Genomic DNA, 60,948 nt, shown 5'->3' on the forward strand with positions numbered 1-60,948 from the left:
TGTTTTTAATGTTTACAGAGATACAGATTTACCTTTGTTACCCAACTTTCATTACCATTTGTTAATATTGAACCTTTTGTCTTTTACTTGGTGCTTTACAAAATGTGAAAGCCTGAATTCCATTTTCCGCCCACCACTATCAACTCGAGGCACTCAAAATATGTGTTCGAAAAAGCAACAGTGAAAATCTGCACTGCCATTTTTATATTCTGATCTTAAGTTCTTAAATACTTTTGAAAAAAATGTAATGAGAAATTGAGTCTAAATTTTGCTTCTTTTAAACCAATTTATTATTTCTGCCTTGTCATAAATTAAATAGTATGTGTATATAGTTATATATATTTTAGAAATTATTTCTGTACTAAATGAGGATGATTTAAAAATAAAATTTATCGTTTTCTGGCTAATTATTCCATCAGCGTAAATCTTTCGTAATTATCAACTCTCAGCATGAAAGGTTACTGGAAAATCTAAGCTCGAGTCATAAGGCCTTGGGCATACTACTGTTGTTACAGATCTTCACATCCAGGGGAATTACAAGATTGTCAGATCAAGTGGAAAGCACATTGACACTGTTTAATGCTCAGATTTCAGAAACTCCACCTTTTTTGTAAATCCCTGGGAATCAAGGGTTACAGGAATCTCTTCACCCAGATGTGGGTAACTGGAGGTAATGCACAGTTTTAGCATCCTGTTTCTTGTGATAAAAGCTGTTTATGTCACACATATTGCCTCTATTTTTCAGAGGAGTTCATAATAGAAGAGTGAAATTGTAACCCATCAAATAAGAATTAATTAACTACCTGAAATAAAGCCTTTAAGGATTCAATGTCTTGATTGTTTTTTTTTCCTCCCAAAAGCCAGTGGTAAGAATGTGGAAAGTGGAGTTGCTCTGAATAGCAGAGATATGTTTAAGAGGCAACAAGACGGACATAGGAGGAAAAGACAACAAATCGTTATGATAGATTTGGATGAAAAAGATTGCAAGAGCCTAAAGTAGAACACAAACACTGGTATAGACTGGTTGGACCAAATACTGTATAACATATTTTCCTTGAAGCTGCTTCTAATTCTGGCATCACAAATGAAGCAAGGGGTTGTCATAGTGCTGTCAGGAAGCACTTTGTTAGTAGTAACACCCCTCTCATACTCAGTTTAGGTTCCACCAGGGTCCATCAATTCCTGACCTCTTTGAGCCTTGGTTCAAACATGGATGAAAGGGCTGAATGCCAGATGCCACTGATATCAGGCAGCATTTGTGTAGTATCAAGGAGCGCTGGAGTCGATGGAAATCAGGAAAAGCCCTCGACTGGCTGAAATCGTACCTGGCACAAAGGAAGATTGATGATAGAGGTCAATCATCCCCATTCCAGAACAGCACTGCAGAAGTTCCTCAGGGTAGAGTCCATGCCCAACCACAATCAGCTGCTTCATCAATGACCTGCTATCATAAGATCAGATGTGAAGATATTCATAGTATCATAGAAACCCTACAATGCAGAAGAGACCATTCAGCCCATCAAGTCTGCATTAAGTCTGACAGTTTCTTACTCAGGACCTCTCCCCTACTCTATCCCTGTAACCACATTTACCATAGCTAATCCATATAACCTACAAATCTTAGGAAACTAAGGGGCAATTTAGCATAACCAATCCACCTAACCTGCACATATTTGGACTGGGGGGAGAAAAACAGAGCTCCTGGAGGAAACCCACTCAGGCAAGGGAAGAATTTGTAAACTCCATGTAATTTTCCAAGGCTGGAATCAAACTTGAGAATGACCCAACAAAATCTATGTAGCCTCATCCACAGTTGGCCTGGCCCCTCCCATGGACTATTAAACGATGTTCAGTTCGGAGTTCCAAGGAAACACAAGATGTACAGCATTCAGCCCAACCAGTCTCTGACAGTAGTTATGTTCCATTCTAGCGTCTTCCAATCTTTCCTCATCCAACATTCTGGAACTTCCTCCCTAATAGCACTATGCATGTACCTAGAAGACATGGACACCTGCAGTTCAAGAAGGCAGCTCACCATCAATTTCTCGAAGATGATTAGATGTGGGCAATAAATGCCGGCTGAGCCAGTGATACCCACATTCCATAAATGTAATTTTTAAAAATTTATCAGTGCCCTTTTAAAGCATATGGGTTTTCCACTGTGCTGGAATTGTCCTATGAGGAGAGAACATAAGAACATAAGAAATAGGAGCAGGAGTAGGCCATCTAGCCCTTCGAGCCTGCCCCGCCATTCAATAAGATCATGGCTGATCTGTCGTGGCTCAGTTCCACTTTCCCGCCCTCTCCCCATAACCCTTAATCCCCTCTCTTATCAAGAACTCATCACCCGCTTCTTAAAAATATTTAGCGAGGCAGCCTCCACCACTTCAACGGGCAGAGAATTCCAGAGATTCACCACCCTTTGAGTGAAGAAGTTCCTCCTCAACTCCGTTCTAAACCGCCTCCCCTTTATCTTGAGGCTGTGCCCCCTAGTCCTACTGTCTTTTTTGAGCGGGAAGAGTCTCTCCACCTCTATCCTATCCATCCCATTCATCATCTTATACGTCTCAATGAGATCTCCCCTCATTCTTCTAAACTCTAACGAGTACAAGCCTAGTTTATTCAGCCTCTCCTCATAGCTCAATCCCCTCAACTCCGGTATCAGCCTAGTAAACCTCCTCTGCACTCCCTCCAGGGCCAAAATATCCTTGCGCAGGTGCGGCGCCCAAAACTGCACACAGTACTCCAGCTGCGGCCTCACCAATGCCCTATACAGCTGCAGCAAGACCTCCCTACTTTTATATTCAATCCCCCTCGCTATGATGGCCAGCATCCCATTCGCCTTCCTGACCACCTGCTGCACCTGCAAGCTGGGTTTTTGCGACTCATGCACAAGACTGAGTGGACCAGATCTAAATTCTTCAGCTTAGAAGAATGAGAGATGTTCTTATTAAAGCATATGGAATTTGTTTGGGAACATGAGAATGTAGGCATTTGTAGGATGTTTCCCTTTGATGGTGAGTCCAAATTTAGTACTTATGGTCTTGGATTGGTATGAGGAGAAATTTTTTCACACAAAAGGTGACTCTGTGTATGTAAGTTGTTGAGTATGTTCAAAAGTGTGGTAGATAAGAACTAGGAGCAGGAGTAAACCACCTGGCGCCTCAAGCCTGTTCCTTCATTCAATAAAATCATAGCTGATGTTTTTGTGGATTCAGCTCCACTTACCCCACCCCGCCCACTTACCAGAACCTTTGATTCCTTTATTGTTCAAAAATTTATCTATCCTTAACATTCAAAGAGGTAGCCTCAACTGTTTCACAGGGCAACGAATTCCACACATTTATAATCCTTTTTGTGAACAAGTTCCTCCTCAACTCAGATGTAAATCTGCTCCCCCTTATTTTGAGTCCGTGCCCCCTAGTTCTAGTTTCACCTGGCAGTGGAAACAACTTCACTGTTTTATCTTCCATTCCCTTCATAATCGTACATCTTTCTATAAGGTCTCCTCTCATTCTTCTGAATTCCAATGAGTGCAGCCCCAGTCTACTCAGTTACTCCTCATAAGCCAACTCCCTCAACTCTGGAATCAACCTAGTGAATCTTCTGTGCACGTCCTCCAGTGCCAGTATATCCTTTCTCAAGTGAGGAGATCAAAACTGTACAAAGTACTCAGTGTGGCTGCACCAGCACCATATACATAAGAACATAAGAAATAGGAGCAGGAGTAGGCCATCTAGCCCTTCAAGCCTGCCCCGCCATTCAATAAGATCATGGCTGATCTGTTGTGGCTCAGTTCCACTTCCCGCCCTCTCCCCATAACCCTTAATCCCCTCACTTTCATAACCTCATTATTTTTAAACTCCATCCCCCTAACAATGAAGGACAAAATTCCATTTGCCTTCCTGCAGACCAACTTTGTGATTCATGCATGAGGGCACCCAGGTCCCTCTGCACAGCAACATGCTGCGATTCTTTTTTTAACCATTTAAGTAATAGTCCATTTTGCTATTATTCCTACCAAAATGGATGGCCTCACATTTACTAACACTGTACTCCATCTGTGAGACTCCACTCACTTAGACTATTAAAATCCCTTTGCAGACTTTCACCATCCTCTGCACACTTTTCTCTGCCACTCATCTTAGTGACATCTGTGCGTTTTGACACACTACACTTGGTCCCCAACTCCAAATCATCTATGTAAATCATAAACAATTGCGGTCCTAACACTGACCCCTGAGGCACATCATTAGTCACTGATCGCCAACCAGAAGAACATTCATTTACTCTCACTCTTTGGTTTCTGTTAATTAACCAATCCTCTATCCATACTAATACATTACCTGTAAGACTGTGCATCTTTATCTAATGCCTTTGGTGCAGCATCTTCTCAAATGCCTTCTGGAAATCCAGATACACCACATCCACAGGTTCCCTACTGTCCACTGCATATGTAATGTTTTCAAAGGATTCCACCAAATTAGTCAAACATGATCCACACTTCATGAACCCACGCTAGTCTTCCCAATGGGACAATTTATATCCAGATGTCTCACTATTTTCCCTTGATGATAGATTCAAGCATCTTCCCTACTATGGAAATTAAGCTAACTGGCCTATAGTTACCTGCCTTTTGTCTACTACCTCCTTTTTAACAATTGTGTCACATTTGCTGTTTTCCAACTCCCATGAAGATCCCTAAATAAACCAAACTTGTTATCTATGCTCATAAATGGTTATAATGAACCATATTCATCATATCCCTTTTACAATACAAATTAGAATTTATGGAGTCAGATTAGGCCCCCTATTCCTCTGAGCCAAGTCATGAATGTCCTTTAGAGAAGGAAATCTGCTGTCCTTACTGCATCTAGCGACATATGACTTCAAACCCATGTCAATATGATTCACGCTTAACTTCCCTCTGACGTGACTAAGTGAACCACTTATTTGTATCAATTTCTTCAGAAACATCCATGAGGAACAAAACCAGACAATCTGGAATTGGAAATGACAACTGCAAATATCAAAATTTTCAAAGACACAAAACTTGGAGTAATTGTAAACTGTGAGGCAGATAGTGATAGACTTCAAGAGGGCAGACCTGTTGGTGAAATGGGTGGACACATGGTGGATGAAATTTAATCCAGACAATTGTGAATTGAAGCATTTTCGTAGTATGGTAGCATAGCCCCTTTAAGGGGCAAACAAACACAGGGAGCCCATCACAGCAGAGCATACGAACCTGGATCAATTGTGGTAGAGAGCAGGATGCAGAAGTGGGCAGCCCCACTATGTGAGCTCAGGAGTCAAAGGGTGAAGACCTGATATTGTTGTGTTCTGTTTATGTCAAATTCTTAATAAACAACTTTGTTGATTTACACCTGCCGAGTTGTGGTTGTGCCTTGCCCTACTACAGATAGGATGAATGAGGAGAGGCAATATACTTTAATGGGTACAATTCTAAAGGAGGTGAACGAACAGAGAAGCCTGGACACGTGCAATTACCGCAGAAGGGGCAGAGCAGGTTAAGAAGGTGGTTGAGTGGGATCCTAGGTTTTGTAACCGAAGGTATGGAATAGAAGAACAAATAAATTCTGATGAATCTCTATAAACGCTAGTTTGGTTCCAAGTGGAGTATTGTGTCTATTTCTGGAAAAGTTAGGAAGAATGTAAAGACATTAGAGAGGGTTCAGAAAAGTTTTAAAAGAATGACTCATCCAGGGATGAGAGACTACAGTTCAATACGAAGGATGGATTGGAAGTGAGGATGAATTGGAGGATCTGTGTTTGTTCCTCTTAAAGAAGAGAAAGTTGAGGGGAGCTTTGATAGACATGCTCAAAATCATGAGGGGTCTGGTCAGATTTTTGATGTACAAGGTTACAGTGAGGCAAGCAGGAAAGTGGAGTTAAAGCCATGATCAGATCAGTCATTCAATGGAGCAGCAGGCTTGAAGGGCCAAATGGCCTGCTTCTGCTCCTACAGAGCAGGACTTCCGAGAACAAAAAGACACCGACTTAAGGTGATTGGCAAAAGGGGTAATGGAAAGATGAGGAAAACCTTTTCTAAGCAGTGTGTGGTTGGGATCTGGAATGCAATGAGAATGGAAGCAGATTCAGTTGTGGTTTTCAAAGGGAAGTACCAGAAAAGAAATAAATTGCTGATCAATGATAAAGGACAAAGGAGTGGGACGAGCAGAGTTGCCCCAGAAGAGAGATGGTCTAAACACAAAGGCTGTAGCTGGTCTATATGTGTCTATAGTTCTATGAAATCTTAGACAGGTTGTCAGAGTTTTGAAAACTTTTGCTAAAACTCACTTCTGTTAAAATGGATTTATATCGCGCACTGTAATATAATCAAACTATTGTCAGCACCTTTATATAGGAAACAATTCATTACTCAGTCTGTCATCGATCATTCCACAAGTTTTCTCCCAAGCTGCAACAATCAACCTCAATCATCACATTAAAGGGGAAAAATACTAAAAAAGGCATTGTTTAAACTGCATATGGATATGTAAAATTGTATACTTTGCTTGATACTTGGTCACCAAAGTTGGTTGAATTATTAAACCTGTATACTCGTTGGGGTAGGTGGGCAGCTAACAGCCTGGAAGGGGTTAAAAATAACTTGATAAATTAAGTTTGGGAACCTCTGCCCTGGAGTCATCGTTCTCAGCTAAAGCCCAAGCAAGTGAGCAAACTACAAACCCAGAATGCCCCTGTATGTATAATTCCCGATAGTCAGACAACCCATTGGCAGAGCATGGGAGGATTTCCTGACTTCATTGCCAGCTCCCTCCACATTTTCCATCAATGAACAAGTTTCCGAATACTGACCCACTGCACCACCACAGATTACTATTAGACGTAGTCAAGGCAATTTAAGTTTTGCTTTTTTTTCCAAGTTGGGTTCACATATTTTGTTAAAAATAAATTTCACAGGTGATTAATGTGAAAGTTGCTTAAAGGTTTTTTCTAAACAGCAGTGGCAAACTCTGCCAGGTTAATACCATATAACTTGTGACATTATGGCAATCCTTCTCTTCCCCTCCTTCCAACCTAGCATTCAGTGTATCATTGACCTCATATCCTTTCCATGACAAATATTACCGACTTCACTGAATCCGTACAGTGTAGAAGGAGGCTATTCAGCCCATCGATTTGACACCAACTCCCCAAAAAAGCATCTTACCCAGGCCCACCCCATTCCAACTCCATGTATTTACTCCACTAATCCCCCTAACCTACACTAAGGGTAATTTAGCATGACCAATCCACCTAACCTACACATCTTTGGAGTGTGGGAGAAAACTGGAGCTACCAGAGGAAACCCACACAGTCACGGGGAGAACATGCAAACTCCACGTTGTCAGCTAAGGTTGGGATTGAACCTGGGTCCCTGACGCTGTGAGGCAACAGTGCTCCCTAGTACTTCGTGTCGCTGTGTGTGCTTAATCCTGGACCAGCAGACAGGCACCACAACAGCTCAGTGACTATCACTGCTAGCTGTGCAGATACATGGATTTGGGCCTGTGTCTGTGGGAGTTTGCGCATTCTCCCTGTGGTTGTGTGGGTTTCCTCTGGGTGCTCCGGTTTCCTCCCACACCCCAAAGATGTGCTCTTAGGCTGATTGGTGTACCAAATTGACCCTACACTATTCTCCCCTGAATCTGGCTACATTAGGGGTACCATTCACATACACACGGGCAGGGTAGGTGTAGGAAAATGCTTTGTTGAAATGGTGGCGCGGGCTCGTTGGGCTGAAGGGCCTGTTTCCTGTGCTGGGTTGTTCTTTGTTCTTTGTTAATCACTGTGCCATTTGCATCTCTGTATAATATTGCCTGTCTCTGACAGTGCAGCACTCCTTCAGCATTGCATTATCATAGAATCTCTACAATGCAGAAAGAGGCCTTTCAGTCCATCAAGTCTGTACAGATTCTCTGGCAGCGCTTCTTACCTAAACCCTCTTCCCATAACCCACATACTTACCCCACAAATCCCCCTAATCGACATATCTTGAGGCATTGAGGTGCAATTAAGCAAGGCCATTCCACCTAATGTGCCCATCATTGGACTTGGGGAGGCATAGTGGCTAGCACTACTGCCTCACAGCTCCAGGAACCTGGGTTTGATTCCTTGCTTGGGTCAACGTCTGTGTGGAGCTTGCACATTCTCCCTGTGTCTGTGTGGGTTTCCTCGGGGCTACTCCTGTTTCCTCCCACAGTCCAAACATATGCAGGTTAGGTGCATGGGCTATGCCAAATTGCCCCTTAGTGTCCCAGGATGGTTACGCAGACTAGTGGGGTAAGTATGTGGGGTTACAGGGAATAGGGCCTCAGTGAAATTGTTATTGGTGCAGACTTGATGGGCTGAATGGCTTCCTTCTGTAGGGTTTCTTCACTTTAGATTGTGTCTGGAGTTCGACTGATTGCTCAGTTTGACCTGGGAGCGCAGCCTACCAGCACAGTGCTGATGCTGGGGTAGGGTTAGTGTAGCTGAAGGACCGACCATACATAGATGGAGGGTGACAGTGACACTTGTTACTCAGGTAAAGAGGGTAAATTCCAGCACTGACACGCCCTGTTATGATTTCTACACCTCCCTCTCTGATTGTCCCTAAGCAGCTTGAGTAATTAAAGTCCTGCCCGAGCTGATGCAATCCACCCATCACTCCCCGCCTCTATCTCTCTCACTGGTGCAATCGGCCCCCTGGGTATCGCGCAAGCGCGGCCTCCTCGGAAGTGCGCAGGCGCGGCCCCTGATTGACACCGTTACGTCATGGCGCGGGACCGCTCTGTCCAATCAGCGGCTGGAGAATGAGGAGGAGGCGGGGCCGGATGTGGCCCCACCCCCCCACTTTCGGTAGCCGGTCAGATATTGAGCGAGGGGCAGAGGGACCGGGGCGTATTGTGAGACTGCTGTTCGTCAGAGCCAGTGCGGCGGCAACCCTGGGCCGGGGAGAGGTTGTGATCGGAGAGGAAAGCTCTTAAAATGTCTTGCGGCGACATCAGTCAGGAGGCGGAGAAGCTGTCCCTGGGTAAGGAGCAGATTTCATAGAAACCCTAGAGTGGAGAAAGAGGCCATTCGGCCCATTGCGTCTGCACCGACCACAATCCCACCCGCCCCCATATCCACCCGCTAATCCCTCTAACCTACACATCTCAGGACGCTAAGGGCAATTTTTTTTATCATGGCCAATCAACCTAACCCACACATTTTTGGACTGTGGGAGGATACCGGAGCACCTGGAGGAAACCCACACAGACACAAGGAGAATGTGCAAACTCTGCACAGGCAGTGACCTGAGATGGGAATGGAACCCAGGTCCCTGGAGCTGTGAAGCAGCAGTGCTAACCACTGTGCTACTGTGCCACCCAGGCATATCTGTTTGTCCTGGAGTTTGGGTGTTACCTGCTTGGTATGGTGTAGGTTCCCTCCCTGGTTGGTACGGTGCGGGAGCCCCCCCTCTGGGCTGGTACGGTGCGGGAGCCCCCCTCTGGGCTGGTACGGTGCGGGAGCCCCCCTCTGGGCTGGTACACAGTGGTAGGGCATGAGACCAGAAAATGCTATAATTGTCACTTCTGTCAGAACGGAAAGCATCTCCTCAGATTTTGGCTTTTGTTCAGAGTCGACTGAGTGTGAAAGAACTGTAGCTTGAATCGTCAACCTCAGTACCAATCAGTGTAGTGAACACGCGCTATAAAGTGTATAAAATTGTGAGGAATCTGGATAAAGTATGCATACAAACCAGGGTGCACCCACCCATACAAACCAAGGATTGGCACTCAACCCTGCACAAACAGGTATGTAGCCAACCTTATTTCTTAAAAAGGGGAATTCAGTGACTAGCTGATTAAACATTGGAATGGACAAAAATGTGGAGTGGAATGAAATACGTTCCCTCTTGTTAAAACCACAGATGCTGCAGAATATGCGTTAGATTTGTACTAGAGATTTTGCTTTGTTCTTGGATACTCAAAGGTATCACAGGAATTTTAGAGATGTTATTAAACAGTTCTCTCTGATGCTAGTTAGTAAAGGCAATGAGTGATAGAACCACACAGACCAGAGGGTATGAGACTCAATTCTCAATCTGAAACCAAAAGTGAAAATGCTGTAAAGTCCTCAGTCTGTTTGGTTTAGCACTTGTTTTTGGTTTGCACATCAGAAGAGGGCCAAATCACCACAAGTACTTGTGAAAGTGCATGTCTCTGCAAGAACAGGAGATTCTTCAAGCAATAAAACCTGCAATTTTGAAACAAGCTGAGGAGGCATTTATTATTTTTAGTTGCTGATGAACAACAGCATAACTCGTCATAATTTTGCTCTTTCTCCATCGCTGTCAATTATACTGCAATGTGACTATTCTCTATAAATCAGCAAGAATACAGCATACTGAAATACAGCTGACAAGAGGTGGGGCTACATTGGACTTGGTACTGGGTAATGAACTGGGCCAAGTGTTAGATTTGTTTGTGGGAGAGCACTTTGGAGATAGTGACTGCAATTCGGTGTCCTTCATTATTGCGATGGAGAGGGATAAGGTCACATGACAGGGCAAAGTTTATAATTGGGACAGGGGTAAATATGATGCGATTAGGGAGCATAAGATGGGAGCAGAAACTATCAGGTATGGACACAAACGAAAAGTGGAGCTTTTTCAAAGAACAAATACTGTGTGTCCTTGGTTGGTATGTTACTGGCAGGCAGGGAGGAAATGGCCGAGTGAGGGAACCATGTTTGATAAAGGATGTTCAGTGTCTTGTCAAGAGGAAAAAGGAAGCGTATGTAAGGATGAAAAAACAAGGTTCAGTTGGGTCGCTTGAGTATTATAAGGTAGCTAGGAATAAGTTAAAGGGCTTAGGAGAGCTAGGAGGGGGCATGAGAAGTCCTTGGTGGGTCGGATAAAAGAAAACCCCAAGGCTTTTTACTCTGAGAAATAAAAGAATGACCAGGGTGAGGTTAGGCACAGTCAAGGATAGTAGTGGGAACTTGTGCATGGAGTCAGAAGAGATGGGTGAGGCGTTGAATGAATACTTTTCTTTAGTGTTCACTAAGGAAAGGGGCCATGTTTTTGAGGAGGAGTGTGTGATACAGACTGATAGGATGGAGGAGGTAGATGTTCTGAGGGAAGATGTATTAGCAATTTTGAAAAACCTGAGGGTGGATAAGTCCCCTGGGCCAGATGGGATACATCCTCGGATACTTTGGGAGGCAAGGGATGAGATTGCGGAGCCTTTAGCTTTGATCTTTGGGTCCTCACAGTCCACAGGGTTAGTGCCAGAGGACTGGAGAGTGGCAAATGTTGTTCCTCTTTTCAAGAAAGGAAATAGAAATGACCCTGGTAATTATAGGCCAGTTAGTCTTACTTCGATGGTCGGTAAGTTAATCGAAAGGGTCCTGAGAGATAGGATTTATGACCATTTGGAAGGATTCAGTTTAATCCGGGATAGTCAGCACGGTTTCGTGAGGGATAAGTCCTGCCTCACAAATTTGATTGAATTCATTGAGGAGGTAACTAAGTGTGCAGACGAAGGTAGAGCGGTTGATGTCGTATACATGGATTTTAGTAAGGCGTTTGATAAGGTTCCCGATGGTAGGCTCATGAAGAAGATAAGGAGGTGTGGGATAGAAGGACATTTGGCCAATTGGATAAGTAACTGGCTGTATCATAGAAGACAGAGGGTGGTGGTGGAGGGAAAATTTTCAGACTAGAGGCCAGTTACCCGTGGTGTACCACAGCGGTCAGTGCTGGGTCCTCTGGATTTTGTGATTTTTATCAGTGTCTGAAGGGTGGGTTAGTAAATTTGCTGACGACACCAAGATGGAGTAGATAGTGGATGAGGTGGAGGGCTCTTGCAGGCTGCAAAGAGACATTGATAGGACGCAGAGCAGGGACGAAAAGTGGCAGATGGAGTTTAACCCTGATAAGTGAGAGGTGATTCATTTTGGTAGGACAAACTTGAATGCAGATTACAGGGTCAAAGGCAGGGTTCTAAGGAATGTGGAGGAACAGAGAGATCTTGGGGTTCAGATCCCCACAGATCTCTGAAGGTTGCCACTCAAGAGGATAGAACCTTGAAGGCTTATCGTGTGTTAGCATTTATTAACAGGGGGTTTGAGTTTAAGAGCTTTGGGAGACCCCCCTCCCCGGGTCAGGTGCCCCACAGCACGAGCCGCCTCGTGGAAATGTCCTCCGTGCCTTTCTCCAGCACGCAGAGGCGTCTCCTATACGAGCTGCTGCTGCACACCTTCCACTACCGCGTCCTCGCCCGTCACCCGGACACACCTTGGTAGGCCTTGTTGCCGCCGGGCGGCGGAGATCCCCGATGGAGGTCCCTCTACAGAGGGATCTCCCCCAATTACCTTGGGGACCTGGGGTGGAGGGTGCTGCACGTGGCAGTTCCGCACAACAGTAGGATTCACTGGTTCGCGGGCTCCCGAGACTGCTCTTTCTGTGGCCTTGTGGAATCCGTGAACCACGTCTACGTTTTGTGTTATAGATTGCACTCCCTTTTTGATTTTCTGAAGAACCTTTTATTGATGTTCTGTTTGCATTTCAGTCCCACGCTCCTGATCTTCGGACACCCTGTGCGGAAAGGGGAGGGTCGGGATGCTGATCTCCTCGTGAACCTGCTCCTGGGCCTGGCGAAACACACCATCAACAGGTCCAGGCAGCGGGCGATCAACGGGGGCCATCCATCCCGACTGCCTGCCCCTCTACCGTGGCTATGTTCGCGGCCGGGTGTCCCTGGAGAGGGAGCACGCAGTGTCCGCGGGCACCGTCGAGGCCTTCGGTGCCCGTTGGGCACCGCAAGGGCTGAGGTGCGTTATAGATCCCGATAATCACATTTTGATTTGACTCGTCTTAAGTTTCCTTTGTACTTTTTGTTTCAGTTCGGGCCGTTCCCCCTCCATTTGGGGAGCCGCACCGTTTTTCTTTGTCCGAATGTAATTTAAGTTTGTTTACTTGGTTCGACCCGCAAGAACAAGAGCTTTGGGGTTATGCTGCAACTACACCAGACGTTGGTGAGACCACATTTGGAATATTGTGTTCAGTTCTGGTCACCTCATAAGAAGGATGTGAAAGCATTGGAGAGAGTGCAGAGGAGATTTGCCAGGATGCTGCCTGGTTTGGAGGGTCGGTCTTATGAGGAAAGGTTGAGGGAGCAGGGGCTTTTCTCTTTGGAGTGGAGGAGGATGAGAGGCGACTTAATAGAGGTTTATAAGCTGATGAGAGGGATTGATAGACTGGATGTGTAGAGACTACTTTCTCAGGTGGATGTAGCTGTTACTAGTGGCCATAACTATAAGGTTCATGGTGGGAGATATAGGAGAGATGTCCGAGGTAGATTCTTTGCTGAGAGAGTGGTTGGGGTGTGGAATAGACTGCCTGCTGTGATAGTGGAGTCGGACACTTCAGGAACTTTCAAACGGTTATTGCATAGGCACATGGAGCACTCCAGAATTATACGGAGGGCATAGCTTGATCTTGGGATTGGACATAGCTAGGCTATGAGGGCTGAAGGGCCTGTACTGTGCTGTAATGTTCTATGTTCTAAATTAGACATGTTCTTACATTTGCAGTTCTTGGTGTATAGGCATCTTGGAAGTGAACAGGATTGATGATTTCAAAAGGAAATTCAATAGGAAAATAAGGAAAATAAATTTGTAGGGTTATGGGGATAGCCTTGGGAAAGGATCTAACTTGATTAAAAGCAAATTACTGAGGATGCTAGAATCTGAAATCAAAAGAGAAAATGCTAGAAAATCTCAGCAGGTCTGGAAAGGCATAGCAGGTTTCAAGTCCAGATGATCCTTTGTCAAAGCTTTGACAGAAGATCATCTGGACTTAAAACATCAGCTCTTTTTTCTCCTTACAAATGCTGCCAGACCTGCTGAGATCTTCCAGTATTTTCTCTTTTGGGACCTAACTTGGTGGTTCTGTGGAATCTTGAATTGGTCCCAAAGAGCCAAAAATGTTCCTTCTGTGTCTCTTCTGCTCATCAAGGCTCCTTCAACAGCATCTTCAACCCCTTGACTCCCTATCACCTAGGAGAAGGACAAGGTTAATAAATGTGTGAAAGCACCATACGCCACCACAAGTTCCTCTCCAAGCCCCACAACATCCTGACTTGGATCTATATTGCTGTTCCTTCACTGAATCCTTCTGAATAACACTGCTTGTTTCTTCATCATGTGGGCTGCAGTGGTTCAAGAATGTGACTTATCTTTTCCAGGGCAATTAGAGATGGAGAATAAATGCTCACGTCATTGGCAATGCTCATGTTCCGAAAGTGCATTTTAAAAAGTGAAGCATCCATCTCTTATAGTGTACGTGTACTTTGAGAAAGTAAGCATGGAGAGTTGTTGGTGCATTGACTATAATTAACATCATTGGCCTATATTTGGATCACTGTAACAATCATTTATATCTCTTCAGTAAAATGTTTGCTTCTTCCACAATTTACCAGCTGTGGTAAGAAGTGAAGCGAAGCAAAGCAAACCAATTATACAGACTTTGTACGATCTAGTGCCTGGGTCCCGGTCCTTTCCGGGGTTAGTTCAGAATCAATGACGTTGTTCTGGATCCAGAATAATGTAGTCAGGTTAAGGTCAATAGATTTCCTCCCCTGAAAGAGATTGCTGAACCAGATGGATCTTTATGAGAATCTGATAGATTCGTGATAGCCATTACTGAAACTAATTTTTATTCCAGGCTTAAATAGTTAACTCTATATAAGTTTCCCATCTGCTGTAGTGGGATTTGAATGCACCCCTTGATCATTAGTTCAGACCTCTGAATTACTTCTTGTTCAGTAATGTGACTAGTATAATACAATATTGATTGACCATATAATCCAGACTGATTTTGGTGCAGAGATAAGGGAATCTGCATTATTGGTATTGCACCCATGTTTAAATCAAGGAATGTCTTGCCCATTTTGGTGTTTATTTTGTTAAGGGTCTTGTGCACAATTAGTAGAGGAGCAACTACTCTTCTAGTGTCCTGTTGTTTTAAGACCATAAGACATCGGAGCAGAATTAGGCCACTTGGCCCTTCGCGTCTGCTACACCTTTCAATCATGGCTGATATTTTTCTCATCCCCATTCTCCTGTCCTGCCCTGTCCCCATAACCACTTATTAATCAAGAACATATCTATCTCTGTCTTAAAGACACTCAATGACCTGGCCTCTGCAGCTTTCTGCAGCAAAGAATTCCACAGATTCACCATTCTCTGGCTGAAGAAATTCCTCCTCGTCTCTGTTTTAAAGGATCGTCCCTTTAGCCTGAGGGTGCCCTCTGGTTCTAGCTTTTCCTACTAGTGGAAATGTCCACTCGATCCAGGTCTCGCAGTATCCTGTAAGTTTCAATAAGATCCCCTCTCATCCTTCTAAACTCCAGAGTCCTCAGCTGTTCCTCACATGACAAGCTCTTCCCTTTCCCATAAGGCAAGATTTTCCCTTGATCAACAGCTCTAGAAGCTGCTTAATTGTTTATTCATCTTATTGCTGTTTCTGTGACTTTATTCAAGAGGGCAACGGTGATAAGCCAGGTAATCACAGATCAATTAGTCTAGCATCAGTGGTAGGGAAATTATCGGATAAAATTTGAGGGACAGGATTAATCAACACTTGGTAAAACAGACATTAATCAGAGATAGTTAACATTGGATTTAGAACATAAGAACAAAAGAAATAGGAGCAGGAGTAGGCCATCCAGCCCCTCGAGCCTGCCCCACCATTCAATAAGATCATGGCTGATCTGTCGTGGCTCAGTTCCACATTCCCGCCCTCTCCCCATAACCCTTAATCCCCTCGCTTATCAAAAACCCATCAACCCGCGTCTTAAAAATATTTAGCAAGGCAGCCTCCACCACCTCAACGGGCAGAGAATTCCAGAGATTCACCACCCTTTGAGTGAAGAAGTTCCTCCTCAACTCCGTTCTAAACCGCACCCCCCTTTATCTTGAGGCTGTGCCCCCTAGTCCTTTCTGAGCGGGAAGAGCCTCTCCACCTCTATCCTATCCATCCCATTCGTCATCTTATACGTCTCAATGAGATCTCCCCTCATTCTTCTAAACTCTAACGAGTACAAGCCTAGTTTATTCAGCCTCTCCTCATAGCTCAACCCCCTCAACTCCGGTATCAGCCTAGTAAACCTCCTCTGCACTCCCTCCAAGGCCAAAATATCCTTGCGTAAGTACGGCGACCAAAACTGCACACAGTACTCCAGCTGCGGCCTCACCAATGCCCTATACAGCCGCAGCAAGACCTCCCTACTTTTATATTCAATCCCCCTTGCTATGGAGGCCAGCATCCCATTTGCCTTCCTGACCACCTGCTGCACCTGCAGGCTGGGTTTTTGCGACTCATGCACAAGGACCCCGAGGTCCCTCTGCACCGTCGCCTGCTGCAGTTTTTCGCCCCGAAAGTAATAGTCCTTCCTACCATTATTCCTGCCAAAGTGGACCACCTCGCACTTGCCAACATTAAATTCCATTTGCCATTTCCTGGCCCATTCGCCCAGCCTATCTAGATCCTTCTGCAGACTCTCCACACCCTCCGCGTAATTTGCCGTTCCACCAATCTTGGTGTCATCAGCAAATTTCGACACTTCCTGTCAAACTAACTGAATTGAGTTTTTTGAAAAGGTAACTAAATATATTGGAGAGGGTAGCATAGTTGATGTGGTTTGCATGGACTTTAGTAAGACCTTTTGATAAGGTCCCACATGGAAGGCTGGATCCAAGGCATGTTGGCAAATTGGATCCAAAATTGGCTTGTTAAGAAGAGGCAAAAGGTGATGATGAAGGGTTGCATTTGTGATTGGAAGCCTGTGACCAGCAGTATACCACAGGGATCAGTGCTGGGATCCTTGGTGTTTGTTAGAGACTTCAGTGACTTGAATGACTTGCTGGCTGCTTTGCTGAGGCTGCGGGAAGTGTAGACAGAGGCTGGTTTGCATAATGGATTGGGCTATATTCATGACCTTTTGTAGTTTCTTGCGGTCTTGGGCAGAGCAGGAACCATACCAAGCTGTGATACAACCAGAAAGAATACTTTCTGTGGTACATCTGTAAAAGCTGGTGAGAGTCGTAGCTGACATGTCAAATTTCCTTAGTCTTCTGAGAAAATAGAGGCATTGGTGGGCTTTCTTAACTATAGTGTCAGCATGGGGGGGTACCAAGACAGATTTTTGGTGATTTGAACACCTAAAACCTGAAGCTCTTGACTCTTTCTACTTCATCCCCATTGATGTAGACAAGGGTATGTTCTCTTTTATGCTTCCTGAAGTCAATGACAATCTCCTTTGTTTTATTGACATTAAGGGAGAGCGTATTGTTGTTGTACCAGTTCACCAGATTCTATGGATCTCTAGCACTTCTATTTACAAAAATAAGATTTTTAACTTTAATATTTTACAGGTGAATTATATGTTTCTGGTCGTGAAGGAGATGATGCAAGTGGTACAGGAACAAAGGACAAACCATTTAAAACAGCCCTTCGGGTAAACTTTCAGCAGTGATAGCTATAAAAAGAAATTCTTCTTTGTTTTACTGAACATTTGTGTAGCTTGTTAATTGATTATGTTTCTGCACATTTTGTAGGCCTTACAAGCTGCAGGGAAGGAACCATTCCCAACTATCTATGTGGATTCCCAAAAGGAAGATGAGGTATTTCCAATTTTTTTTGTGTAAAGGTGCTTTCATCAAAATTTCCACATGATCTTTTTGAATATGAGGCTTGATCAATAGTTAGCATGCTGGCTAGAAACAAGCAGCAAAAAGTTCCTGGTTTGATTTTTTTGGTCTGTGATTGTGATTGGAGCAGGAGTAAAAGCTGCAGTTGATCTGCAGGAAATCGAAATGCATTTTGCAACTGGTGTATTAGAAAAGTCAAAGATAATGCATTAGTTGAAGGATATCAAAGATCGCATATAAGTATTTAGCTTTTAGCCTACATGTCTTGCATATCTACTTCATCTAATTTCTATCTTGCTTATATATGCAAGAAGCTCATTTATTTATTCTGCCCACGGCATGTCCTTGGTAGATTATTCACTGAGGTTTCACCTTGAGCCATTCCCTGGATAGTTTTTGTCAATGGTGGTTTGCCATTGCCTTTCACTGTCAGGGACAAAGAGTCAGGTCTCAAAACTATCTCAGCCAGAATGGGAATTTAGCCCGTGCTATTGGCACTATGTTGAATACGAGAGATCTAGCCAACTATGTTAACTAACCCCCATAAATAATGAATATCATAGACATGAAAATTGAGGTTAACTATTTTCCTTGAGGGACCGTTTGATTCCAAATGCCGAGTGAAGTGCCACTTAATTGTTTCTTTTCAGAAGCACTGCAGATTGAACCAGAGGTATGTGACTAACACTATTTGATTATTGTGGCAATAATATGACTTAAATAATCACCACATTCCGTATTGGTGATTAAAATTTTCTGTTGGTTAGTATGTGAATAAAATCCAAACCACCTCATTAACAATGATAAACTTATATTAAACAATTCTGACTATCTTAGCACTTGCTAGGATCTGCTTAATTACAATACAACAAGCTAACATTCAAACTGCAAAATTACATACAAGCTTGAACGCACTGTCTATTTGCAACACCTTGGTCAGCTTCTGATATTAAAATTACTCCTTGGACATTGTGTATAATTTTATACAGTCACTTGGGTAGTAAACTAAATGTGACTTTGGATGTTATGCTTTCTATGTTTATGTCCTTGATTCACCTTTGACCTATGTGGTGATTTTATTGTCATCTTTAGTTGGCATCTTCTCAGCTATATCCATCCTGCAAACATCTTTTTTGTTGTTGACTTGTACTGTATTTCTCTGCTTACAAATTTGCCTATTAAAGTAACTTGGCATGTGGGGCTAAAGGAATCAAAGGATGTGAGAGGAAGAGGGAAACCAGGATATTGAATTTGATGATCAGCCATGATCAAAATGAATGGCGGAGCAGGCTTTATGGTCTGAACGGCCTACTTCTGTTTCTAGTTTCAATGTACTTACTACAATTTTCCCTCCTACTTGGACATAAAATAGCTTAACCTTTCTTTAGCCTAACTAACTTCTTGAACCTTCTACCCATGCCTGAAAACCCTCTTAAGCCTTATTGGAAACACTTTGATGTAGGTGTATTTAGGCAAACCACAGGGTCTGGACAAGTGTCTTACAGGAACCATGCCATTAAAATTTCAAAAGAAGGGATTCAATGAGGGTCCCTTTTGATAGTCTAGTTATAAATAGGGACACTTAAGCCTTGTCTCACTTGGACATAATCAGTTGCTTTTAAAATAGTGGCACTGTTAAAATTTCCAGAGAGAGGTTGGCCTAGCCAAAGTGATTTCTCTGCAATATTGCCAGTGCCCTGCAGCAATTTGAAGCAGAAATTAGTGTTAATCAGAACAAGATGAGACTTCCATCCCGATTTGAGAGGAAGTCGTACTTTCAAGACCTGTCGACCCATTGGATAACCTTCTGTCCTGCAGTTCTAGCAGATAGGTGTGTGACGTCTGTTGGGACTACCACCAGACCTGACAGAGGATCCCAGCCTCGGAGGTAAGTCTGAGGTTTGGTGGAACCAGGACTGCAGGCTCAGGTGATGTGTACGGTTGGGGGCGCATTTCAAAGACCAAGGCAGAGGATAACGGAGGTAGGATTGGTGCCTGTGATAGGCATGATGTGCCTGTGATAGGGGCAGGGCACTTGCAAAGAAGGTTCCCCCCCTCTCCACTTGCCTGGCACCAGCTATGCAGCTATGGCCAGTGCCACACCTAAAATTGTTGTGGGTGTATTAATTGCCATTAGTTGGCCACTTATAGCCCTCACTAAACATCAGGACAGACAGGTCCACCTGTCACAGACATTTCCCCGCCTGTCAAATTTCAGACTTGTCGAACCACTGCTTAATTTTACTTGCACCCCCCCCCCCCCCCCCCCCCCGCCCCGGTCATTAGGGAATGTGAAACTCAGCCTAATTTGAGGCAAACATAAGGCAAACTGGTGATGACATACATCTGGAGACTGTTGAAGTACCAATCAGAGCAAAACATGCTGACATTTACAGATCACTTCTGGAATATTGCTTGCTGTTTTGATCATCCACTTCCAAAAAAAGGAAACATTAAAAAGGGCTAATTAACCAAGATGATTCTGGCCTTTTAAGTGACCAAGTTTTAAAACCAAGGACCTAAACATACATTTCATAGAATAGAATTCCTACAGTGTGGAAATAGGCCATTCAGCCCACTGAGTCTGCACAACTCTCTGAAGGAGCGTCCCATTCACATCCTCTCCTCTCACATATGCTTGTAACCCCACGTATTTACCGCCTAACTTACACATCTTTTGATGCTAAGGAGCAATTCAGTGTGACCAATCCATCTAACCTGCGCATCTTTGGACTGTGGGATGAAATCGGAGCACCCAGAGGAAACCCCTGCAGACACACAGGGAGAATGTCCAAACTCCACATATACAGTCACCCAAGGCCAGAATCGAACCCTTGAATTCCTGGCGCTGTGAGACAGCAGTGCTAACTACTGTGTCGCCATACCACCCTATTTACAGGGAAAATACTCCAGAGAGACGTGATGGAAGTTTAAAATCATTAATGTTGTAAGTGACCGTGCTCTTTAATCTGGATGATGTTTAGAGATTGGAAAAACCTTTGTATCTCGGGGTATTTGTTTTTGCTTGCCTTGTTACTAAATTACTGAACATAGAACACTACAGCACAAACAGGCCCTTCGGCCCACAAGTTGCGCCGATCACGTCATCACCTACCAACCTACAGACCTATCTATAACCCTCAATCTCATTAAACCCCATATACTCATCCAGAAGTCTTTTAAAAGACCCCAGCGAGTTCGCCTCCACCACCACTGACGGCAGCCGATTCCATTCACTCACCACCCTCTGAGTGAAAAACTTACCCCTAACATCACTTCTGAACCTCCCTCCCCGCACCTTAAATCTGTGTCCTCTCGTAGCGACCATTTCAACCCGGGGAAATAGCCTCTGAGAGTCCACCCTATCTATTCCTCTCAACATTTTGTAAACTTCTATCAGGTCGCCTCTCAACCTTCGTCTCTCCAGGGAAAAGAGTCCCAGCTCCCTCAACCTAACTTCATAAGGCATGCCTTCCAGTCCAGGCAACATCCTTGTAAATCTCCTCTGTACCCTTTCAATAGCTTCTACATCTTTCCTATAGTGAGGCGACCAGAACTGCGCACAATACTCTAAATGAGGCCTGACAAGGGTCTTATAAAGTTCCAGCATTACCTCCCGACTCCTAAACTCAATCCCTCGATTAATGAAGGCCAGTACACCATACGCCTTCTTGACCACCTCCTCCACCTGCGAGGCCGATTTAAGAGTCCTGTGGACCCGGACCCCAAGATCCTTCTGCTCCTCAACACTACTCAGACTTCTGCCCTTGATAGTGTACTCGTTCATCCCGTTGGTTCTGCCAAAATGGACGACTACACATTTATCCGCGTTGAAGTCCATCTGCCACTTCTCCGCCCAGTCCTGCATCCTATCTACGTCCTGCTGCAACTTTTGCCATCCTTCCAGATCATCCACAACACCACCGACCTTCGTGTCATCAGCGAACTTACTTACCCATCCCTCCACTTCCTCATCCAGGTCATTTATGAAAATGACAAACAACAAGGGTCCCAGAACAGATCCTTGAGGCACTCCGCTGGTGACTGACCTCCATTCAGAAAAAGCCCCATCCACAACCACTCTCTGCCTTCTGCAGGCAAGCCAGTTCTGGATCCACAAGGCCAAAGGCCCTTGGATCCCATGCCCTCTCACCTTCTCAAGAAGTCTTGCATGGGGGACCTTATCAAACGCCTTGCTGAAGTCCATGTACACTACGTCCACGGCACTTCCTTCGTCAATGTGTTCAGTCACATTATCGAAGAACTCAACTAGGCTTGTAAGGCACGACCTGCCCTTGACAAATCCATGCTGACTATTCCTGATCATGTCAAACCTCTCCAAATGTTCGTAAATCTTGTCCCTCAGAAGCCTCTCCATCAGCTTACCAACCACTGAGGTCAGACTCACCGGTCGGTAATTTCCCGGGCTATCTCTGTTCCCTTTCTTGAAAATAGGAACTACATCCGCAATCCTCCAATCCTCTGGAACCTCTCCCGTCTCCATTGACGACGCAAAGATCATCGCCAGGGGCTCTGCAATCTCTTCCCTCGCCTCCCACAGTATCCTGGGGTACATCCCATCTGGTCCCGGCGACTTATCTACCTTGATAGAATTCAAAAGTTCCAACACATCCTCCTCCTTAATATTCACGTACTCAATCCTTTCCATCTGCTGCAAATCCATAACAAAATCTCCCAGATCGGCTTCCACTGTGAATACTGAGGCGAAGTACTCGTTAAGCACCTCCGCCATTTCTTCTGGTTCCACACAGACCTTTCCCCCCTCACCTTTTATAGGTCCTATCCCTTCTCTTCTTATCCTTTTACCTTTCACATATTTATAGAAGGCCTTGGGATTCTCCTTAATCTTACCCGCCAAGGTCTTCTCATGACCCCTTCTGGCTCTCCTAATTTCCCTTTTAAGTTCCCTCCTACAGTCCTTATACTCCTCAAGATCTTTAACATCTCCTAATTCCCTGAACCTCTTGTACACCTTCCTTTTCTTCCTGACTAGGTTCAACACATCCTTTGTGCACCACGGTTCCCTCGACCCACCAAAACCCCCTCGTCTCATCAGAACGTTGTCATTCAGAGCTCCAGACACACATTCCTTGAATATCTGCCACCTTCCTTCAGTACTTTTCCCTAAGAACGCCTCCTTCCAGTTTATTTGTCCAAGTAACTTCCTGACTTCTTCGTATCTCCCCTTACCCCAGACAAACACCTTCCTAGCCTGCCTGATCCTATCTCGTTCCAACGCAATTGTGAAGGAGATAGAATTATGGTCACCATTTCCAAGATGCTCTCCTAACTTCCTTGAAGTTGCAAATGAGTGAGATGATGTGGTGTCCTCTATATCAGAGAGACCAAACATAGACTGGGCGATTGCTTTGCCGAGCACCTTCGGACTGGTTGCTTGCCATTTTAGCACACGATCCTGCTCCCATGTCCACATGTTTGTTCTTGGCTTGTTGCAATGTTCCAGTGAAGCTCAATGCAAACTAGAGAAATAGTTTCTTGTCTTCTGGCTAGCAACATTATAGCCACATACGTAGCACAGTGGTTAGCATTGCTGCCTCACAGCGCCTGGGACCTGGCTTGGGTCACTGGGACTTTGCACGTTCTCCCCGTGTCTTCATGAGTTTTCTCCCACAGTCTGAAAGACGTGCTGGTTCGATGCATTGACCCGAACAGGTGCTGGCATGTCTCAGAATAACGCAGTAACTTCATTGCAATGTTAATGTAAGCCTTACTTGTGACTAATTAAAATAAATAAATAATAAAATAAGCCTTCCAGTCTCAATATCAAATTCAACAACTTCAGATGATTAGCCTCCTTGTTTTCATTTTATTTATTTTTTACTGTTCTCCGTCATTTATTTCTTCTTTGTCTTTATTTTTCTTCCCCCTTATTTTGTTCCCTCTTTCCTTACCTTTTCTCCCCCTCTGCTCCCCTTTCCCCCCTTTCTCAATTTTATCTCTCTTCCACCCACCCATCCCTCCCTCCCCCCACATCTTCATCTGTCACAGCTTACCCTCTGATTTCAGCCTGTCTGTCATTGGCCATTCACACCTTTTAGTCTCTCTATGGACTGCCATTAGTAGCTTTTCCTCTTGTTTTTGTGGCTGTGATGCATCTTTTTTTCCTTCACCCTACAGTATAACTATCTCCTACTTTCTATGTCTTTTAACTTTGACGGAAGGCCATCTGGACTCAACGTCAGCTCTTTTCTCTCCTTTAGATGCTGTAAAAAGTCTGACAACACCAGGTTTAAGTCCAACCAATTTATTTGATAGTAAACTCACTAGCTTTTGAGGTTTCCCTCTTCAAGTGAATGGCGAGTTCTCTCCATTCACCTGGAGAAACGTATGGCGAGTTCTCTCCATTCACCTGGAGAAACGTATGGCGAGTTCTCTCCATTCACCTGGAGAAACGTATGGCGAGTTCTCTCCATTCACCTGGAGAAACGTATGGCGAGTTCTCTCCATTCACCTGGAGAAACGTATGGCGAGTTCTCTCCATTCACCTGGAGAAACGTATGGCGAGTTCTCTCCATTCACCTGGAGAAACGTATGGCGAGTTCTCTCCATTCACCTGGAGAAACGTATGGCGAGTTCTCTCCATTCACCTGGAGAAACGTATGGCGAGTTCTCTCCATTCACCTGGAGAAACGTATGGCGAGTTCTCTCCATTCACCTGGAGAAACGTATGGCGAGTTCTCTCCATTCACCTGGAGAAACGTATGGCGAGTTCTCTCCATTCACCTGGAGAAACGTATGGCGAGTTCTCTCCATTCACCTGGAGAAACGTATGGCGAGTTCTCTCCATTCACCTGGAGAAACGTATGGCGAGTTCTCTCCATTCACCTGGAGAAACGGGAAACCTCGAAAGCTAGCGAGTTTACTATCAAATAAATCGGTTGGGCTTAAACCTGGTGTTGTCAGACTTTTTACTGTTTACCCCAGTCCAACGCCGGCATATCCACATCATGACTTATAGATGCTGCCAGACCTCCTGAGATTTTCCATCATTTTCTGTTTTGATGGTGAGAGTAGTCATGATGTGGGTATGCCGGCGTAAACACAGTAAAAAGTCTGACAACACCAGGTTTTAGTCCAACCTATTTATTTGATAATATACTCACTAGCTTTCGGGGTTACCCCCTTTGTCAGGTGACGAAGGGGGTAACCCCGAAAGCTAGTGAGTATATTATCAAATAAATGGGTTGGACTAAAACCTGGTGTTGTCAGACTTTTTATTGATGGTGAGAAGCAGTGATTACAATGCTGGAAATTTGTCCTTGTTCTCTTCGTGACATAACTGTACTATTTACAATAATAACACAACTGCATTTAACATTTTTTAAGCGCTGGGAAGTTATATCAAAATCACAGATGAAAAATGTTAAAAAGCTCTGGCAACGGGATCAAATGAAGAATGAATCAAAAGAAAAAAAGGAGGTAAGCAAAACTGTTATTCATTTTAGTGAATTGGTCTTTAATCGGGCATGAGAATTGCTAGATAGTGTTTATCTATTTCACTTTCTCTCATACTGGCAATCTGGCATCAGGTGAGGAAAAGCCCCAGTGTAAAGCTTAAGTAACCATAGGTTAGAATTTATTTTCTATTCATTGGATGTGGATGTTGCTGGCTAGGGCAGCATTTATCACCTGTACCTACTGCATGGTTTGCTAGACCATTTCAGAGGGCATTTACCGTGGATGACATGTAGGACAGACCAGGTAAGGGTGGCAGATTTCCTTTCCTAAAGGGCATTCGTGATAGCTTTTTAATGACAATGTTTTCATGGTAATCATGAGATGTTTATTTCCAGATTTTTCTGTTGCGTTTGTGATGGTAGTAGTGGGATTGGTACAGAATTTTTTTATTTTGAGCAGAATGTTTAAAAATTCAACTTTATTCTACAGGCAGTTGGTGTGTCTGGTAGGAATGCAGCTCAGATGCTGGGAGAGTAGGATAATTACTCACTTAGCCATGTAGTGTTGACTTCGAATAGAGCTAATGGATTTTTGTTTTTGGATGGAGATTTTTCCCCAGAGGTATTGATTAGGTTGATTGAAAGGATCATGAGTTATCATGATGGTGGTGCTGGTTTAATTACTTAAGTTGCAGCTCAAACCTGTTTGAAGTTAAAAGGATTTTGCGGCCTTCTGAAACTCTCATCTCTCTCTGAAAGCAAGTATGTCTGGGTTTGCCAGCTGTATTTATTTAAAAATGGTTTTGATTTATGCTTGAATGTGGCTCTTTGGAACTGGGACAGTCATAATCTAGAAAGTACGGTTGCTTTCATTTTTTAAAATTAATTCATGAGACATAGGCATCGCTATCCGGGCAGCAATTATTGCCCATCCTTTGTTGTCCTTGGAGGGCACTTGAGTCAACCACATTGCCGTGGTTGTGGAGTCACATGTCGGCCAGACCAGGTAGGGAAGGCAGATTTCCTTGCCTAAAGGCCATTTGTGAACCAGATGAGTTTTTTCAAACAACGGTTTCTACTCAGTTCTACTGTACTAAATACTCTACCTTAATTAATCTACTCTAATTAAGGATGGCATTGGAGCAATAGAGATGACCTTCACAATGTAGAATCAATTTGAGTGGAGAATGAGGAATATTGACACTAAAGAAGGGAGATGGGCAGAAAGCAGGAAACTGTAGGCCTGTTAGCTTCATGTCTATCATGGGGAAGATGCTAGAATTCATCATTAAGGAGGTTATAGTTGGGATAACAAAAGGTTAGAAAGACTTGTTGGTTATTTTTCCAAAAATCTAAATATTCATCAAAAGAAATATTTGTCCATCAAGGAGACATTGAGGTTGGTATTGGCATTGCAACATTTTAAGTTGCCAGCAAAGTGTAGTTACTCTGGTAATGCAGGTAAATATAATGACCGATTTAGCCACGGTATATGAATGACCAGATTATCCGTTTTCAGTTGAAGGCAAAACATTGTCCAGGACAAATTAAACCTTTGCTGCTCTTCAGACAATGCCACATTACCATTGATGCCCACCTGTGAGGGCAGATCTTGACCGTAACATTCCACCCCAAAGAGAGCAGTTCCAACAGTGCAGCACTCTCTTGGTATTGTATTGGAGTGTCAATCTCGCGATTGGCCTCTGGAGGGCACTTGATCCCATGATTTTCTGATTGAAGTGAGTGGTCTACCAGTGAGCCAAGCTTAATGCCAGTGCTTTTAATTTGGACAGATTATTGTTGAATGGAAAAATATTTGATCAGTAGTTACAATAATTTATATTCGAACTTGCACTGATGGGATGAAAGCTGTTGATTTCATTAGCTGCTGTTTGGGTTTTAGATAAAGTGAATTTGGATAATTTGAACTGGTTTCTAATGGGTGCATCACACAAATAAGTAATGATTGGCAGTCTTTTGGCCACTAGGATGAATAATACAGGAAAATTGTGGGGGGTTTTTTGAGGTTAGATTTCCCTGCCCTTTGTTTCAGATGACTGCAAAAAAAAAGAAGTTTGACAACACCAGGTTCAAGTCCAACCGGTTTATTTGATAGTAAACTCAAGCTTTTGAGTTTTCCCTCTTTGTCAGGTGAATGGAGAGCTCTGGCCTCAGACAGTGCATACAACAGCACAGACAGTTTACAGATTACTGATTAGAATGCAAATCTTTACACCTAACCTGCTATTCAAGTCTTAAAGTGGCTAACAATGTGAGTGGAAGGAGCACCAAGCACAGGTTAAAGGGATGTGTATTGTTTCCAGACAGTACAGTAAGTGAGGTTTTGCAAACCCAGGCAAGTCATAGGGGTTACGGATAGTGCGACATGAACTCAAGATCCTTGTTGAGACCGTCCTCGTGTGCGGAACTTGGCTATCATTCTCTGCTCAGCGACTCTGCGCTGTCATGTGTCGTAAAGGCTGCCTTGGAGAATGCTTACCCGAAGGTCAGAGGCCGAATGCTTGTGACCACTGAAGTGTTTGCCAACAGGAAGGGAACAGTCTTGCCTGGTGATTGTTGAGCGATGTTCGTTCATCCGTTGTCGTAGCGTCTGCATGGTCTCCCCAATGTACCATGCTTTGGGACATCCTTTCTTGCAACGTATTAGATAGACAACGTTGGCCGAGTTGCAAGAGTATGTACCGTATACCTGGTGGATGGTACTCTCGTGTGATGATGTCATCCACGTCGATGATCCCGCATGTCTTACAGAGGTTGCTGTAACAGGGTTGTGTCGTGTTGTCGTCACTGTTCTCCTGAAGGCTGGGTAGTTTGCTGCGAACAATGGTCGCATGTAATCCCCATGACTTGCCTGGGTTTGCAAAACCTCCCTTACTGTACTGTCTGGAGACAATACACATCCCTTTAAGAACATAAGAAATAGGAGCAGGAGTAGGCCATCTAGCCCCTCGAGCCTGCCCCGCCATTCAATAAGATCATGGCTGATCTGTCGTGTCTCAGTTCCACATTCCCGCCCTCTCCCCATAACCCTTAATCCCCTTGCCTATCAAAAACCTATCAACCTGCGTCTTAAATATATATTAACCTGTGCTTGGTGCTCCTTCCATTCACATTGTTAGCCACTTCAAGACTTGAATAGCAGGTTAGGTGTAGATTCGCATTCTAATCAGTAATCTGTAAACTGTCTGTGCTGTTGTATGCACTGTCTGAGGCCAGAGCTCTCCATTCACCTGATGAAGCAGGAAACCTCAAAAGCTTGTGAGTTTACTATCAAATAAATCGCTTGGACTTAAACCTGGTGTTGTCAGACTTCTGTGTTCACCCCAATCGAATGCCAGCATCTCCACATCAAAACAAAAATAGCCTTTTGAATTCCAAAAGTCAGTTTCGCTGCAGCCATCACTTATTAACATCTCTATGAACAGTTTTGACCGCTGGAGTTTTCTTCTACCACTGAAGTTTTAATTAGTTTCAACATTTATATTACACTCTTGGGATTGAAGTGAGGAAAAGCAGGCCCCAGAAATGTACATAGAACATAGAACACTACAGCACAAACAGGCCCTTCGGCCCACAAGTTGCGCCGATCACATCCATGCCTACCAAGCCATAAAACTATCTGTAACTCCCAATCCCATTAAATCCCATATACTCATCCAGAAGTCTTTTAAAAGCCCCCCGTGAGTTCGTCTCTACCACCACTGACGGCAGCCGATTCCACTCATTCACCACCCTCTGAGTGAAAAACTTATCCCTTACATCTCCTCTGTACTTGCTTCCCAGCACCTTAAACCTGTGTCCTCTCGTAGCGACCATTTCAGCCCTGGGAAATAGCCTCCAAGAATCCACCCTATCTATTCCCCTCAACATTTTATAAACCTCTATCAGGTCACCTCTCAACTTTCATCTCTCCAGGGAGAAGAGACCTAGCTTCCTCAACCTATCTTCATAAGGCATGCCTCCCAATCCAGGCAACATCCTTGTGAATCTCCTCTGCACTCTCTCAATCGCCTCCACATCCTTCCTGTAGTGAGGCGACCAGAATTGCACACAGTACTCCAAGTGGGGTCTGACAAGGGTCTTATAAAGTTGCAGCATTACCTCCCAACTGAAGACCAGTACACCATTTGCCGCCTTGACCACATCCTCCACCTGCAAGGCCGATTTGAGCGTCCAATGGACATTGTAGTACAATGCCAGGAGTTCAGTTGTCTATTTTTAGCAAAACACCTTTTTGCAGTGTGCCATGTTGAACATTTATGTTCTAATATAATGTTTTCTATAGATCTGTATTTTAAGATAAAGAATTCCATCACAAAAATGAGGAGCAGATTATTTTCTTGAACCCATTTAAGTACAACAATACTTTGTATGAACATACAGTAAACCTCAATAAATTATTGCTCAAAGAAAAATATATTATGCACATTTATGGTCTCAATATTATTAAAAGGGCACAGTTACAGCAACTAGAGCGCATAAAAAGATATAAATGGATGGCACCAGAAGTTAGAGATTACCCCTACAGGGAAAGATTGAATTAAGTTGGGACTTTTTTTTAGAAAGGAGAAGACTTAGAGGAAACCAAATAGAATCCTTAAATTCTGAATAGTTGGACAGGGTAATACTGGTCGGAATGTTTCCACTTGTGGGAGAGTTGAAGACGAGGGTTGTAACTTGTTACGAATTAATCAGATGGAGAAATTTCTTTATTCGCTAATTGACGTGTGTGAAACTCTCAGCCATTTTAAGTGCTTGAGGTAAATAACTTGAATGCTTTCAAAAGGAAACTCAGAGACAACAATGCAAGGCTGAGGGGATGCAGTTGGAATGGGAGGAGTTGTATGAAATGCAAACATCAGGACAGATGAGTTGGGCGAAATGGGCAGTTTCTGTGCTGTATGTCCAATGTAATATGTAGAATTCCAGTAACAAACAGTAGCACAGCGGTTAGCACTGCTCCTTCACAGCTCCAGGGACCTGGGTTCAGTTCCCGGCTTGGATCACTGTGTGGAGTTTGCACATTCTCCTCGTGTCTACGTGGGTTTCCTCTGGGTGCTCCGGTTTCCTCCCGCAGTCCAAAGATGTGCGGATTGGGTTGATTGGCCATGCTAAAATTGCCACTTAGTGGCCTGAGATGCATAGATTAGAGGAATTAGTGGGTAAAATATGTGAGGATATGGGGGTCGGGCCTGGGTGGGATTGTGGTCGTGCAGACTCTATGGGCCCAAGGGCCTCTTTCTGCACTATGGGGTTCTGTCAGGCTATCGTTGGAAACTTAAAAGAATTACTGTAATGGTATTTGCTCATTTTTCTGATCAGTGGAACTGTATATGTTCACTTCTAATAGTGAAAGACTTTATTTTAAAATCTTTCCTTTTTAATAGTTGGAAGATGCATTACGGCGGGAGAAGAATTTGGAAGAGGCCAAAAAGATAGTTATTAAACTGGATGATAGTCTTGGAGAACCACATCAGGTAATCAACAATAGAAATTAAAAATTGACAATATATCATCTACAATGTGCCATAAGCTAACAATGCATACAATAATTTGAACTAGACAATACCCCTGGGTAATTTTATCATAGCTCATGTGATAGCATATTGAGATATCATTGAGAAACCTGTTTAATTTCAGGGCAGTGGGGCGGAGGTTCCCTCTAACATGATTTCAGTGCAGAAAATAAGTAATAAATAAATTGGGTCCTCCAATGCTGCTTATGTCACAAGAAAGTCAGTGTTTATGCTTAAAGAATTTAAACTTTCTTCAGTCAAATAATTTAGGAGCAAATCAATGTAAAGTATCAAACTATCATTTTATTAATGGACTGATCCAGACTTAACTAACTGAAATAGTAAAATAATTAATTTATCATTTTCTTGGTAGTTTTTGAAAATGCCTATAGAATAGTACTAGGAAGCACTAGGCAGGAATATTTTATGAATGTTGGAATTTCTGAGAGGAATATCTTGGTAGGTATGCCCTATGGGTGTGGATTGCAAGATGCCACTGAGAAAAGCCATCCATGGAATTGCACGTAGTTCTTTAAAACACTTAGTCAAGTTAGAAGACAGACACAAGTGCTTGAGTTGGGAGAGACGAGAGGGAGCAAGGATAGACAGTAATTAGGAGCATAAGAGCAGGAATAGACCATTTAACCCCATGAGCTTGGCTTTGTAAGTCCAGATAACTTTTACTGAGGTTTTGAGTAAAAATTGAATTTTTTTCATTGATTTGCTTAATTTATTTTTCATTGCCATGTTCATAGATAAAAATCCGAGCTGCAGAAGCACATAGAGAGCAACGAGTAAAGCTCTTTGGCTGGGTCCACAGGTTACGTAGACAAGGTTTGTGTTCTACCTTTTGGAATGATTTACATACTAGTCTAGGAAAGAGTTCAGCAGGATAACAGTTGTTTCTTTTGCAGGCATACTTTGTCAGCTGACAAAATCTGTACTTAAAAAAATTTAGATGTATTCGACTATGCTACAACTGATCTTATTGACTTTTCTATCTTGAATGTTTGTAGTTAAGCTCCAATCATTTCCACTTGGATTTAAAACGTTCTTCATTAAACTATAGATTGGAACTTGGCATCATTGATACAATTTATGCAGTGGTTGAAATTTATCTAAATGTATGGGGAGCTCCTCAACTTCAAATCCAAAAAAGCAGAATTTAACGTTTACTACTTTGCTAAAACATTATTTAAGCTGTGCACTTAGTTCTCCTCCTTCTATCAAATAAACATTGGGGGAGATTATTTTTCCCCATGATATACTGGTGTCCCATTGTATGGTATGATGGCTAGGCAAACTGACATTGCTGGTTTTGATCTGTCATCTTAATGGGCCTAGTTTTGGCTCAGTGCACCATCTGAAACTTCCTGATTAATGCATCATAAGAGAATCATCATCACAAATATTATTTCCATTATTTGTATGCTGAGGAAAGAACAAATCTGACTGCAAAGTAAATACTTAGAGTGGAATTTAGTGGACTTTTCACCGCAGGCATAAATCCCAATATCCTAAATCTTACAAGAGGGCCAAAACGGGATTTGCGCAAGTAAGACCTTGGTTTGAGATCTTTCTCTTCCCCCTGCTGATAACATGCTCAGGTTTATTCTTTCCGGGCATGAACCTGACTTCTATTAACTTGAATATATTTAAATGTAATTAAATGACTTTACACGTTAACGTCCACTCATGGGGAATCCTAACCCTGGCAGTTTGCTGTCACAATGGTGTGAATCATTGCTGGTTTACAGAAGCAAACACCAGTTGTGATAACCAAGCTGGGGTTGCGGAGTTGCCTGGAGGCCCGGGGGTTGAGAGCCAAGGTTAGTCAGCATCCCTTGCCTTTGCTCATGATAACAAATTTCAAACCCTTTGAAAATATATAGGTTTACTTTTGATGGTGCATTGCCAAAGTACATTGGAGTGGTTCTGACATACACCATCTATCCTAAATTTGCTACCATTGGGAACTGAGCAAAAGGCCTGAAGCATCTGATAATAAAAGGAAGAAAACTGGTTTGAGGCAGTTATTTTTCCAGATCTTTCCCCTCCATGCTGTCATTATCAGGATCTCCACTCTCTTCCCCCACAACCCTAGGGAGCAGTGCCAAGTGGGCAGATCCAGAGGGAAAATCTTCCTCCATTTAGGTAGCAGTTTCCCTTCTGGGTGATTGAGGGTTGTGGGGAAAGAGAGGGGAGAGCCTGATAATGACAGCATGGAGGGGAAAGCTCTGGAAAAATAATTGCCTCAAACCAGTTTTCTTCCTTTTATTATCAGATGCTTCAGGCCTTTTGCTCAGTTCCCAATGGTAGCAAATTTAGGATAGATGGTGTATGTCAGAACCACTCCAATGTACTTTGGCAATGCACCATCAAAAGTAAACCTATATATTTTCAAAGGGTTTGAAATTTGTTATCATGAGCAAAGGGAACCCAAAGATTTCCTGTTTGTTTTTTAAAGAATAAGTTATCATACAAATGTACAATGAAATACAAAGTTCCATTTTGAAAGTCAAATCAGCAATCTTATTGCTCTTGTATATTTCATCCTATGTTTCCACAGATTTTTCTGTAACCTTGCATTTTAGCCTACATACTGGGCATATAAAACAGAAATTATGATTATATGTGTGCTTCCTGTAAATTCAAATTCTTGCTGTGGTGGATTTGAACTTTGGACCACTGGGCATTACATTTGTAATTCGGAGGAATTACAAGTCCAATGACATTACCACTACACCATGCTGCTCTTTATTGGGAAACCCAAATGCTCTGGGAACAAGCATTCAAATACCACCATGGTAGCAGGTGGAACTTAAATGCAACGTCAGGAATATACTGTCTGAGTGTGTGATGGAGGCAGATTCAATTGGAAAACTTAAAAGGGAGTTGGATGTGTATCTAAAAAGGAAGAATGTGTAGTGTTACAGGGAAGTGGTGGTAAAATGGCACGAAATGAATAACTCATTCCCTGCCAGTGTCCAAGAAAATCGATTTTATTTCAATATAATTTCTTTAAACTAAGCAGAACAATAAACAAAACAACTTCTTGTTAAAAATGTGAATGTATATTTATTTTAACAGGAAAAAACTTAATGTTTGTTGTTCTGCGTGATGGCACAGGATTTCTGCAATGTGTCTTCAGTGATGAGCTGGTAATAAGACTTATTTTCAATTATTTTATCATGATTTATTACATTTTTAGTCATTGCTCTTTAAAGTGAGGGAATCACACACCAGAGGGTAGTGGTCTAGAGTTTTACTGCTGCTGCCTTGAGAATTTAGTACTGAAAGCATTGTTTGCATAATGCAGACTTCTGCTGTGTTGTGGTTGAAATGAATTGTAAATCCACTTATAATCTTAAGCTATACCCATCTCATTTCTTAAACTCAAATTCCTGGAACAATTGTAAATTCATGTTTTACTATATGTATACTTGAATCTGATATTTTTTCTTTCCCCTTCAGTGTCAGTGCTACAATGGACTTGTACTATCGACAGAGAGCTCCATTGCAGTTTATGGAACCTTGAAAGTTGTGCCAGAAGGCAAGATGGTAAAGATATTTTCATTAAATAGGGATGTTAAAATGTAATGGGCAAATTAGTCTGCTTGCTAAACCAAAGCTTATTTCCAAAAAATATTTGTTTCAGGTTTCCTGTGCAAGGACTTGCTCCATTTTAAGCAACTCAAAGGGTGCATTTCAGTAAATTTATTATCCTTCAAATATTAATAGAATAAATTGGGAAAGGAAAGTACCGAAGAGAAATGATGTGAAGTGAATTATGGAGAAAAAATGGACTTCAAAACATTTATGCATATGTTGTCTTACCTGCAAACTAAAGAAATATTGCACTTAATGGACCACAATGTACAAATCCTCCATTTTATGTAATGAGTGTTTCACCAGCATGGACTTTACACAGTGTCCTGCAACAGAAGTGAGAGATAACAAAGTTAAAGGAAAATGTAGTCACAAGTGCAAAAATCCGAGAGGTTGGAAGCCAAAAAATGTTAAGAGCTATAAAAAGGGGAAAAGAATCACAGAAATGTCACGGGAGGAAGGAGGTTGTTTAGTTCATCATGCTGTACCAGTTCTCTGAATGAGTTATTCACTTCATGCCATTCTGCCATCATCTCCCCATAACAATGCACACTTTACCTTTTTAGGTATACGTCTAACTCCCTTTTAAATTTTTCAGTTGAACCTGCCTCCATCTCACACTCGGGTAGTATGTTCCTGATGTTGTATGTAAGTTCCACCTGCTGCCATGGTGGGATTTGAATGTTTGTTCCCAGAGCATTTGGGTTTCCCAGTAGAGGGAGGCATGGTGTAGTGGTATTGTCATTACACTTGTATTTCAGAGACCCAGGGTAATGCCCTGCGGTCCAAAGTTCAAATCAACCATAGCAGGAAATTTAAATTCAAGAAAAGTATCTGGAATTAAGAGCCTTATGATGACCATGAAACAATTGTTGTAAAACCTCTTTAAGGAAGAAAATCGCCCTAATTACCTGGTTTATGACTCGAGGTCCACAGTAATATGCTTGCAAGCCACTCAGTTCAAACACAGTTAGGGATGGGCAATAAATAGTGGCCCAGCCAGCAATGCCCACATCCCACGAATGAATTTTTAAAAATGAAGTGCTTCTCTGTCACCGTTATACCACCATAGCCCATCAAAGGAAAGAATCTTTCTAGGTAACATGATCAACACAGTTTTACAATTAAATTAAATGTGGGTCCTTTAAAAATCAGTGCGGGTAATATTTCACATGAAAATAAGGAAATGGCAGACTTGGAGACTAATTGTGCAGACAACTGCAAAGCAATAGCAGAAGAGGATGATATGCATGATATTCAAGAATAATTTATTATAGAAGCAAAAAAAGCGAGGAAAAAATAATGACAGCAAAGTAAAAGATAAAGTCACCAAAGTCCCAGGTGGCTGCTGTCCCTTTGAGATGGAGAGCTGACTGGTGGTAATTTAACATGAGGATCCCCACACCTCAGATGAGGGGCAAGCTTAAGAAGGCAGCCTTCATGACTAACCTCAGCAGAGCCATCATTTGCGTAATAAACCAGCCCTCCAAACAATTGAGCCAACCAACTGAAAAATTCCCTGGAACTGATGAGTTCCCCCCAAGGATTTTAGAGACGTATGGTTGCAGAGGCAGATAAGTGGGAGGTAGAAATTAACCCTGAAAAGTGTGAGGTGAAGTACATTAAGAACAAAGAAAATTACAGCACAGGAACAGGCCCTTTGACCCTCCATGCTTGCGCTGCCCGAGTGAAGTAAAACCATCTACCCTTCTGGGGACTATATCCCTCCATTCCCATCCTATTCATGTATTTGTTTGAAAGAGTAATTTGACAAGGAAGTATACTTTGAAAGGTCTGACACTGGGAAACTCCAAAGAACAAAGGGACCTTAGCTTGTTTGTCCATAGATCTCTGAAGGCAGAAAGGCAGTTAATAGGGTGGTGAAAAAGGCATATGGCCCACTGGGATATAGATTACAAAAGCAAAGAGATCATGATGGAGTTGTATAAAACTTTGGTAAGGCCACAGCTGGAATATGGTGTGTAGTTCTGGTCACACTGGAGGGATTGCAGAGGAGATTTACCAGGATGTTGCCTGTGATGGAACACTTAAGTTATAAAGAGAGGTTGGATAGGTTTGGGTTGTTTCCTCTGTTGCGGAGAAGACAGAGGGGGGACCTGATTGAGGTGCTCAAGATTGAGGGGAATGGACAGGATAGATGGGGAGCAGCTGTTCCCCTTAGTTGAAGGGTCAGTTACGAGGGGTCACAAAAGTGAAGGGTGGGAGGTTTAGGGGGATTTGAGGAAAAACTTTTTTACTTAGAGGGTGGTGACGGTCTGGAATGCACTGCCTTGGAGGGTGGTGGAGGCGGGATGCCTCACATCCTTTAAAAAGTACCTGGATGAGTACTTGGCATACCATAACATTCAAGGCTAAGGGCCAAGTATTGGCAAGTGGGATTAGGTGGGCAGGTCAGAACCTTTCATGTGTTGGTGCAGACTCAATGGGCTGAAGGGCCTCTTCTGCACTGTAGTATTCTGTGAAAAATTGCAAATATTTTAACCATAATCTTGCAAAGCTGCTTGGAATCAGAAATTCTCCCTTTTAGGCTGGAAAATTGAAAATATAACATTATTTAAGAAAGGTGTGAGATTTTAATTCAATCTAACATTTGATGTGCCAAAGCTACTGAAATCTATAATGAAGTACCAAGTGATTGAAATGAATTGAGAGAGCAACTCAGAATTTTTTAAATTGTTAAGCTTAATGAACCAAATTTATACGTTTTAAGGAAGTAACTGAAGTCGTAAGTGGGCATGGCTATGGCCGTAGTTTGTATGGATTTCCTGGATACGCTCAATGAGGTTCACATCAGAGGCTATTACCTGAAGGGACTATAAATCAAAATTCACAGTAAGTTATTGGCCTGGTTAGGAGATTAGTTTGGGGATGGAGAACAGAGATCATGGATTTATGCTCAAATTGGAAGAAAATTACAAGTGTTATCCCACTAGTCTGTGTGGGACCCTCAACTGTTCACAATATTTATTAGACTTGGGTTATGCCATATTGATCCATGTGTTCAAGTGTGCTGATGAAGCAAAGATTGGTGCCAAAGTGAATACTGTAGACAGATACATTCGTTTACAAAGAGACTTTAATCATAAAGATTAATTAAGTGGCAAAACTCTAGCAGATTAGTTTTGACACAGTAACTGAACTCATCCATTTTGTACCAAAGAAAGATAAATTGGAACAATTTCTTAAATGCCAAAAATCAAGCAACAGTGGAAGCCCAAAAGAGATTGAGGTCCAAAAACACATCACTTCAAGTGAAAAATTAAATACAAAAGAAAAATCCAAAAAGCGAGTGGAATTTTAGTAGAATACTTGAATGTTATGGGGAAGATAAGTCAAACTTGTGGAAATATCCCCAGCTTCAGAATGTGCCACAAAAAGGATGGAAAAGAAATGTTGCCATTTAGTACTTTTTATTAAAAAATATAATCAAACATGTACACCAAAAATCTCCATCCTTATTCATGGCTTGGATTCTCTGGTGCTGCTAAAGAGAATGAAGTCTTGGCTGGAATGCTAAATTCTCCATTCTCACTTGCAGTGGCGTGGGCACAGAAGTTTGGAGAAAGCCTGTAACTTACTCCACCACTCTTTGCAAAGTGCTTTAGGCTGTCCTTAAAACATAAATACTCCATTTTATTTCATTAATCTCTGTAAACTGGATCTTCACCTGGTGTTTGCACAATATATACTCCCAGTGTTTTGGGATGTCCTGAAAAGCAAATACTTACTTTACTTCATTAACCTTTCTGCAAGTTGGAGTTAACATCTTGGCAATGTAATGGAGAATTTTATATCATCAGTATTTAATACTTCTATCCATTTGACGTGCTTGATTTCACTTCTCTTTTCCAGGCTCCTGGAGGGCATGAGTTGATTTGTGATTACTGGGAACTGGTTGGTTTGGCTCCAGCAGGAGGTGCAGATAACTTGCTCAATGAAGAATCTGATGTAGATGTGCAGCTCAACAACCGTCACATGATGCTCAGAGGAGAGAACCTGTCCAAAATCTTCAAAGTACGCTCTGCTGTGGTGCAGTGCTTTAGGGACCACTTCTTTGACAATGGCTACTTTGAAGTATGTTTTTCTATTATTCCTTCCATGTTTCATTTCTAGTAGTTTAAAGGGTGTAAGAATGAAATTAATCATATTGCATTAAGATGCTGAAATATCTTGTCACTCTTCTGGTAGCATGTTCATGGGGTTCAGAGCTTTATTGTGAAGAAACTCCATGGAAAGTGATTAACGAAAGCAGAACAAAGTGTGATTTACTCCTTAATTACAATATTTTAGAGCAAGAAGTAAGGTATGTGTTTGTCATAAAGCAGAAATGATTATTGTGTGATCACAAATTATTTAATGTGACAATCCAAAGAATAACATTGTCTTGAATGTTAATTTGAGAAATTAGATGGGCTTGAAAATTTATATGTTAGCTTAAGTTTTCTTTTTGTATTATTTTGTTTCCCTTATTTTCATTCTGTACTGCCCCCTTAATTTTCTTATTGCATCACGTCTACCTACCTCAATTATCAGTTGATAAGAGGAAACCATCTCATTAAGTTTTTCTCTAATTGACTCAGTTTGTGGATTTACTCTGGGTAATTACATATGACAGATTCGCATCGGATCGCACCATATTTGGATGTGTAGAGTGGAAAGAAAAGAAACAATGATAAAAGAAAACCAACTTAGTCAATATGTAAATTTTCAAGCCATTATGCTTTATTTATCTAAAAATTCTAGAGAGAGCTTACTGTCTAGATCTACAAGCCATCGCAAAAAGAATCTTCCAATACAAGTTTCACGTTCCCTTATAATTCACACTCCTCTGATTTGTGATTAATGAGCTAGCACGTGGGGGATGGTGATGTTTGCTTAACTCGATGTATTAAAGATTTTGAAAAACTTCATATTTATTGCAGGTTACACCACCTACCCTGGTCCAGACACAGGTTGAGGGAGGTTCTACACTATTTAAATTGAATTATTTTGGTGAAGAAGCTTTCCTGACACAGTCTTCTCAACTTTATTTGGAGACTTGCATCCCTTCACTTGGAGATGTTTTTTGTATTGCTCAGTCCTACCGTGCTGAACAGTCTAGGACACGCAGACACCTGGCAGAGTTAGTACTTTTTTTCTCTCTGTATAAACAAGCTAACATTGATTTTAAGCTAGAGGCTGTGGGGTGTAAAACCCAGTAGAGTTACGCATGGACAATTTATGTGAAGTTGGAGCTAGAAAATGAAACTACTGAAATTTCTGGCTGCTGTATAAACATAGAAACATAGAAGATAGGAGGAGGCTCTTTGGCCCTTAGAGCTTGCTCTGCCATTCATTACGTTCATGGCTGATCGTCCAACTCTATAGCTTAATTCTGCTTTTTCCCCATAACCTTCGATCCCATTCGCCCCAAATGCTATATCCAGTTGCCTGCTGAATAGGTTCAGTGTTTTGGCATCAATTACTTTGTGTGATAATGAATTCCACAATCTCACCACTTTCCTAAATGGTCTACCCTGAATTCTCAGACTGTGACCTCTAGTTCTGAACTCTCCTACCATTGGGAATATCCTCCCAGCATCTACCCTGTCTAGTCCTGTTAGAGTTTTATAAGTCACTATGAGATCCCCCCCCATCGTTCATCTGAACTCCAGTGAAAACAAACCTAACCTGGTCAATCTCTTTCTGTACATCAGTCCCTCCATACTGGGAATCAGCCTGGTAAATGTTTGCTGCACTCCCTCGAGAGCAAGAACATCCATCCTCAGAAACTACACACAATACTCTTGGTGTGGTCTCATCAAGGCCCTGTATAATTGCAACAACATATCCCTGCTCCTGAATTAACCTCTCACAATGAAGGCCAACATGCCATTTGCCTTCTTTACCACCTGCTTACCTTTAGTGACTGGTGTACAAGGACACCCAGGTCTCGCTGTACACTCCCCTCTCTCAATTTACAGCCATTCAGATAGTATATCTGTCATTTTGTTTTTGCTTCCAAAGTGAATAACCTCACATTTATCCAAATTACACTGCATCTGCCATTGATTAGCCTATTCACCCAACTTGTCCAGATCATTCTAAAGGATCTGTGCATCTTCATCACAATTCACCCTCCCACCCAACTTGGTATCATCTGCAAACTTTAAGATATTACATTTTGTTCCCTCATCCAAATCATTAATAGCGAATAGCTAGGATCCCAGCACCGATCCCTGTGGCACCTCACCTCCCCCACGCGCCGCCCCCCCCCCCCCAACTCCACTCCAATTGCCTGCCAATTTGAAAAGCACCCATTAATTCCTACTCTTTATTTCCTCTCTGCCAATCAGTTTTCTATCCATCTCATCTTGCACTTGATTTTGTCAAATGCTTTCTAAAAGTCCAAATATATCACATTGACTGGTTCTCCTTTGTCAACTCTACTAGTTGCACATTTTCAAAGAATTCCAACAGATTTGTCAAGCATGCTTTCCCCATCATAAATCCATGTTGACTCTGTCTGATTCTGCCTCTGCTTTCTAAATGCTCTGCCATAAAGACCTTCATAATGGATTTTCGAATTTTCTCCACTAACCATGTTAAGCTTACTGGTCTACAATTTCCTGTTTTCTCTTTCCCTTTTTGAATATTGGAGTGACATTCGCTATCTTCCAATCTGCAGGGAGTGTTCCAGAGTCTATAGAATCCTGGATGATGACCACCACGGAATCCACTATTTCTAGAGGCTCTTCCTTAAATACTCTAGGATGTAGATTATCAATCACATCAATTTTCCCAGAACCATTTCTCTACGAATATCGATCTCCCTATTCTTGCCTCTCACTACATCTTGCATTCTCCAACATTTATGGCATTTGATGTGTCCCCTTTTGCGAAGACAGAATCAAGTATGTATTCAGTTGCTCGGCTATTTATTTGTCCCCTAATATACATTCCTCTGTTTCTGTATGTAGGGGACTTGCATTTGTCTTCACCAACCTTTTTTTCTTCATGTATTATAGAAACTCTTAGTGTCAGTCTTTATGTTCCTTGCAAACTTACTTTCATAATGCATTTTCCCCTTCTTAATCAGTCTCTTGGTCCTTTGCTGAATTCTAAGCTGCTTCCAATATTCAGTCCTATTATTTCTCTTGGTCAATCTGTATGCTTCTTCCTTAGATTGGAAACTCTCTATTTTCCTTTGTAAGCGATGGATTGGCCCTGTTACCCATTTTGCTTTTGTGCTGCAGTTCCCCCATGTGTTCCTTGACTGTTTGCCATTGTCTGTCCACTGCCATCCCTTTAAGTCACACTCCCCAATCTATCGAGGCCAACTCATGCCTCATATTCTCATAGTTCCCTTTATTAAGATTCAGCACCCTAGTCTCCGAATCAACAATTTCACTCTCCATCTTGATAATAAAAATGCTATGTTATAATCCCTCGTCCCCAATGGGTCACATACAGCTAGGTTGGCAATGATTTCCTCCTTATTACATAGTATTCAGTTTAAGATGACTTGCTCTCTAGTTGGTTCCTCCACGCATTCGTCAAGTAAACCATCCTGTAAACACCCCAGGAATTCCTCCTTTACAGCATTGTGGCTAATTTGATTTGCCCAATCAATGTGCAAATTAAAATCACTCATAATCACCGATATTCCCTTATCACATACATCTCTAATTTAGTGTCTAATTCCATTCCACTGCAATTTGCAGGTCTATGTATGGCATCCACTAATGTTTTTTTGCCCACTGGTGTTTCTCAGTTCTATTTATACAGACTTCCACATTGTCAGAGCTGACATCCTTTCTCACTATTGTGTTAATTTCCTCTTTAACCAGCGGTGTCATTCCATCACCTCTTTCTTTATGCCTGTCCTAAATATTGAATACCCTGGGACATTCAATTCCCACCCCTGGTCACCCTGCAGCCATGTCTCTGCAATCCCAATTACATTGTACCCGTTTACATCTGTTTGCATGATCAGTTCATTTTTGCAAATGCTCCACGCATTAAGGCACAGAGCCTTTAAGCTGGTCTTTTTCACATTGTTTGAACATAGAAAAACTACAGCACAAACAGGCCCTTCGGCCCACAAGTTGTGCCAATCATATCCATACCTACTAGGTTTACTGACATCCCTCAATTCTATTAAGTTCCATGTAGTCATCCAGAAGTCTTTTGAAACACCCTATCGAATTTGCCTCCACAACCACCGACGGCAGCTGATCCATTCACCCACCACCCTCCTGAGTGAAAAACTTACCCCTGATATCTCCTCTGTACCTACTTCCCAGCACTTTAAACCTGTATCCTTTTGTAGCACCCTTTCCAGCCCTTGGAAAAAGCCTGAGAATCTACCTGTCAACATCTTATACACTTCCATCAGGTCACCTCTCATCCTTCATCTCTCTCTAAGGAGAAAAGACCAAGCTCCCTCAACCTATCCTCATAAGGCATGCCACCCAATCCAGGCAACATCCTTGTAAATCTCCTCTGCACCCTTTCAATTGCTTCCACATCCCTCCTGTAATGAGGTGACCAGAACTGAGCACAGTATTCCAAGAGAGGTCTGACTAGGGTCTTATAAAGCTGCAACATTATCTTCTGACTCCTAAACTCAATCCTTCGATTGAAAGCCAGTACACCATACACCTTCTCAACCACATCGAGGCCGATTTAAAAATCCTATGGACCCCGGACCCCATGGTCCTTCTGATCCTCTACACTGCTAAGAGTCTTACCCTTGATATTATACTCCTTCATCCTGTTTGACCTGCCAAAATGGACCACTACACATTTATCCAGGTTGAAGTCCATCTGCCACTTTTCCGCCTAGCCTTGCATCCTATCTATGTCATGCTGCAACCTCTGACATCCCTCCAAACTATCTACAACACCACCAAACATAAGAACATAAGAAATAGGAGCAGGAGTAGGCCATCCAGCCCTTCGAGCCTGCCCCGCCATTCAATAAGATCATGGCTGATCTGTCGTGGCTCAGTTCCACATTCCCGCCCTCTCCCCATAACCCTTAATCCCCTCGCTTATCAAAAACCCATCAACCCGCGTCTTAAAAATATTGAGTGAGGCAGCCTCCACCACTTCAACGGGCAGAGAATTCCAGAGATTCACCACCCTTTGAGTGAAGAAGTTCCTCCTCAACTCCGTTCTAAACCGCCCCCCCTTTATCTTGAGGCTGTGCCCCCTAGTCCTACTGTCCTTTCTGAGTGGGAAGAGCCTTTCCACCTCTATCCTATCCATCCCATTCATCATCTCATATGTCTCAATGAGATCTCCCCTCATTCTTCTAAACTCTAACGAGTACAAGCCCAGTTTATTCAGCCTCTCCTCATAGCTCAACCCCCTCAACTCCGGTATCAGCCTAGTAAACCTCCTCTGCACTCCCTCCAAGGCCAAAATATCCTTCGTGTCATCAGCAAACTTACCAACCCATCCCTCCATTTCCTCATCCAGGTCATTTATGAAAATTACTAACAGCAAGGGTCCCAGAACAGATCCCTGGGGCACTCCACTGGTGACTGACCTCCATGCAGAAAAAGACCATTGTTTGCCTTGCTCCTAATATTTTTCTCTATTGCTCTGTTTGAACTTTATCCTTGGTTTCTCTGCCTGTCACTTTTCTTATTCTCTTTTCTATCTTTTGTTATTTTCCTTGCTCCCTCTTTCTCTGACTCCTTACATAGATTCCCATCCCTCTGCATATTAGTTTAAATTCTCCCTAACTGCTGTAGCAAACAGAGCCCCAGGACGGCAGTCCCAGTCCTGCCATAACCTGTCCAATTTGTACTGCTCCCATCTTCCCCAGAACTAGTACCAATGCCCCAGAATTTGAAACCCTCCCCCGACACCATCTCTTCAGCCACGTATTCATCTGATATATCCTGTCATTTCTACTCTGACTAGCACGTGGCACCGGTAGTAATCCTGGAATCACTACCTTTGATTTCTTAACTTTCTTCCTAGCTCCCTGCTTTTAGGACCTCATCCTTTTTTTACCCACGTAATTTGTATCGCTGTGTACCACAATTACTGGCTGTTCACCGTCCCCTCCAGAATGCCCTGTACCCGCTCCAAGACTCCCTTGACCCTAGCACCAGGGAGGCTATAAACCATCCTGATATCATTTGCAGCCACAGAAATGCCTGTCTATTCCCCTTACAATTGAATCCGCAATAACTGTTGCACTGGCACACTTTTTACCCCCCTCTCTGTAGCAGAACCAACCGTGGTGCAATGAGTTTGGCTGCTGTTGTTTTCCCCAGAGAGGTCATTCCCTGCAACAGTATCCAAAGCAGTATATCTGTTTAGCATGGGAATGGCCACAGGAGATTCCTGCACTACCTGCCTATCTCTCCTGCTCTGTCTGGTAATCATCGATTTCCTTCCTGTCTGCGGAGTCTGAGCCTATGGTGTGACCACCTCTCTATATGTGCTATCCAGGATACTCTGTGACTTGCGGATACTCCATTGTGTCTCCAGCAGCTGCTCCAGCCTCAAACTCAATCTTCCAGGAGCTGGAGGCACTTCCTGCAGACATGGTGACCCAGGGAACTGGAACTGTCCCCAGCCTGCCACATGGAGCAAGAGGAGCAAACCATAGGCTGGAGCTCTTCTGTCCTGTCTTACCCCTTTATCAAATTTTTGAAAGATGTTTTGTTTCTGATAATATCCAATTCTCTAGGGCCCTTCTTTCCTGCTCCTCGTTACTACCGAATATAACCCTTACAAATATAAACTACAAAAGTTAAACAGAAACACTATTGTAGTGTACAACAACAACGACAATGCCGAGAGAAAAAAGAAAAAACTACTTACAAGTCACCAGCTAATCGCTTACCTGCTGGCAGTGATGGCACAGTTCGATTTCCTTCTCGCTCTCACTTGCCCTCAAGTCTCCCTCGCAGGTCCACTGCTCCCAAAGATGAGCACCTGTTTCCCCTTGGCACTGAATTTCCACTGAGCTCTGAATTCACTCCAGCTCCAATCTCTCTCCCACTGGCATGAGTGAAAGATAAAAATGACATAAATATTTCTACCATGTTTCTGCACACTTAGCAATATTGTCTGACCCCACTGTGAAAATTATTTCACCACAAATCAACATTGCCTATGTAACATTTTGCCCTTTAAGAGATTGATGTTGAATCCTTTACGATTAGACCCTCAAAGTAAGAATGTAGTGAGAATAATATGATTAGTATCCAACAATAATGTTTATAAAAATCACGCATCCATTGGTTTGGTTCCAGGCTACACCATTGAACACATTTACCTAGCGTGTTGAAGATGTGGCATTACAATTGGAAATTTTCCAAATGTAGAATCTGACTAATGGCTGACTCTTTTGGAGAAGTGTATGCAGTCTAAAAACATGCCAGATCCCATATGCTTGTTCAGCTTTTCTAAATCTTCAGTGAGCACTATTTAATGATATCTTACTATGGTCTTGGGCCAAACATAGATGCATAGTCATATAACAGCCCTTGAGCTTGAGGCTTAATTTGGTCATGTGTGGCACCAAGGAGCACGAGTAAAATAGAAGTTAAAGCCAATTGAAAGGTAAATTCTCCAGTGGAAACCAGTCGGCTCAGCCTAAGGACATTGTCCTCAGGGCCAAAGAATAAAGTTTAACTGCATCTGAGCTGTGCTTTCTCAGACAAAGATCCTTCCCCAAATCAGCCCATAATAGCCATAACATTGCCTGGCTAACCAAACATATATTCACCAGATAAACATTTTAGCAGTTGGGAGAAGTAGAAATACAGGGGAATTGATTACAAATGGGCTTTTTTTGTTAAAATTACAAGGTACTCTCACGTTGAGGCAGAATGTCCATTCATTACTTTTGACGAACTTCTCAACCGTTTGGAAAGCCTTGTCTGTGATGTGGTTGAACGTATCCTGAAGTCACCTTATGGGGATCTTGTGCATGAACTGAACCCAGTAAGTAAACATTTGTTATATTTTAAGTTGCAATTTCCCTATACAACTGCATTCGAAGCAGTTTTATACTGAGTAAAAGTAGTAAGCTTTCAAAAAAAGTACACATTAACTTTATTTTTCAAAATTGACTGGTTTATGTTTACGGTTTAATGTGTCTGGAAAATACTTTAGACTAACTGAAATAATGTTCAGTTCATTTTGAAAACTCTTTTAATACTTTTATTCATTTTTTTTAAAATTAGGATTTCAAGCCACCTCAACGGCCTTTCAAAAGAATGAACTACACAGATGCCATCGAGTGGCTGAAAGCACACGACATTAAAAAAGATGATGGCACTTTCTATGAATTTGGAGAAGTAATTTTTTTCTCTGGCATTTGACAATTTTTCAAGTGGGTGAATGCTGTACAGGGTGGAGATGTTCAGACAATAACACATTGAAACACTGTTCTAGTGTTTTGGAATCCTTATCTGAAAACAGTTGCTACATTTTGGGTCCTTATAGTGTGAATTTGGTAGCTTCTGCTTGAAATTGCATTTCTTTTTTCTGTTTTACATATAGAGTCCTCCAGCACAGAAACAGGCCTTTGGCCCACTATGTCTATGTTGACCATCAAATAACAATCTATACTAATCCCATTTACCAGCACTTGGTCCATTGCCTGCAATGCCTTGGTGATTTAAGTGCATCCAGGGGCTTCTTAAATGTTGCACGAGTATCTGCTTCTACCATCTCAGGCAGCGCTTTCCAAAATTCCAACTCTGGGTGAAAATTCTTTCATCAGATTACCCATTAAGCCATTTGCTCCTCACCTTTAACCTATGCCCTCTGGTCTTAGACAGCTCTACCATGGGGGAAAATTCTTCTGATCTTCCTTATCTATGCCCCTCATAATTTTGTACACCTCTTACAGATCTCCCCTCGGTTTCCTCTGCTCCAGGGAAAACAACCTTAGCCTATCCAGTCTCTCCTCTTTGCTGAAATTTTCCAGCCCAGCCAATATCCTGGTGAATCTCCTTTGCAACCTCCCCAGTGCAATCATGTCCTTCTGATAGTGTGGTGATCAGAACTGCATATCATGTTCCATCTGTGGCCTAACCAATGTTTTACAAAGTTGTACCAAGATGTCCCTACTCCTTTTGTTCTGTGCCCTGGCTAAACATTCTGTACATTTTATATTGAAAATGTGTGCTTAAATCTTGGCTTTGCTGAATGGCTCACAAAAATGGTTCCCTGTTGGATATTTTTCAACTAGGTGCTAAATTCAATACATTCCTCCACATTGCTGCTGTAAACATTTATTTTGTTAACTGAGTACCCAGATTTGTAATTTATCAGATTATAATCAACCACACATGGAACAGAGGGGAATTCAGGATCCAGAATATTGGTGTTTTTTGAGGCCATTAACTTCTAGACTCCTGAAGTAATGTTTGTGTTACAATTTTATTTCACATGGAAAGTGGCATCTTCTGCCAGGCTAGAGTGAAGAGAGTAGTAGTGCAGATTATATATTATAAATGTCAATAACCTTTGGGAGAGATTACAGCTGAGCACAAACTCATCCTTGTGGGTGCATTTTCCTTTGAGTTTTGGATAGTAACAGAGAGCAAAAGCTGACTGATCTCCCCTGCCAACCTCCCTTCCCAAAGGATTCAAAACCCACAATAACAAATTGCAAAACTGAACTCAATAAAATTTGATAATGTCAGCTAGCATCAAGAATTGGTCGTCCAAGCACCTATATTGCAGTTAAAAACCCAGTTGGTTCACAGTCATTGGGGAAGGGAACCTGTCAGCTCAGTTCAGCTTACATTACATTCCACATTGTGAATGACTCTGGCAAAAGGCAGTAACTATTTCCCTGACCCATACTTTAAGATTAAATTATTTTTAAAAGGTATGTGGCCTATGGACAGATGGAGCTTTTTTTTTGATTTCAAAATTTGTACTTTAGTTGTGTGGTTCACAGTAATCTTGCTGATCTCACTGATTCTAAAGCCCATTTTGGTCTTCCTGAAATGTAAGTGGCTTCCAATGTTCATTGAGCCCTGTAGAATAATGTTCTAACACTTATGTATACCTATCAAAATATTCAAGTTGTTTCAATAGAACCATATCCTTACTTTGTATGAACTGAATACTTTATGACTTTCTTTCACAGGATATCCCAGAGGCTCCAGAAAGACTGATGACTGATGCTATCAATGAACCTATACTCCTGTGTCGTTTTCCTGCCGAGATCAAATCATTTTACATGCAGCGCTGCCCAGAGGATCGCCGGCTAACTGAATCTGTGAGAGCACTTTAGATTTTGCGTTGATATGAAATGACCATGGATCTGTATTTAAAGCCAATTTGAAAATTGCTTGATTACATGTGTATCTGAAGGAGCAACTATATTTTTGATCTCGTTTCAGTAATTTGATAAGCAATAATGAAATATTTTGAAGTGTATTCAGACTGAAGAAATAGTTCAGTGCTTCACAAAAATGTATGAAAAATCTAGAAGAAAACTCAAGAAGCAGAATTGTCGGGGGGGGGTGTTTTATGGAAGATGGAGAGGCTGAGAATTTCGGAACAGGAGTTCCAGATCGTGGGGCTGGGCTGTTTGAAAGCCTGGTCACCAGTAGTGAGATAAAGAGAAAATGGAATGCACAGCAGGCCAAAATAAGAGTGGAGAATTTAGGGAGGGCTGAAGGAGTTTTCAATGATGTACAAAGCAAGGACTGAAAGATTTCAAAACAAGGATGAAAATCTCTAATTTGAGGCATCGGAATGAGTATACAAGGATGGCTCTGAAGAGTGAATGTGAGTTGCTGTGGAAGTTTTAAATGAGCCACTTTAATCTCTTGTGTGGAGAGCTTTGGCATGATGGAGTATAGGGGTGATAAAGAACCAACAAGAATTTCAGTGGCAGACATGCTGATATAGCAACAGATCTTGATTACATTACAAAGTGGTGGAGAGGATGTGGGAACTGTTAAATGAATGTTTGAACGCATTGGTGATATTTTTAATAAGGATGCAATTTAATTTCCTTAGTTTTTAATGTGCACTTTTTCATTTCCCCCTCATGAAGACATTTGTTCCAAGTGATGTTAGCTTTCTTTTGTTCACTTAAGCTAGTGACAGATCTTCCTATTTGAAACGATACAGTGTGGACGTAGCAGTTGAGATATAAAAAGGACTGTAGGAGGAGAGGTAATAAGCCGTGGATAATGAAGGAGGTGAAGGAAAGTGTTACGTTAAAAGTGGAGGCGTTTAGAGTAGCTAAGAGTAGTGGGCGAGAAGAGGATTGGGAGAGGTTTAAATGTCAACAAAGATTGACAAAGAAGTTGATAAAGAAGGGTAGGAGAAACTATGAAGCTGGGCTAGCGCTTAATATAAAAAAGGATAGCAAGAGTTTTTATAAATATATAAAAAGGAAGAGGCTGGCTAGGGTGAATGTTGGACCCTTAGAGGATGAGAGGGGGGACTTAGTGGTAGGGGATGGGGAAATGGCTGCGGTCTTGAATAACTTTTTTGTTTCGGTCTTCACAGAGGAAGACGTGAATGATTGCCGGGTGTTAGCGATGGAAAGGTGGTAGGACTAGAGGGTCTCAATGACATTATTGTTACTAGGGAGGCGGTGCTCAACAGACTGGAGGGACTGATTGTGGACAAGTCCCCAGGACCGGATGGAATGCATCTGAGGGTTCTGAAAGAAATGGCGGAGGTGATAGTGGATGCCTTGGTGGTTATTTACCAAACGTCGTTGGATTCCGGGGAAGTGCCGGAAGATTGGAAAACAGCTAATGTTACGCCGTTGTTTAAGAAGCGTGGCAGGCAAAAGGCAGCGAATTATAGGCCGGTTAGTTTGTCTGTTGTAGGTAAAACGTTAGAATCCGTCATCAAGGAGGAAATAGCGAGGCATCTTGAGGGGAATTGCTTGATAGAGCAGACGCAGCACGGTTTTGTTAAGGGGAAGTCGTGTCTGACAAATTTATTGGAGTTCTACGAGGATGTGTCTAGGGCGGTGGATAGAGGAGAGCCGGTGGATGTGGTCTTTCTTGATTTTCAGAAGGCGTTTGACAAGGTACCTCACAAGAGGTTATTGCAGAAGGTAAGGGGGCATGGAGTTGGGGGTAGGGTGTTAGTGTGGATAGTGGATTGGTTGTCAAATAGGAGGCAGAGAGTGGGGGTTAATGGGTGCTATTCGGATTGGCGGTTGGTGACTAGTGGAGTGCCCCAGGGGTCGGTGCTGGGGCCTCAGCTATTTACCATTTATATAGATGATCTGGAGGAGGGAACCGAGTGTATGGTGTCGAAATTTGCTGATGACACCAAGATTGGTGGAACGGCAAATTGCGCGGAGGGTGTGGAGAGTCTGCAGAAGGATCTAGATAGGCTGGGCGAATGGGCCAGGAACTGGCAAATGGAATTTAATGTTGGCAAGTGCGAGGTGGTCCACTTTGGTAGGAAGGACTATTACTTACATGGCGAAAAACTGCAGCAGGCGACGGTGCAGAGGGACCTCGGGGTCCTTGTGCATGAGTCGCAAAATCCCAGACTGCAGGTGCAGCAGGTGGTCAGGAAGGCGAATGGGATGCTGGCCTTCATAGCAAGGGGGATTGAATATAAAAGTAGGGAGGTCTTGCTGCAGCTGTACAGGGCATTGGTGAGGCTGCAGCTGGAGTACTGTGTGCAGTTTTGGTCGCCGCACTTACGCAAGGATATTTTGGCCTTGGAGGGAGTGCAGAGGAGGTTTACTAGGCTGATACCGGAGTTGAGGGGGTTGAGCTATGAGGAGAGGCTGAATAAACTAGGCTTGTACTCGTTAGAGTTTAGAAGAATGAGGGGAGATCTCATTGAGACATATAAGATGATGAATGGGATGGATAGGATAGAGGTGGAGAGACTCTTCCCACTCAGAAAGGACAGTAGGACAAGGGGGCACAGCCTCAAGATAAAGGGTGGGCGGTTTAGAATGGATTTGAGGAGGAACTTCTTCACTCAGGGTGGTGAATCTCTGGAATTCTCTGCCCGTTGAAGTGGTGGAGGCTGCCTCGCTAAATATTTTTAAGACGCGGTTTGATGGGTTTTTGATAAGAGAGGGGATTAAGGGTTATGGGGAGAGGGCGGGAATGTGGAACTGAGCCACGACAGATCAGCCATGATCTTATTGAATGGCGGGGCAGGCTCGAAGGGCTAGATGGCCTACTCCTGCTCCTATTTCTTATGTTATGAAATTGATCTGTTCTTATCAACTGCTTACGTGAACACTGTCCAGCAGATGTCACTGTATACCACTTATTGTATGTCAACAGAATCAGGAAAGAAGAGGTGTTGATGATATCACTTGACTGCTAATCCAGAGGCCCAGGCTAATGTTTTGCATGCGCAGATTTAAATCCCAACACAGGAGCTGGAAATTGAATTCAATTAATAAATCTGGAATGTAGAGCTGTTCTAAGTAATGACAACTATTATCGACTGTTGTAAAAACCTCTTTTTTGGTTCACTAATGGCCTGGTTCACGAATGTCAGAAGTGGGGATATTCTGTCCTATTTGTAATGCCTCAGATACTGAAGCATCAAGACCTGGACAACATTTAGGCTTTGGCTGTCAAGTGGCAATAACATTCATGATGCATAAGTGCCAAACAATTGCTGTGTCCAACAACAGAGAATTCAGCTATCTCCCCTTGATGCTCACAGTATTATCATTGCTGATTTCCCCTCCTTCAACATCTGTTGCCGTGGATGAGAAACTTAACTGGATTAACCACACAGTTACTGACAGTATAAGAACAGATCAGAGTTTGGGAATTCAATGGTAAATACCTCATCTTCTGACTCCCTAAAGCTCATCCACCATCCAAACGCACAAGTCAAGGGAGTGATGGAATATTCTCACTTGCCTGGACAAGTCCAGCGACTCCCAACAGTTCGAGGCTCAACTCCATTTAAGAGAAAGTAGCAATCTTGATTGACCCACCACCCCATTCACTCCCTCTGCTACCACCACGCAGCAGCTACAGTTGTCTATCATCTGTAACACGCATTGTAGAAATTTGCCATGGATCTTTTGATAGTATCTTCCAAATTTGTGACCTCTGAACCTAGAAAGAAAAGGCAGCAGATGCATGGGAACTCCACCATCTGCCAGTTCCCCTTCAAATCACACTATCTTGACTTGGAACTATATTGTCATTTCCTTCATTGTTGCTGGTCAAAATCCTGGAACTACCTTCTTAGCACCACTACGGCCTGTAGTGGTTGAAGAATATAGCTCACCACTGTCTTCTCAAGGGAAATTAATAAAAGGGCAATAAATTGTCAGCAACATCCACATCCCATGAACAAATATTTTACTTTTCTTATTCATTCGTGGGATATGGGTGTCACTGGCTGGCCAGCATTTATTGCCCATCCCTAGTTGCCCTTGAGAAGATGATGGTGAGCTGCTGCCTTGAATCACTGCCATCCATGTTCTTTGAGTTGTCCCTCAATGCTGTTAGGGAGGGAATTCCAGGATTTTGACCCAGCGAATGTGAAAAAAATGGTGATATATTTCCAAGTCAGGATGGTGAATGACTTGGAGGGGAACTTGCAGGTGGTGGTGTTCCCATGTATCCGTTGTCCTTGTCCTTCTAGATGGAAGTGGTCGTGAGTTGGAAAGTGCTCTGTCCAAGGATTTTTGGTGAATTGTTTCAATGCATCTTGCAGATAGTACTCACTCTTTCTATTGAGCGTCGATGGTGGAGGGATTGAATGTTTGGAGATGTAGTGCCAATCAAGCGGGCTACTTTCTGCTCGATGGTTTCAAGTTTCTTGTTTTTGGAGCTGCACCCATCCAGGCAAGAACATAAGAACTAGGAACGGGAGTAGGCCATCTAGCCCATCGAGCCTGCTCTGCCATTCAATAAGGTCATGGCTGATCTTTTCATGGACTGAGCTCCACTTACCTGCCTGCTCACCATAACCCTTAATTCCTTTACAATTCAAAAATCTATCTATTCTTGCCTTAAAAACATTCAGTGAGGTAGCCTCAACTGCTTCACTGGGCAGGGAATTCCACAGATTCACAACCCTTTGGGTGAAGAAGTTTCTTCTCAAATCAGTCCTAAATCTGCTCCTTATTTTGAGGCCATGCCCCCTAGTTCTAGTTTCACCTGCCAGTGGAAACAACTTCACTGCTTTTATTTTATCTATTCCCTTCATAATCTTTTATGTTTCTATAACATCTCCCCTCATTCTTCTGAATTCCAATGAGTATAGCCTCGGCCTACTCAGTCTCTCCTCATAAGCCAACCCTGTCAACTCAGGAATCAGTGAATCTCCTCTGCACTGCCTTCAGTGCCAGTATATCTCTTCTCAAGTAAGGAGACCAAAACTGTCCATAGTTCTCCAGGTGTGGCTTCACCAGCACCTTATACAGCTGCAATATAACCTCTTTTAAGTTCTATCCCTCTAGTAATAAAAGACAAAATTCCATTTGCCGCCTTAGTTATCTGCTGCACCTGCAAAACAGGTGATTTATTTGTGATTCATGCACAAGGATAGTCAGGTCCTTCTGCACAGCAGCGTGCTGCAATTTTTTGCCATTTAAATAATAGTCCATTTTGCTGTTATTCCTATCAAAATGGATGACCTCACATTTACCAACATTGTACTCCATCTGTCAGACCCTTGCCTGCTCACTTAGACTATCTATATTCCTTTGCAGCCTTTCAGCGTCTTCTGCACACTTTGTTCTTCCACCCATCTTGGTGTCATCTGTGAATTTTGACACACTAGACTTGGTCCCCAACTCCAGATCATCCATGTAAATTGTAAACCATTGTGGTCCCAACACTGATCCCTGAGACACACCACTAGTCACTGATCGCCAACCAGAAAAACACCCTTTTACCCCCACGTTTTGCTTTCTGTTAGTTAACCAATCCTCTATCCATGCTAATACATTACAGATAACACTGTGCACTCTTATCTTATGCAGCAGCCTTTGGTGCGGCGTCTTGTCAAATGCCTTCTGGAAATCTAGATATACCACATTTATAGGTTCATCATTTTCTGCTACACATGTAATGTTCTCAAAGAATTCCACCGAATTAGTCAAACGTGACCTGACATTTTTGAACCCATGGACAGTATTCCACCATACTCCTGACTTGTGCCTTGTAGATGGTGGACAATCTGGAGGTGAGTTGCTCACCGCAGTATTCCTAGCCTCTGACATGCTGTTGTAGCCACTATGTTTGAGGTGAATCTAGTTGAGTTTTTGGTCAATGGTAACCACAAGGATGTTGACAGGGGATTCACTGATGGTAACACCACTGAATGTCGAGGGGCAGCGGTGAGAGTGTCTCTTATCAAATGTAATCTACTCTTTCAATTTTAAAACTCTGTGCTAAGATCAAATATCTTCCCTTTTAATTTGCAAGGTTGATGTTCTGATGCCCAATGTTGGTGAGATTGTGGGAGGGTCAATGCGTATCTGGGACAGCGAGGAACTGTTGGACGGTTACAAGCGTGAAGGTATTGATTCTACTCCATATTACTGGTACACTGACCAGGTAAGTTTATTCATTCAATTATTTATCCATGATGTTCAGAGTCTTTTCCCTTCACAGGAAGATTTTAGGGCATGTGTAGTTATGTGAAAATAGTACTTAATGTAATCTCCCAATATCGCTTAATGCAGAGCCTGAGAACCCCTTGGCCTGTTTAGGTTAGCAGCGTACCATAAGTATATCGCTCTCAGCCAAAAATGCATTCTTCTGCACTGACTGCCAAACCAAAACTTGCCAGCAATTCTTTTACCAAAGTGAGATTAAAATAATTTGTTGGTGTAACTATAATTATTCATTAACTTCAATAAATTATTGTTGTGATATTCTAATTCTAAATTTATTCTTATAATTTATATAAATTCTTCATTTTTAGTTTCTACATTTTTAGTTTCTACATTTTTCTAACATTGAATTTTTGCCCTAAAAGTTAATCTTCCTAATTTCAGTGGTTTTGTTAAATTCATTTTTTTTGTCAATTTTCCCTTTTGTCCTGATGTGGATTCTTTTCTGGGGGAATTCTGAAGTGCCATTCAGGCACTTCAATCTGGCCCCTTCCCACCTACTGGGAAATGCATGTGTAAATGTAAAGACTTGATGGGATTTGTTTTGCATTAATTGTCACTTAAGGACCTCAACTGACAACAGATGGAAAGGCCATCCATGAGTCTTGCTCAACTTAATTCATCTAAGGACTTTAAGATATTGTGATAAGGCAATAAATGTGCATAAGCTTTTTTCTGCACCATACCATTGATGGTTGAGGAGACACTACTGCCCGCCTGTGTCTGTCATCAATCAGCAGTCAGACAGTGCATTTCTGGAACTGGTCGCTGGACAATAATAAATGCTGGACACCTGGGCATTTTTTTCAAATCCTGCAACATAAGAGCAGTAAGGCTAAAGATGAAAGAGTGTACCTTTTGCAATCCTTTAAACTTAGATTCAGCCTTTTTTGTTTTAACCCATCTCCTTCCAAGTCTTTTTAAATTAACAGGAAAATTAACTAACATTTTCAAATTGGATCTTGTCACATTCTTCGAGCGTTCCAAAACATATCAAGGCAGTCATTGGAGCTGTAAGATATTATGTATATATAAATTATTGGCACATTCCCACTAACTTTTAAGATGATCCCATTATGTTTTGCTCGTGATAAATGAGGTGTAAATATTGTCTCGGTATCTGGGAGAACTCTGCTGTTCTTTGAAAAGTACCGGGGATCTTTTATATCTCTTTAACTAAGTGGACTGGTTCTCACTTTAATGTTTCGTTTAAAAGATGGTAACTCTGATAATGCCCTATAGTGACGTATCAGTCTGGATTAATAATTTAAACCTCCTAATGGGACTTGAACTTATCACCACCTGATTTGGGAAGATTAACCTGATCTTGAGCAATTTTGTGAACTATACTCATTAAAATATTTTAACTAAATTAATGAAATCAATAATAAAAAAGTGTGAATACTGTTCTTCAGTGTACGTGTTTCAATATTCTAACTAGCAGAGCTTTGTGGCTTCTTGAATTAATATCCTGACTAGATACCTGTTTTGTTGACTTCTTTTGCATTTCCATCTACATGCTTTACATTGTATTCTTATTCCTCCTAGCGTAAATATGGCAGTTGTCCTCATGGTGGTTATGGTCTGGGTCTGGAACGATTCTTAACATGGCTTCTCAACAGACATCATATTCGTGATGTATGTCTGTATCCACGCTTTGTTCAACGTTGTAAACCATAACGTCTGTTTGGTGCAACACTGGAATAAAATAATTTTAATGTGTTTTACTGTTGCAAAAATGAAAAACTGCTAAATGTTCAGCTGATCCATCAGCATCTGAGAGCACAGGCTATTATTTCGGGCAGATAATCTCAGCTGTTCCCTGATTTTGGATATCTATATTTTAAAAACTGCTTAAATACTGGAAAATGGTATAACTTTACCACCAGTGAGTCTTGTTAGTTATAATTTTTGGAATGCTTGTAATCATAATTTTCAAATCCACCGCAACAATAAATCATCCTGAAAAATATTCTATTGCTTTTATTTTTCTGTGACCTCTCCTCACCAAGTTCAACCCTGCAAAATATGTCCAGTTAATTACTAATAATGATTGATCGTGGTAGATAAAGAATGGTTTTTTGCTTCAGTCTCCTAAACTTGATTTGTTTACAGCATTCTGAAAGTTGTCCCCCATTTCAGCATGTTATATATATATATTAGCATTTCATCAGAGTCATTCAGAGAGAGCCTGGTCTAGCTACTGTGATAAACTAATTGATAACCATAGAACCATCAAAATATTATGATGCAGAAAGGGGCCATTCTGTCCATCATGTGTGCATTGGCTGAAGGGAAAGAAAAGGAACTAGCTGTTCATTTTAATCCCACTTTCCAACACCTTGTCCATAATTTTGCAGGTTACAGCACTTACGACGCAGGTATTTCGATGAATCGAGTGTTTCAGCCTCAATGATAACTTAAGCAGTGAATTCCAAAAGCCCATCACTGAGGGTGAAAACGTTTTTCCCCCTCTGATCCTTCTACCAATCACCTTAAATCTTTGCCTCCTGGTAACGCATCCTCAGCTAGGGAAAACAAGTCTCTCCTATCTACCTTTTCTGGACCCACATAATTCTTGTGCATGTTAATTAGGTTACCACTTACCCTATTTTGTTCTTAGGAAAACGAACACTAATGGGCAGCATGGTAGCACAGTGGTTAGCGCTGCTGCTCCGCAGCTCCAGGGTCCTGGGTTCCATTCCCGGCTCAGGTTACTGTCTGTGTGGACTTTGCACATTCTCCTAGTGTCTGCATGGGTTTCCTCCAGGTACTCTGGTTTCCTCCCACAGTCCAAAGATGTGCGGGTTAGGTTGATTGGCCGTGCTAAGAAATTGCTCCTTAGTATCCACGGATGTGTCGATTAGAGGGATTAGTGGGTATAATATGTAGGTATATGGGGGTATGGCCTGGGTGGGATTTGTTTGGTGCAGACTCGATGGGCCGAAGGGCCTCTTTCTGCACTGTAGGGTTCATGATTCTATGAATAGCTGCAACATTCTTTTAAATCTCTGCATTCTCTAAAGAGAAATTATGTTCTTCCTGTATTGTGATGACCAGAGCTGTACACACAACTCCACCTGTGGCCTCTCCAGTGTTTTATACAGATCCATCATTACATCCCTGCTTTTTCTAATTTAGCTTGGTCACTAAAGGAAAGTATTTCATATACTTACTTGAGCACCTTGTCCACTTGTCCTGTCACCTCATGTGGGTCCATGTCAAATGCCTTCCTGAAATCCATGCAGACAATATTCTCTGCATTCGACTCATTGTTACTTATTTTTTAAAAAATCTAATAAGGTAACAAGACACTATCTTGCCTGAACAAAAATTGAGGAAGCTATCCAACCTGAGAGCTGGTAACCAAAAGGGCTGGCAAAGGTGGAGCCACAGATGCATTTGATGAAAATTGAGAGACTTGGAACATATTGAATAGTGGTGCAGGCTTGCAGGGCCACATGGCCTACAACACCTATTTTCTATGTTTCTATCAGAAAAGATTTGAATATTATCTCCAAGCAAATCAAATATCAATGACCTAAAGGTTGCAATATTTCACAGTTTGGTAAGACATAAAACTTTTATGTTGCTACAGAGTCAGTCCATGAAGCAAACTCAGGAGTTAAAACTTACAATGAATTAATAAAGATCTTAGAAGAGCATTTCTCACCAAAACATCTTGGCAGAAGGGCTCTACCACCAACACTCGTCAGAAAGCAAAATAATTTTTAAGTTCATGATAACCTTACGAAGGCTAACTAAATCTTGTGAATTTGGTATGATGCTCTACATGATATGTGGACTCTGGAACAGAGCTATTCATGGAAAGCTGTTCACTGTATGTACATTGACTCTTAAATCAGTAGTAGAAATTGCAGAGTTATGAAGTTGGCTGCAAAGGAGGCTTCACATTTCTAACCGAGGGTGAAGATCTACAATATGTAGACCGCTAGAAATAAATCCGCAAAACTACAAGCATGTTACTAAGGTGCACAACTTTGACACTCAACAGAGGAATGCAAGAATTGTGGCTAAAAGGGCCATATTACCAAAACAGGCCAGATATTACATACTTCCCCTACACCAGAGATGTGTAAGAAAAAGAACACGTTGATATCTAAGAAGAATCTATAAGAAGACAGGCAAAGATGAAAACGCCTTAGAAGATGATGTGCCAAGATGAGTTCAAAAGCTGAAGCTAGGTGGCATGGTTGGACATTGATTAGGCTGCTGCCTCACAGCACCAGGGACCTAGGTTCAATTCTGGCCTTGGGTGACTGTGAAGTTTTCATGTTCTCCCTGTGTCTGTGTGGGTTTCCTCTGGATGTTCTGGTTTCCTCCCAAAGTCAAGATGTGCAGGTTTGTTGGATTATCTATGATAAATGCACAGGGTTACAGGGATAGTGCGGGAAAGTTGGGGGGGGGGGGGGGGTGAACCTGGGTGCTCAATGACAGGAGTTGAAGATAAACTCAAAATTAAACCCCACAGTACATCAAAATGTGTCAAATCCAGAACAGCACCATACACTATTTGACCGTAAGTCAAAAAAGAACTGGAAAGACTAGTCCAAACAGGAGTTGCTACTGCTACAATTGATTGGGCTACAGTAATAATACTTATGCTAAATCTAATGGCTCAATAAGGTTGTATAGAGATTTCAAAGAACAACACAGCATGAGAAACAGGCCCTTCGGCCCAACGAGCCCGCTACTGACCCAGTTTTGTGTGCCGATCAGTATCCACTAGTGTTGATTGTAGATTTATTTGCTGGACTAACAGGAGGCCAGAAATTCAGTAAAATAGATCTATCACAGGCGCACCTACAAATGAGTATGGTTGTTAAATCACAATCATTACTCACCCAGTATTGTCACATAAAGGTATGTCTCCATACATTTGGGATGACTTCCGCACCATCCATGGATCAAATTCTGAGTGGGCTAAATGGGGTGCAGTATTGTCTAGAAAATATACACATCATGCATTCAAGTCAACAAGAGCACTTGAAGACCTTGGAAAGCTGCGCTGTGGAGTGTTTGCAAAAACAAAATCTCCGGGTCAAAAGGAAAAACTGCCTTTTTCAACACACCCAAAAACTACTTGGGTCACAACACTGATAAAGGTGGCTTGCATAAGGAACGGAAAAAGATGGTAGCAATTTTAGAAGCACTCCAAAATGTCATTCTGGAATTGATTACTTGTTACTGTAAATTTGTTCCAAATTTAGCAATGCTATTGAAGCTATGTGTCAAACATGCATGGTACTGGACAAAGGAATGCAAAAGAATGTATGAAGAGGTAAAGGAAGACTCAAAGAAATCAGAAGTATCAGTTCACTTCAATTCCAAGCTGAAGATACAACTTGATTGCAATGCATCACCATATGGAGCAAATGCACCGGTCCCATACATCATGCTTTCGGGAGAAGAAAGATTGGTAGACTTTGCTTCATGAAACAAATTGTGCTCAGCTAGAAAAAGAAGCTTTGGGTATTATATTTTGACAAAGATGATTTCATCAATACCAATATGGGAGGCAATGGCCTGGTGGTATTAACGCTGAACTATTAATCCAGAAACTCAGCTAATGTTCCGGGGACCCGGGTTTGAATCCTGCCACGGCAGATGGTGGAATTTGAATTCAATAAAAAAAATCTGGAATTAAGAAACTACTGATGATCGTGAAACCATTGTCAATTGTCAGATAAACCCATCTGGTTCACTTATGTTCTTTAGGGAAGGAAATCTGCTGTCTTTACCTGGTCTGGCCTGAATGCTGTGGCTCTGGATGTTGTGGCAATGTGGTTGATTCTCAACTGCCTCTGGGCAATGAGGCATAGGCAATAAATTTTGGCCAACCAGCGACACCGATGTTCCACAAATGAATAATAAAAATCTTATGGACATCATTTTATATTTTTGATGGATCACCAATCCTTGATGACAATCTTTGGACTGTGAAGGTATCCCATCTTCAACAGCAAGTAAGCCATAGAGATGGTCCTTGATACAATTGGTATACACCTATGATATTTGTTATCATCATTTGGAG

General features: G+C 42.3%; 2 protein-coding genes across 2 annotated transcripts in view; both read left to right on the plus strand.

Annotated features, from left to right (window-relative positions):
• atp8b1 (ATPase phospholipid transporting 8B1) overlaps positions 1-829 on the plus strand; it is a 160,069-nt gene extending 159,240 nt beyond the window's left edge. The window contains exon 28 of the mRNA XM_080182142.1: positions 1-829. This exon is cut by the window's left edge and continues 627 nt beyond it. The gene's annotated coding sequence lies outside the window, so the exon portion shown is untranslated.
• An 8,049-nt stretch (positions 830-8,878) lies between these two features.
• On the plus strand, positions 8,879-56,865 carry nars1 (asparaginyl-tRNA synthetase 1). Its single transcript, XM_080182230.1, has 15 exons — positions 8,879-9,043; positions 17,437-17,519; positions 17,620-17,685; positions 25,081-25,173; positions 30,560-30,649; positions 31,444-31,522; positions 33,779-33,849; positions 34,163-34,249; positions 38,171-38,392; positions 39,241-39,440; positions 46,138-46,273; positions 46,516-46,629; positions 48,438-48,569; positions 54,703-54,834; positions 56,442-56,865. Exons 1-15 carry the CDS (start codon positions 8,998-9,000, stop codon positions 56,571-56,573), a joined length of 1,683 nt encoding a protein of 560 aa, XP_080038356.1. The 5' UTR covers positions 8,879-8,997; the 3' UTR covers positions 56,574-56,865.
• Positions 56,866-60,948: the final 4,083 nt, after the last annotated feature.

The sequence above is a fragment of the Carcharhinus amblyrhynchos genome, chromosome 1 (genome assembly GCF_965287045.1).
Source record: "Carcharhinus amblyrhynchos chromosome 1, sCarAmb.v2.hapA, whole genome shotgun sequence".
NCBI classification, from domain to species: Eukaryota; Metazoa; Chordata; class Chondrichthyes; order Carcharhiniformes; family Carcharhinidae; genus Carcharhinus; species Carcharhinus amblyrhynchos.

What these genes read in the sequence shown, in the direction of transcription:
- nars1 (XM_080182230.1), top strand. Translation starts at nt 8,998, where the DNA reads ATGTCTTGCGGCGACATCAGTCAGGAGGCGGAGAAGCTGTCCCTGG. An exon ending in CCACAGGTTACGTAGACAAG is followed by an intron (nt 31,523 to 33,778) that starts GTTTGTGTTCTA and finishes TTATTTTAACAG; the next exon opens with GAAAAAACTTAATGTTTGTT. An exon ending in TTGTGCATGAACTGAACCCA is followed by an intron (nt 46,274 to 46,515) that starts GTAAGTAAACAT and finishes TTTTAAAATTAG; the next exon opens with GATTTCAAGCCACCTCAACG.